The sequence below is a fragment of the Anomaloglossus baeobatrachus genome, chromosome 2, assembly GCF_048569485.1.
Source record: "Anomaloglossus baeobatrachus isolate aAnoBae1 chromosome 2, aAnoBae1.hap1, whole genome shotgun sequence".
Classification (NCBI taxonomy): Eukaryota; Metazoa; Chordata; class Amphibia; order Anura; family Aromobatidae; genus Anomaloglossus; species Anomaloglossus baeobatrachus.
Window position 1 is genome coordinate 773,631,319 of NC_134354.1, and position 72,089 is coordinate 773,703,407.

The following is a 72,089-nucleotide window of genomic DNA, read 5'->3' on the forward strand; positions in this document are numbered from 1 at the left end:
CATATTTACATTTTTAATAATTCTTCCCATAATGGGAGGCACATTTCTTAAACGTTTCAAACGGTTTACGGTTACGGTTTCCGCTCTCTCCCACCCAAGTAACCTGGCCCTGATGCTGCCCCTAAAACCCAGGCAGCACCCCTTGACCCACAGTCCAGCACACGGTACCCGAGCGGGATCTGTCCTTCCCCTCCAGAGGGTAGCCACCGGTTCCTGTGGTGGCTGGGCCCCAGCCGGCTCCGCTGCGGGCCCTCCCTCCAACCTGCCTCTCCGGAGGCGGCATTGCGGAAACGGTAACGGTAAAACAACTTATTTACATCCACTAACGTTTGTGGTTGCCCTGTAAGTTCACGGGCTTGTCCATAAGGAGTCCCTTATACAACTTTTCAAACGGTCCCCACGGGGACAACGGTGCCGGCAACGGCCGGTTCTCTCAATCACGGTAAATCAGGTGACTCCATCAGTTGATCATTTTACTTATCATCATTTTTGCAAACTTTCAAACATACACTTGGGTGGTCCCAACGGGGACTGGACAACGGTGCTCCGCTGCCCTTACTCCGGATATTCAACTAGAGCAGCTCCATCCCCTTCCACCAGCATATCCAACATGCACTGACATGCCTGCTGTGACAGGGGTACCCGGTACCCATTTCCACCGGTACCCGGGGTATGGAAAACCGCTGGGGCTCCTACATAGCGGGAACGCTCACTTGCCTCTTCAAACTCAGCAGCGGACCCGGGGCTGGGGCCGGAGTCATCATTTTTCATCCCTGCGTCAGGCGGGTTACCGCCAGCTGCTGCAGCCTCCCGGCCTCCAACACCCAGCACTTCAGACCCTTCTGCGGTAGCACGGAGCACCAGATTAGGCGAGCTTACACTGAGGCGGCCCATAAGTAACGGCAAGGGTGATGCATAGGCCGAGACTAGGCCGGGCCCCTCAGCCGCAGCGGCCGGTCCAGGTAGGACATAGGGACGTGGGTCACCAGTCGACTCTGCTACATCCATTTCCCCTCCGTACATCGGGGCAGTTGTAATCAGCTCCTCCACCTCGTTGGTCCACTGCTCCATCATCCGGAAGATCTGATCCTGCTGACGCTGGTGGAATTGCATCACCCGGGCCTTCATCCAGGCCACGGTTCCAGGCTCAGGGTCTGGCACAGTCACTGCCGGGACTTCTGGCACCATGCTGTTAAGGGGCCGCAGTCCTAGCGATTCCCCCTGGTGTACCTCAGGGACGTCCCGGACGTCTGCAGCCGGCTGGTCCGCCGGAGCGGCTGGGCAGGGTATCGCTACCGGTTGGGCAGGTAGCGGGCCTAATGGCGGAGCGGCAGCAGCTATCACGGGTAGCGGGGAGAGAGGCAAGGTGAGCGGAAGCCGGCCGGGCCCCTCAGCTCCAATGGCCGATCTCTCAGGAATACAGGGGCGTGGGTCTCTTACCCGCTCCTCCAAATCCTCTTCCACCTCGCGTCTCCACATAGCAGCTACCACGTCCGCCATGTCGGTCTCCCACTCCTCCAAGAGGAGTTGTATGTGGGCCTGCAGACGATTACTCAGCGGGACGGTCCGGTCCCTCAACCACGTCGCCGTGCCGGGCGCGGGGGTCTCGCTGTTATCAGCTGGAGCGGATATCTCGGCAGTCGTACTTTCCAGGAACAGGGTGACTGCAGAGTCCTGGCGTCCCTGCTTTTATAGCTGCGTTCACATGCAGCCAGCCGCCATCGCGTCCCCCTTAGCTTCTTTCCGGCCCCTCCTCTATCGGGGCGGGGTTTTGGCCTTCGCGCCTCTGCTACTCGAGAAGACGCTCGAGCGGGAACTTTGCGCGCCAAAGATGGTGACTTCTGAAATTTTTCAGCCGGATACCTCTGGCGGTCACAAGGCGCACCTCTACCCAACGGCAGAGCGGTAAGATCCTGTTCGTGACGCCAAGTTGTCGCGGGCGGGGAGGAGGGTGTCAGCACTGCGCTCACCCCACTGCTCGGGTCCGGCTGCTGCTGCTCTGTGGTGGCTCGAGCGGTGGGCCGGATCCCGGGGGTCTCGAGCGGCGCTCCTCGCCCGTGAGTGGAAAGGGGTATTTGGGTGTGGGGATTGTTTATTGTCCGTGACGCCACCCACGGTTGTGGTGATTTGTTGACACCACCGCTGCTCTGTATGGGGATCCCGGGAGTGATGGTGTGGAGCAGCAAGTTGTTGTGTGGCCCCTCCGTGGGTAGGGGTTGGTGATCCCGGGGCCCAGTGATGAGGTGGGAGATGCAGGGCTTGGTGGGCGCAGGGATGCGGGGGGCAGCGCGGTGCCTTGCGGCACTGTGGTACTCACTCAGCTTGAGACGATGACACAGTTCTCGGTAAAACACACGGCTGGAAAGACGGTTCCCACGGACGGCTGCACTTGCTTTTCCCCAGTAGTTGACGGTCCCTTTTCCTGCACCTAAGATGATGATGGTTGCGATGGGTTCCCACCGGTAACCCGCTCCCCGGCTTGGAAATGGGCCGGAGGAGCCCTACTTTGCCCGCAGGCGCTGGCCCTGAGAAACTGGTGCCCTGGCGGTGGCGGTGTCTCTCCGTTACGGTTGGATTGTTGCCTTCAATCGGGACTTAGCTGTTGGGAGACAGTCGTCCCCTTCACTGACGGATTTGGCAAATTATGGCGACTCCTAGCCTTGCCGGGATCCGAAAGGCCCCTGCCCTGGTGCTGACTGTTCTTTGTATACTGCTCCAGACCACCGGGTCACCACCCGTCCGCGGTCCTTCCAGCAACCTCCGAGCAGTCACCCCTGCGGACAATCACCGCCGTCTGCTGACCTTGCTCTCTCTCAGCCCGGGGCACACACCCGGACCAACTTCAGGCTTTACCAACTGTCACTTTTTACTTTACTTCAGCTTCTCTCCTAAGCTCCTCTACCACTTCACTTCCGTCTACTTTCACTTCACTGTTTACTCCTCCACTTCCCTAGCTGATCTCAAGCTCTTCCCTGAGCTGACTGCCTGGTTCTTCCCGCCTCCAGAGCTGTGAACTTCTCGGTGGGCGGAGCCAACCGCCTGGCCCACCCCCTGGTGTGAACACCAGCTCCTGGAGGAAGGCAACAAGGATTTTGGTAGCTTTGGTGTTCCTAACTGGGGTGTAGGGTGTGGTGGTGTAATGACCTGTGACCCCTGGCTTGCCCAGGGCGTCACAATCTGTTCCTACCCACTCCAGAATCGGGGCATTAGCGCAACGAGGGGGATAGGACTTTCCAACCCAAAACGGTCCAGAAAATCCCAAGCGTGAGCCCTAAGAGCAAGCTCCCATACTTAGCCATAGTAGGGAGCAGGGCCCGGCTAGTTCCAAGCTACCGGGTCATCAAGTTAAAGTCAAACTAAGTGCCAGGAGGCAGGTCAAGGATCACCAGGCAGCACCATTGGGGACGGGACCCGGACGAGCTCCCCTCAGCGGCAGAGGTACCCAGAGATTTGGTTTACCCGGTTGTCAGTGTCTGCTTATGAACTGAGTGAGTATGAAAGTGACCCCTGTACCCCACGGCACCCCTCACCGAGTCCTGGGGCATCCCCCCTACCCGTGGAGGGTTACAACACCTTGCTGCCCCACTCCATCAACCCGGGTACTTCCAGTGGCAGCGGCGGTACTCCCCAATTTACCGTACACCACGGGTGGTATCATGAACTATACATCAACTCCCCTGTAAATACCGCCTTTTATTCGAGTGGCCACACGATCCCCGGGTCCGGAGACCCTCGAGCCACAGCGAACCCGGATCCAAGCAGCTTGGCTGCTTCCATGAGGGCGGCACAATTGCATGAAATAAGTATTTGATACAATAGAAAAACAGAACTTAATATTTGGTAGAAGCCTTTGTTTTCAGATAGAGGTTAGACATTTCCTGTAGTTTTTGACCATGTTTGCACACACCGCAGCAAAGATTTTGGCAACTCCTCCATACAGATCTCCTCCAGATCTTTCAGGTCACTCCTCCATACAGATCTTCTCCACATCTTTCAGGTCACTCCTCCATACATATCTTCTCCAGATCTGTCAGATCACTCCTCCATATGGATCTTCATCAGATCTTTCAGGTCACTCCTCCATACAGATCTTTTCCAGAGCTTTCAGGTCACTCCTCCATACAGATCTTTTCCAGAGCTTTCAGGTTAGTCCTCCATACAGATCTTCTCCACATCTTTCAGGTCACTCCTCTATACGGATCTTCTCCAGATCTTTCAGGTCACTCCTCTATACAGATCTTCTCCATATCTTTCAGGTCACCTCTCCATACAGATCTCCATATCTTTCAGCTCACTCCTCCATACATATGTTCTCCAGATCTTTCAGGTCACTCCTCCATAAAGATCTCCTCCAGATCTTTCAGGTCACTCCTCCATACAGATCTTCTCCACATCTTTCAGGTCACTCCTCCATACATATCTTCTCCAGATCTGTCAGATCACTCCTCCATACAGATCTTCACCAGATCTTTCAGGTTACTCCTCCATACAGATCTTCTCCACATCTTTCAGGTCACTCCTCCATACAGATCTTCTCCAGATCTTTCAGGTCCCTCCTCCATACAGATCTTCTCCAGATCGTTCAGGTCACTCCTCCATACAGATCGTCTCCAGATCTTTCAGGTCATTCCTCCACACAGATCTTCTCCAGATATTTCAAGTCACTCCTCCATACAGATCTTCTCCAGATCTTTCAGGTCACTCCTCCATACAGATCTTCTCCTGATCTAACAGGTCACTCCTCCATACAGATCTTCTCCAGATCTTTCATGTCGACTCCTCTATACAGATCTTCACCAGATCTTTCAGGTCACTCCTCCATACAGATCTTCTCCAGATCTTTCAGGTCAGTCCTCCATACAGATCTTCTCCAGATCTTTCCGGTCACTCCTCCATACATATCTTCTCCAGCTCTTTCAGGTTTTGGGGCTGTCACTGGGCAACATTGAGTTTCAGCTCATCCAAAGATTTTTTATTGGGTTCAGGTTTGGAGACAAGAGAGGCCACTCCAGGACCTTGAAATGCTTCTTACGGAGCTGCTCCTTAGTTGCCTTGGCTGTGTATTTCAGGTCATTGTCATGCTGGAAGACCCAGCCACGACCCATCTTCAATGCTCTTACTGAGTGAAGGAGGTTGTTGGCCAAAATCTTGCGATACATGACCTCATCCACCCTCCCTTCTATACGATACAGTCGTCCTGTCCACTTTGCAGAAAAGCACCCCCAAAGTATGATATTTGCACCCCCATGCTTCAATGTTGGGACGTTTTTCTTGGGGTTGTACTCGTTCTTCTTAATCCAAACACTGCGAGGGGAGTTGATACCAAAAAGTTCGATTTTGGTCTCATCCGACCACATGACCTTCTCCCATGTCTCCACTTGATCATCCAGAAGACATTGGCAAACTTCAAACGGGTCTGGACATGTGCTGGTGTGAGCAGGCCAGGGGGCATTTGTGTGCCCTGGAGGATTTTAATCCATGAATGAATAGTGTGTCACTAATGGTAATCTTTGAAACTGTGGTCCCAGCTCGGTACAGTTCATTGACCAGGTCCTCCCATGTTGTTCTGGACTTATTCCCCCAGGATGTGAGATCTTGCATGGAGCTCCAGTTCGAGTAAGATTGACATTCTTGTGTTACTTCCATTTTCTAATAATTGTGCCAACAGTTGCCTTCTCACCAAGCTGCTTGCCTATTGTCCTATAGCTTATCCCACTCTTGTGCAGGTGTACAATTTTGTCCCTGGTGTCCTTAAACAGCTCCTTAGTCTTGGCCATGGTGGAGAGGTTGGAGTGTGATTGAGTGTGTGGACAGGTGTATTTTATACAGGTAACAAGTTCAAACAGGTGCAATTAATACAAGCAATGAGTGCAGAGTAGGAGCTTCTTAAAGAAAAAATAACAGATCTGTGAGAGCCAGAATTCTTGCTGATTGGTAGGTGATAAAATACTTATTTCATGCAATAAAATGCAAATTAAATATTTTAAAAATCATTCAATGTGATTTTCTGGACTTTTTTATTTTGTCTGTCACAGTTGAAGTTACCTACGATAAAAATCATTCTTCGATTCTTACATTCTTTGTAGGTGGGAAAAGATGCAAAATCGGGAGAGGATCAAATACTTATTTTCCCCACTGTAAATAAGAGCATGTTTACACTGTGGCCATTTCACAGACAAAACCTGAAATAGAAACCAAATAAACCTATACCCTACTGTAAAAAAAAAAGAGTAAAAATTGCAGTTGGTGCTGGTTCTTCCCTGCCTACGCTAGGTTCTCGGTCCAGTGCGAGCCACTTGCAGTGTTTGAAGGCTCGCATTAGGGAAATGGAAAACTCTGCCCTGCCTCCGCCGGACGTGATCTGTTTATGGTTGGCTGTATGTGGACAGAGATCCGAACTGCCCAATCAGTGACTTCCGATACGTTCCAAACAGAACTTTATCTAAAGTCCGACTGAACCTGCAGAACCCGAACTTCATCTGGTCCGCTCATCTCTAGTTAGGACCATCCCGATTTGGGTTCACCTTGTCACATTGGGATGGCTTTACGCTTTTTTGTAAATCAAACACAGTGTGTACTAAGTACCCTGTGTTATTTATTTGTACTATTACTCTTTACTTATTTTTTACAGCAGTGTAAACACTCTTTTTGTTTCTATCGTAGATTTTTTCTGAATGGATTTGTTCCATCCACAGGTTGCTCTTTGTGGGTGTTGTGGGCCTATCCAGGTCCGGTTCCTCATGCCTAATTGTAGTATCAGAGGCCTTCACACTTTTAGCTACATCCTATTCATAATTGGACTCTTCCTTCATGCTATGACCTCTTTCTTAGTCGTCTACGCACTTTAGAGCAGCAGGGAACTTCACCTCTAGAGCCTTTCCCTCACTCACACTCTATGCCGGCTACGGGACATACTTTGCATATGCCTATCTCTTGGCTAGACGTCGCAGGCTGTTTTGGAATATCTAGTTTCTACCTGCTGTCGAGTCTTCCATAACTGAGCTTGGGTGGCGGGAAACACAGCGCTGTATTCGATCGGTCACTCTAGGAGTGTTGTGTCCCTTCCAGACACACACAAGGTTCCTGTCAAACAACTTCTGCACACACTTTGGTAATTTCACCCAAAAATACTGACTGGTGCCAGATGGTCATGCCCCATCCATCCACGCCAATCACTCATCAACACATTTTCCATCTATGTTCCCAAAAACAACACGCACCCATCTACTTAGTATAATAAACCGATCATATATTCAGTGCAAATACCGGGCGAAACGCCCAAAGGAACCGACGCCAACATTTCTTCAAAAATGAAAGCTGTACTGTAAAAGGTTGGGCAACAAAAACAGTTTTGTAGGCCTGTTTTAATAAATCTGCTGAATTGAGTTTTTGGTTCCTAAAAAGACATACTTCTGCATTTGGGGGCGGAAAAAAATAAGGAAAGTGAAAAAATTAAGGACCGGAGAGCTCTACTAAATTGTCTGTTTTAGTAAAACATTAGTAAAACATTCCCCGTGGGATACACAATTTCGGTATATTTTTTCCTAGTCTTCTACTTTGGGCTTTTCCTTTTGTTATTCCTTTTGGATAGGTATACATTAAAGAAAGTCTGGAAGAAAAGGAACCACAAAATGACTGTTCAAACTAAGCACTCTTGGCGTGGCTGAGCAGGTCATTGCACTTTTCCACCTACTTGTTTTTCATCTACCTTTGCCCCATCTTCCTTTATTGACAGCTCTGACATTACAGGGAGGTGGATGCAGATGAACAAGTATGTTTGAAGGAGCACGAAACTGTTAAATGTGCAGCAAGTGCCAGTGCTTGGCTTGAACAGTCATTTTGTGCTGACAGACTTCCTGCACTTGACAACTGCTGTTATCATTCCCCTTGTTGGTAGGCATGAGGCATGATAGTATCAGACTGTCAGGATTTTTTTTGATTTTTGTGTTTATTTCTTTTCAATTACAGATTAGTAATAGGGACCCTCCCCATTACTAATCTAGGGCTTAGTGGCATCTGTATGCTGCCATTAACCCTTTATTACCCTGATTGTCACCACATCAGGGCAATTGGGATGAGCTGAGTAAAGTTTCGGGACTGTCGCATCTAATGGATGCTGCAATCCTGGGTGGCTGCAGGCTGCTATTTTTAGGCTCGGGGACCCAATAATCATGGGTCTCCCCAGCCTGAGAATAGCAGCCCCTAGCTGTCAGGCTTTATATTGGCTGGGTATCAAAATTGGGGGGGACCGCAAGCAATTTTTTTAAGTTATTTATTTAAATAATTTTAAAAAAAGCCGCATACAGTTGCTCTCATTTTGATACACAGCCAAGATAAGCGCACAGTTGGGGACTGCAACTTGTAGCCGTGGGATTTATCTGTGCTGGTATCAATAGATGGTGGGATCTAATGCCATTTTTATTTATTTCTTTTATACCATGATAGACCCGCTGACAAAGTCTGTGATTTCAACCAATTACAGATGCTGTCTGGGGGTGGGCTCTGACTGCAGCCAATCAGAGACACCGGTGGGTGGGGAAATAAGTGAATATGGATGAAGGATAACCAGCGGAAGCAGAAGTACAGCCGCGGGAGCAGTTACAGCAGCACCGGAGGCTTGGTAAGTATGTCCTGTTTTATTTTTTTTCTTTTACAGCCCCCCTACAACATTTTACAACACATAAGTTTGGTCTCCTATTAAATTCAATGGGCTTGGTTTGTTTGCCAAACTGTTCGGCGAACACCAAAAGGCTCGGTAAAGGTTTGCACATCTCTAATAGTAATGACAAATTGCCAATTTACTCATGCATTTCCTGGAGGAATAAGAGATGGTCAAAAGCTCCAGAATTCAGAAATACAAATGAAAAATACAACTAAGGGTACTTTCACACTTGCGTTATTTTCCTTCCGTTACAATCCGCCCTTTTGGGAAACAGCGGAATCCGTTAACGGATTCCGCTGTTTCCCATAGACTTGTATGGTTGACGGATTGTACCAAAAGGAGCTGCGTTGCTTCCGCTGGGCGACGCTCCGTTGCTTCCGCCCAGCGGGAGGAACGCAGCATGTAACGTTATTTTGAGCAGCGGAATCCTCTGGATTTCACTGCGCATGCTCTTTTTTTTTTTTTTTTTTTTTTTTTTTTTAAATCAAACTTTATTTTGGCTCGCGGTGGCCGAACGTTCAGCTGAGCGCCCGGCCGTCGGCAAGCGACAGCGCTCAGCTGAATGACCGGCCACCAGCATGCCCGGCCGCCGGCAAGTCACAGCGCTCAGCTGAGCGCCCGCCCGCCGGCATGCCCGGGCGCCGGCAAGTGACAGCGATCAGCTGATCACCCGGCGGCCGGGAGCGATCAGCTGATCACCCGGCAGCCGGCTGCAGGGAGCGATCAGCTGATCACCCGGCGGCCGGGAGCGATCAGCTGATCACCCGGCAGCCGGCTGCAGGGAGCGATCAGCTGATCACCCGGCAGCCGGGAGCGATCAGCTGATCACCCGGCGGCCGGCTACTGGGAGCAATCAGCTGATCACCCAGCGGCCGGCTGCAGGGAACGATCAGCTGATCGTTCACTATAGTCTGCCGCTGGTAAAACCGGGAAAAAAAAAAAAAAAAAATCAAAACGAATTGCGTTGTTTTGCAGCATCCGTTGCATCCGTTGTGTCACTATATGCAACACATCCGTTGCATCCGTTACACAACGCAATGCAACGGATACCGTTCAACGCAAGTGTGAAAGTAGCCTTTCTCACGTGAGTTGGCACAAATATGTTCCGCAGTACTACAAATTCTGCTCACCACCAACTAACATGAGGTCACCATGGTAAAAAGTTATGAACAGCCCCTGACACGTATATATTATTGATATCACATTTCATCACTTCGAGAAAAATTAGACTTGTCTGTGGGTCTAATATCGAGGGATTATAACGCAGACATGTCTTGAAGGGGAAGGAAAAAAAAAAAAAGAGTGCAGCTCCGCATAAATTGCCGTCTATAGGGAAAAGTTCTGTCACACATGGGGGGGGGGGGGGTAACTCAATCTGCTCGGCCTCTTCTAAGTATATTATGTTACCCCCTTTACGTGAAACTTAACTTCAGAACTAAAGAAAGAATGTTTCCCCCACAGGACCTGTAAAATATGTACGGAGAGGCCAACGCTCTGGATTGACGGATGTTTTACCCTACAGTTTAGAGGGGAAAAGTGACTGCATGAAAAGTGGAGAATTAACACATTATAGGACGATAACCCCTTCTTTTCTAGATGTTTTCTAGATGTTAAAAGGTGGGATCTTAATGAACCTCATTTTCATACTTTCCAACAATCTATTCCTGAAGGTCACTGATAGAAAAGTCTCCTGACGTAGCCCCATCTTCTTTATCTGTTTGCATGCCTATATGCTGTCACGCTCCCCGGGTCCCGACGTCGTTCCTCACGCACCGCTCCGGTCCCCGGGTCCCCTGCCTCCAGCCACACGTCCTCCTCGGCACCACTCCCTGCTCTGGCCTCCGGCACCCGGGCGTCGCGCATGCGCATTAGGGCGTGTGCGCGGTCACTGACCTCCTCTTAAAGGCCCAGCACTCCCTAACAGGATATTGCATCAGTCAGGGTCAGGTATATTAGGAGCTTCCTGCCTGGAGGGCGTCGCCTGTTTTACGAGTTCTGCAAGCTAGGAGTCCAGGTCCCCATGTGCCTTGCCTGTGTTAATATTGTCTCTTCCATAGAGCCTGCCCTGCCTCCGTAACCGGCTCCTGAATCCGGGATTGCCAAGAGGTCCTCCGGTGTCCGTCAGCGGGGAATCCCACCACCGTTACGTCTGCCTGTGTCGCGGGCCAGGGGGTGCGCTGCTCGACCGCGCTCGCGGCTCGGGTCCAGCTGCTGCTGCTGCAGCTGCTGCTCGGTGGCTCGAGCGGTGGGCCGGATCCGGGGACTCGAGCGGCGCTCCTCGCTCGTGAGTGAAAGGGGTTGGCTTGGCCTGGGAATTTGGTTCGTGACGCCACCCACGGGTCGTGGTGAGGTTGGGGCACCACTGCTGCTGGTGACAGGGATCCCGGGAGCATTGTTAGGGAGCAGCTGGGATGTTTTCCCCTCCGTTGGTAGGGGTTGGTGGTCCCGGGGCCCGGTAAGGTGAAGGGAGGAATGCAGGGTAGGTGAGGTGCAGGGTCGCGGGGGCAGCGCGGTGCCAGAGGGCACGGTGGTACTCACTCAGCCAAGAACAGATACAGAGTCTCCGGTAAAACAAACGGCTGGATGGACGGGTCCCGCAGCCGGCTGCTGTGATCACTCCCGGATGGTTAGTGGTGGCTGCCTTTCCCTGCACCTGGTGTGTGTCTTCGGTCCCGATGGCTTCCCACCGGTAACCCACTCCCCAGCTTGGATAGATGCCGGGGAGCCCCTTTTGCCAGCAGGCTCTGGCCTTGGGAGCTCTAGCTCTGGCGGTAGCTGTATCTCCCTGTTCGGTTTGGACGGTTGCCTTCAATCGGGTCTTGGTCGCTAGGAAACCCCGGAGGTTCCCGTCGCTAACGGATTTAACCAGTTTACCGGCGACTCCCAGCCTGGTCGGGGTCCGCAGGCCCTGCCGGTTTGTGCTGGCTTCTCTTTGCTCCCCGGTTCGGTACCGGTGGGCCACCGCCCAGCCCCGGCCCTACGGTTCCGCGTCGATAGGCCACTCCTGCAGACGGCCACCACCGTCTGCCAACCCTGCTGTATGTGCCCGGGCCACGTTCCCGGACACGGTCAGTCTTCTCCTCTCCTACCACTTCCCTAAACTCCACTTCACTCTCCCTCACTCAACTCAACTCCCTTCCTTTCCCGCCTCCAGGACTGTGAACTCCTCAGTGGGTGGGGCCAACCGCCTGGCTCCACCCCACCTGGTGTGGACATCAGCCCCTGGAGGGAGGCAACAAGGATTTGTGTGTGCGGCTGATGTGCCTAACCGGGGTGTGGGGTGTGCTGTTGCAGTACCTGTGACGTCCTGGCTTGTCCAGGGCGCCACACCTGTGCCCGTCTGTGATCCCCGGCTTCACCCGGCTGCCTCCCCGTCACATCCAGCTAACCCGGATCCCGCCTGAGCTTCCTAACTGGCACCTGTACCGGACTCCCGTAATTGTCTCCAAGAACTCTGTGGCTCCAAAGACTCCGTTCTACCCGTTCCCTGAGGGACGCTATCCCGGTCCCACTAGTACTCCGGCTACCGTGTACCTAGGCCCTCTGGTGGGGTGACTGGACAGTCCCTGTATAGGGGTTAGCTCCAGGTTACCTCACTGGGGGAGTCCGGTACACGGCCCAGAGGATCCACCATCATCCGGACCTAACACATGCCTCCTTTGCGCGCCTATGTGTGTTGGATGCTGCGGCATTACTTAATGACGCTGATTTCTCTGGGATTACTAAAAAATGTAGGTGTCTTCTTTTTTTCCTGATGTCCTAGGAGAGTAGAGTTGGCAAGTATGTTATAGTTATCTCTAAAGGTGACAGTTATATTAATTGATATGGAAATCCAGAAGAAGGAGAAGTTAGCTACTTCCTCCCTTACTGATGTCACCATTGTTAAAGCACTCTGTCACGATGGGACTGTAGTATAACAAGGGACAAGCGGCTCCTATACTGTCCTTCACGCTGGGGGATCCTAGGCTATCTCTGACTATCATATTACTCCTGAAGGTGGAGACTCCGGAGTCTCATGCCTTACTATTCTCCTGACCAGATCTAATATGTTATTCCCCCCATCCCTAATGAACGAAGAGGGCAGGAGTGTGATGGAAACACAGTTTAAGAAAGACAGAGAAAACCAAAACTCAGACACACCTCAAACTCAAAGAAATAAACAGTAAGATAGTAAGAAGAAAAGCAAGAGCAGGAAGGCAGCAACAAAAAGACAATAAAGGTTAACACCACAACTGCTCACAGTAATAATGCACAACAATCACCAGTAAGGGAGCTTTCACATGATGTGGGGGAGCCACTCATGTTTTCTTCCCTCCTATATATGCCGGCTGTACTATTTCATCAATGCCAGCTATAGCTTACCTATAGTCTGGTGAGGTGTCATTGACAGCTGGCGATGGCTGCAAAAATCTCCTTCTGACACACTCTTCCTGACAATCCATGCTTTCAGCATATTCCTGCTTGGGTTCTTCGTAGGGAGGGGTAAATTACTTAGGACCCCCCATCCGTTTAATATATGATTGGTCATTCATCTGCACCCTTTCAGTTTTGCCCTAGCAGAAAAGCAGCAGGACGTATTATGTCTCGAAGGTCTAAAAAATCCGAAACAGGCGACAACTATTTTAAACAAATTTCCAGCACCGGACCTACCTTGGTTGTCACCACTCTTTAATAATAAGACAACTTGGGTGTAATGCACATAATTTTCCCGAGGGTCGTGAAACATGTCTAGAGCTCTGCAAAGCATTATATTGTGGTCTGACTCCAGTCTCCTTCTGCCACTTTATGGTCCTTTTCCAGTTGGGTTTATTCAGCTGCCACAAGCACTAGAGTAATGCAAAGATAATCACCATGAACCAGCCATGTGAGGACGCAGGAGCCTCATATTCCTCGCTGACCTGCCCTATGAATCCTTGTAAAGTATATGAGTATACCACAAGTGTGCTTGTTTACACAGACAGAACTGCTACTGAATCTATCAGGGGCAGGGACCCCCACAATAAGAGCAAAACAGGGTGCAGGATGAATGTACAAGAGACACCTTCCATAGTATGCGATTAATGACTGCACATTTATCACTGAATAAAATGTAGTATTCTACACAGAGAGCAGTATTATCATAGTTATATTCTTGTACATAGGAGCAGTATTATAGTAGTTATATTCTTGTACATAGGCGCAGTATTATAGTAGTTATATTCTTGTACATAGGGCAGTATTATAGTAGATATATTCTTGTACATAGGAGCAGTATTATAGTAGTTATATTCTTGTACATAGGGTCAGTATTATAGTAGTTATATTCTTGTTTATAGGAGCAGTATTATAGTAGTTATATTCTTGTACATAGGGGCAGTATTATAGTAGTTATATTCTTGTTTATAGGAGCAGTATTATAGTAGTTATATTCTTGTACATAGGTGCAGTATTATAGTAGTTATATTCTTGTACATAGGGTCAGTATTATAGTAGTTATATTCTTGTTTATAGGAGCAGTATTATAGTAGTTATATTCTTGTACATAGGGGCAGTATTATAGTAGTTATATTCTTGTACATAGGGGCAGTATTATAGTAGTTATATTCTTGTACATAGGGGGCAGTATTATAGTAGTTATATTCTTGTACATAGGAGCAGTATTATAGTAGTTATATTCTTGTACATAGGGGCAGTATTATAGTAGTTATATTCTTGTACATAGGGGCAGTATTATCATAGTTATATTCTTATACATAGGGGCAGTATTATAGTAGTTATATTCTTGTATATAGGGGCAGTATTATAGTAGTTATATTCTTGTACATAGGGGGCAGTATTATAGTAGTTATATTCGTGTACATAGGGGCAGTATTATATTAATTATATTCTTGTATATAGGAGCATTATTATAGTAGTTATATTCTTGTACATAGGGGGCAGCATTATAGTAGTTATATTCTTGTACATAGGAGGCAGTATTATAGTAGTTATATTCTTGTACATAGGGGGCAGTATTATAGTAATTATATTCGTGTACATAGGGGCAGTATTATCATAGTTATATTCTTATACATAGGGGCAGTATTATAGTAGTTATATTCTTGTACATAGGGGCAGTATTATAGTAATTATATTCTTGTATATAGGAGCATTATTATAGTAGTTATATTCTTGTACATAGGGGGCAGCATTATAGTAGTTATATTCTTGTACATAGGGGCAGTATTATAGTAGTTATATTCTTGTACATAGGGGCAGTATTATAGTAGTTATATTCTTGTACATAGGGGCAGTACTATAGTAGTTATATTCTTGTACATAGGGGCAGTATTATAGTAGTTATATTCTTGTACATAGGGGGCAGTATTATAGTAGTTATATTCTTGTACATAGGGGACAGTATTATAGTAGTTGTATTTGTGTATATAGGGGCAGTATTATCATAGCTATATTCTTATACATAGGTGCAGTATTATAGTAGTTATATTCTTGTATATAGGGGCAGTATTATAGTAGTTATATTCTTGTATATAGGGGCAGTATTATCATAGTTATATTCTTATACATAGGGGCAGTATTATAGTAGTTATATTCTTGTATATAGGGGCAGTATTATAGTAGTTATATTCTTGTACATAGGGGGCAGTATTATAGTAGTTATATTCTTGTATATAGGAGCAGTATTATAGTAGTTATATTCTTGTACATAAGGGCAGTATTATAGTAGTTATATTCTTGTACATAGGGGCAGTATTATAGTAGTTATATTCTTGTACATAGGGGCAGTATTATCATAGTTATATTCTTATACATAGGGGCAGTATTGTAGTTATATTCTTGTACATAGGGGCAGTATTATAGTAGTTATATTCTTGTATGTAGTAGCATTATTATAGTAGTTATATTCTTGTACATAGGGGGCAGCATTATAGTAGTTATATTCTTGTACATAGGGGCAGTATTATAGTAGTTATATTCTTGTACATAGGAGCAGTACTATTCTAGTTATATTCTTGTACATAGGGGCAGTATTATAGTAGTTATATTCTTGTACATATGGGGCAGTATTATATAGTAGTTTTATTCTTGGCTGCTCCACACAGAAACACTAATGTCACTCTGAGGGTCTGGCCATGTAAGTACCAACCTTGACAGCAATGTCTTCTCCTCCAGGTCAACATCAGGGCAGTCCTTACAGATATTGTGCCAGGCATCAGGACAATCCATGTGGTGGTGATGTCGCGGGCGGGGAGGAGGGTGTCAGCACTGCGCTCACCCCTCTGCTCGGGTCCGGCTGCTCAGTGGTGGCTCGAACGGTGGGCCGGATCCCGGGGGTCTCGAGCGGCGCTCCTCGCCCGTGAGTGAAAGGGGATTGGGATTTGGGATAGTTTATTGTTCGTGACGCCACCCACGGTTGTGGTGATTTGTTGACACCACCGCTGCTCTGTGTGGGGATCCCGGGAGTGATGATGTGGAGCAGCCAGTTGTTGTGTTGCCCCTCCGTGGGTAGGGGTTGGTGATCCCGGGGCCCAGTGATGAGGTGGGAGATGCAGGGCCTGGTGGGCGCAGGGACACGGGGGCAGCGCTGTGCCTTGCGGCACTGTGGTAGTCACTCAGCCTGAGACGATGACACAGTTCTCGGTAAAACACACGGCTGGAAAGACGGTTCCCACGGACGGCTGCACTTGCTTTCCCCAGTAGGTGACGGTGACGGTCCCTCTGTCCTGCACCTATGTTGATGATGGTTGCGATGGGTTCCCACCGGTAACCCGCTCCCTGACTTCAATCTGGGCCAGAGGAGCCCTACTTTGCCCGCAGACGCTGGCCCTGAGGAACTGGTGCCCTGGCGGTGGCGGTGTTCCTCCTTAATGGTTGGACTGTTGCCTTCAATCGGGACTTGGTTGTTTGGAGACAGACGTCCCCTTCACTGACGGATTTGGCAAATTATGGCGACTCCTAGCCTTGCCGGGGTCCGAGAGGCCCCTGCCCTGGTGCTGACTGTTCTTTGTCCACTGCTCCAGACCGCCGGGTCACCACCCGTCCGCGGTCCTTCCAGGAACCTCCGAGCAGTCCCCCTCCAGACAGTCACCGCCGTCTGCTGACCTTGCTGTCTCCGTCCGGGCACACAGCCGGACTCACTTCAGGCTTTACTACTGTCACTTTAGCTTTTGTCGTTAGCTCCACTACTACTTCCTTCCACTTCCTTAACTGTTCTTTCACTTCACTCTTTACTCAAGCCCTGCCTGGGCTAAACTGCCTGGTACTTCCTGCCTCCAGGGCTGTGAACTCCTCGGTGGGCGGAGCCAACCGCCTGGCCCACCCCCTGGTGTGAACATCAGCCCCTGGAGGAAGGCAACAAGGATTTTGGTAGCTTAGATGTGCCTAGCTGGGGTGTAGGGTGTGGAGGTGCGATGACCTGTGACCCCTGGCTTGCCCAGGGCGTCACAGTGACGAATCTGACCCGACAAATTAGACCTGATGTTTTTGCACATTGCGCTCGCAGGCCCGACCTCATCACACAGAGAGCACTTCACCACGGAGCAGGATCACCACACATAAAATTTCCTCAGCTGACCCACATAGAAACAAGATGCCTTTTTTTCTACCAATGAAAATGGAGTTGAGCAGATGGTGGGTAATATTTTGGCCCTGACTTGATTTAACCAGGACCTTCTACCCCCCGGTCCAGACACTGGCCGCGCCCCGTCCTTAGTGAGGTCTGACACCAGGTCACACTGTCTCCGCAGCCAGATGACGATGCCCTGTGGGGGCATCACTTTATTCCAGAAGGTGATGGTCACATTCACTTGATTGGGCTCAGAAATGGGGATAAAGCTGAACTTGTTTCAGTGGTCCATGTCCCGGAACTTGGAGAAGTTTGTCCAGAACCAATCCAGGTCAGACATAGGCTTGGACCTAGTGTGACGCCCTGGCAAAACCAGGTAGTCACAGATGACTTTACCCCCCACCAAGGGTACAGGAATCGCTTCCTCCTTGGGATTACACACATACACCCACATGGTGCATATGAGCAGCCGCCCCTCCCCCCAGTTAGGTGCTGAAAAGAGCAGCAGGGGAGGAGTTCAGTCAGTCGGAGGAGAGCAGCAGAGCAATCAGGAGTGTGTCTCCTGGGCTGCAGAGAAAGTTGCAGAGCTGTCAGGGGTTGGAGCCCCTGGACTGCGGGAACAGGTCAGGCACTAGGAGGGGACCCAAAGTGGACCGGGGCAGGGTAGTAGCCCGCCGGCATCGGGAACCCGGAATAGTGCAGAGAAGTGGACTTCCCCCGTTTCAACCAGAGGAGCTAAGCAGACTACAAGGTGCAGTGCAACAAAAGAGGGCTCCTGCTCATTGCACCGTGTGTGGGACCAGCACACCCCTCCAAAAGGCTCCCGGTCACCGGCAAGTTGGTTTACAAAGGACTCTGTGGTCATGACCACACACATCAGCCTAGCTTCATCCAACACCAAGACAACCGAACTGTGAGTTTCCTGCTCCCTGCAATCCCTGCCACCACCACAACTCCCAATTGGGCCCCGGGACTACAACTCCACTACCCGTGGAGGGGATCCCACCTTGCTGCCCCACACCATCAGTCCCGGGCACGGTCCCCAGAGGCAGCGGCGGTGCCACCATCTCATCACCACAACCCACGGGTGGAGTCACAGACAATCCCCCTTTACATATTCCCCTTTTGCTGTGGAGCCTGGGATCACAGATCGGTCACGCCACTGTGATACCTCTAGAAGCGACCCCATTGGCCCGGCTCTGAGTACCCCCTATCCCTGGGCGACACACTAGCATTGTAGCCCCACTGGCCTGGGAGGTTTGTCATTACCAGGATGTTGGTGGGCAGCAGGGAGCCCTTCTGGCAACCCAGGAGGTCTCTGATGACAAACCTCCGGCAGGGTTGCTTGTCCTTTGCACCTCACTGTCTGAACCAGATAACATTTCTCCTCTTAAAGGCCTGGCCGGTATAACTGCTGTGTAATGAGAAAGGTGACCCACAACTCCAGGCATTACCAGAAGAAACAACATCAGTGCCACTCCTCTGACGCTGACGCTATGAGGGTCCACCACTGCTCCAATAAACTAACGGGGGAGAAGTCCTGTACATTAGATTGTACCACACCCTCCTTACCATCAACCTCTATGGCAACATCAGTACTCTCATCAGCCGGGTACTCCGGCACCACCGAGCCGACATTGTCCCTCACAGCAGAGCCCATATTCTCCCGCACAACAGAACCCACATTATTTCCTTCCTCAAAGGGGACATTTGGTGGCTGTAATACTGCATGGGACTCCTGTGAAGTGTTTTCTTTTCTTATTCCTGGTTCCTTACCTGCTGGGGGGGTCACAATCTCCAGATTGCAGTCCAGGTCTCGGTGTTTCTCCAGCAGCTGCACCAGTGGCACCATGATGCTTTTCTGATGCTTCTCCCTTGGCCTTTACAGCTTTCTTGTTGCTGCCCATGCGTTCTGCCATTGACACCACAGTATGCTGCAGATTCTCCTGCATGGTCTGCTTCTTCAAAAATAAGGGGATCCTATTCTGGTTTGTTTTTTTTTTGTTTTTTTCTTAATTATTTGTTTATTTATTAGGTTAAAAATAGCTAAAAACACACTTTAGTGCCACATGAAAGTCACTAAAGGGAGCAAGTGTGCAACCCTGCCTAAATGCCTGCTTTAATCTTAGCTCTCCCTCCTAGATCAACTCTCCTTGAACTGCAGAAGGATTAGGCCCCCTGTCAGGCACGGTGATGCCAAGCGACGGGTCAATGACAATAATGCCAGTAGCCAACTTGTCTACAGCATTACATGTTATGGTTGGAATCCCCACGTTTAGTGGCTGTCTTAACAACCGGGAAACGTGGGGTGGGGACTCAAGCATGGTGCTTCAACACCCACAATACTCAATCGAGTAGCGTGCGTCTCGAGCACTTCTATGCTCTATTCAGTATCAGACATTGGTGAACACGCTCGCTCATCACTAGACACTATCAATATTCTCAATTCTGAGGTTAAATCTGTATTCAGTGTAGACTTTCCCATTACCGAGATAGGAGATGGCAGTTGCGCCAACTATCATCAGAGCCGCCGGATCAATGTTGCGCTCAGCGAGACCCGGCAACGCTTGTGAGCATTGTAGTCACTACCTGGCACTGGCACTGCTATGCACAGGCGCTAGATCTGCATTCAGGGAATGTGGACTGTGACAGAGCTTTGTGGCACCATTTTTGATAATAAATTGATGAACGGATAGTGGTAAGGAGTCTTTATCCACAGAAATAATTTTTTCGTGTGTGTGTGTGTGTTTTCCCTTACTGGGTTAGTAATGGGGGCTGCCTCTCTATTATTAACACCTGGGATTGATGTCAGCTGACACTACACAGCTGACATCAACCCCAAAATATATTATCCCGATTGCCACTGCATCAGCGCAATCAGGAAGAGCCGGGCAAAGCGCCATAATTAACACATCTAATGTGATAGTCCCCTTCTGGGGCAGCTGCGGGCTGATGTTTTTAGGCTGGGAGGGGCCAAATAACTATGGACCTTCCCAGCCTCATAATACCAGCCCCCAGCTGTCTGTTTTACTTTGGCTGATAATCAAAAATAGGTTGTTTTTTTTTAATTAACAATTTATTTAGTTCACAGTAGTGGCTTGACAGTCAGAGATGTGTCCAGGCGTCTTCCCCATGCCGTTCCTACTCCATTTGAGTGCTGTTTCCAACCATTACTGCCCCCCTGCCCTCCTTTTAGGGTCTCCCGGATAAATGCTGGCATTTCCCATTGACTTTCATTATACTCATTACTGGAGCCCATCCGAGTGTCCGACCTGCTCAATCGGAGTAACGAGCACTCGATGGTCACGCTTTAACCTATGACAGTGCCACACCAGATAATGACAATTTAAAGGGAACCTGTCAGCAGAAATTTCCCCTAAAACCTAACAGATTCCCCCTCTGCAGCTCCTGGGCTGCATTCTAGAAAGGTCCCTGTTATTATTGTGCCCCCTTTCTGACCAAAAAAAAGAGTTTATAAAGAGGTACCTTTTTGGCTTTGGATTCTATAAATCTGACACGGGGGCGGGCAGCCTGATGGCCGTTATTCTGCCCCCTGGTCCTGTATGCCGCCCCCATCGCTGATTTCCATACTTTTGGACGCCGCCCACTGCTCCAGCCATCCCCGCGCATGCCCAGTGCCAGTCTCACGGGACTGAGCACTGTGACTGCTGGTGACGTGTGCGCAGGCAAGTGATTATGGGCGGGACTGTGACTGTTATCAGCAAGTACCCGCCCATAATCTCGTGAGCGCGCAAACCTCTCCAGCGTCACACTGTGCTCAGTGTAGATGCTAGACTGTATGGGCTGCTTCCAGGGATGACGTCCCCTTTGTCACGTGATAGGGGCGTGTTCAAAATACTATCACGTGACAAAGGGATGTCATACCTGGAAGCAGCCCATACAGTCTAGCATCTACACTGAGCACAGTGTGACGCTGGAGAGGTTTGCGCGCTCACGAGATTATGGGCGGGTACTTGCTGATAACAGTCACAGTCCCGCCCATAATCACTTGCCTGCGTACACGTCACCAGCAGTCACAGTGCTCAGTCCCGTGAGACTGGCACTGGGCATGCGCGGGGATGGCTGGAGCAGTGGGCGGCGTCCAAAAGTATGGAAATCAGCGATGGGGGCGGCATACAGGACCAGGGGGCAGAATAACGGCCATCAGGCAGCCCGCCCCCGTGTCTGATTTATAGAATCCGAAGCCAAAAAGGTACCTCTTTATAAACTCTTTTTTTTGGTCAGAAAGGGGGCACAATAATAACAGGGACCTTTCTAGAATGCAGCCCAGGAGCTGCAGAGGGGGAATCTGTTAGGTTTTAGGGGAAATTTCTGCTGACAGGTTCCCTTTAAATGAATATATTGTAAAGTAACGCTCCAAAATGTAGATGAAAATGTGCTTTATTTTATTTTTTGATAAAAAATTAAATATAAAAGATTTGTACAGTGATAAATTATACATTTACATGACATATCCATTAAAGACATATACAAAATGCAACACCCATAAAAGCAGTGTCTATTTTCCACAAAAGTTCACAAATTCATGTCTAACATGAGTATATTACTTGTACCTGGAAGTTTTGTCGATATAGAAGGAGATGTATAGAATGGGCAAATAACTTAGTATGAGATTAGTAAAAAAAATTAGTCTTTCTTCTCGAAATTCCAGAAACAGCCTATGAGCGAAAGTGGTGCCGTTTCTTGCCAAAACAATAACTGAAAAAGACCTTTTTGACCTTTTTTACTAGTCTCAGTTAACCTTTGTCAATGCATTATTCTATATTTCTTTCTCTAAACAGACTTCTACGGCACAAGGACGTTGGCTTTTTCATTTTACTGATAAATTCCCCGAAATCGAAAAAAACAACTCCTATATAGAAAAACATTGGACGTGTGGCTTATTCCAACCAATCAGGTTCAAAATTTCCACTAATCTTTTTGTTTGATAGTTTTTTCTTAAAGGGTTTGTCCACTACTTTAACATTGATGGCCTATTCTTAGGAGAGGTCCTCAATGTTTGATTGGAATCCCCATCAATCAGCTGTTTTCGTCCACGCGGTAACAGGCAGCCGGAAGTGCTCAGTTCCGGAGGTGCCCCGTCTTCCAATAGTTCCTACGGAAGGGTACTGCACATCCACATCCCATTCAAATAAATAGGTGGCGGCAGCAAGCGGCCGAAAATGCTCAGGTCCGGCGCTGCCCAGTCTTCTGATAGTGGCCATGGTCGGGTACTCTACATCTGCCTCCCATTGCAATCAATAGGCGGCGGCAGCAGGCAGCCAGAAATGCTCACTTCTGGAGCTGCCCCGTCTTCTAATAGTGGCTATGGCTGGTTACTGTACATCCGCCTTCCATTCAAATCAATAGGCGGCAGCAGCAGGTGGCTGAAAATGCTCAGCTCCGGAGCTGCTCAGGCTTCTAAAAGTGACCGACACATCCACCTCCTATTGATTTGAATGAGAGGCGGATGTGCAGTATCTATGAGAAGACGGGGCAGCTCCGGAACTGAGCATTTATGGCCAACTCCTGCTGGCACCGAAAACAGCTGATGGGTGGGTGTGCCATGTGTTGGGCCCCGGCCAATCAGACATTGATGACCTATCTTAAGGATCAGCTATCAATGTAAAAGTAGTGGACATCCTCTGTAATACGTCTCAACCCCGGAACTTGGTTAGGCAAAACTGCTGGAAAAAAGTTCATAGTTAACTCTTCTACTGATATAAATATGGTTTATGGTACCTAACATTGTATGACACTTTCAATGATTATCAATTCCCCATCTTAAAGGGCATCAAGTCCAAAAAAAGTAAAATTAAAAACAAAATTCATTGAGTTATCAGTTATTCAGAAAACTTGGATGTCAACCAATACTGTCGTCATCAAAGCGCCCATTGGAATTGTCGCCTTGCTTTTCTTATTTTAGAGCCCCCATAAAGTTGGCTAGATCTGCTGATATCGGTGGGATCAGCCAGTAATCTAATGTGTACAGAGGCCTTCCGATGATATCGAGGAAGAGCAGAACTCGTTGGGACGCCAAAGGCCGATTATTTTGGGGGGGTCTTCCTGTAGATAAGAAGCCTGTCAGCTTCACTCTTACACACCGTAGCGGTTGGACGAGCCGAGTGTTCTTGTGTATGAGGAAGTCAGGAGAGATCATTGATGGTTGAGAACAGTTGGCCACCAGCTATGTAATGGGTTGCTTTTACAGTCACTACCATGCTTGGCATATTTGCCATTGAGGACCCAAAAAAAGTGGTTAGAACTGTATTTTTTTAGTACTTGACATAAGAAGGAGTCAAGAACTTCCATTATGGTGATTAGGAAAAACCTTCAGTTGGATTGATTTAAAAAATCCACTTACATAATGTGACCAAGATTAAATTCCAAAAACTGGACAAAAAAAATGGAAAATGTGACTATGAGAATAGGATATATTTTTCTGAGCACTGATGAGACTTACTGTAATGCCTACATATTGGCTTTCTACCCACTACACCATTGACAACCATGACATCTACTATAGAGGCTAGCACACTGCAAAATGTTGTCAACGGAGGGGCTTCAAGACATCAGTAATATCTACTGTATTGGTTGTCCCTTCTGTTAACACTTAAAGGGGTTGTCCACTACTCTTACATTGTTGGCCTATCCTTAGGATAGGTCATCAATGTCTAATTGGCCGGTGTTCGACAGTCAGCACCACCGCCGATCTGCTGTTCTTCGTGACGATGGTAGCAGGTGGCTGAAAACTTCACATCCGCCTCCTATTGATTTGAATGGGATGCAGATGTATGACACCCGACTATGGCAGCTATCAGTTGACAGGACAGATCCAGAACTGAGCATTTCCGGCTGCCTGCTGCCACCCCGCTGGCACCAAGAACGGCTGATCGCGGAGGTACCGGCTGTCAGACCATGCATTCAGACGGGAAACGCCATCAATGTAAAAGTAATGGACAACCTCTTTAAGGCTTGACTCATTATTGCATTTGCACCTTTTTCTATTTTTTGTTTGCCACTTTTTTGCCCGTTTTTGATTTGCACCTTATTCTTTTTTTTAATTTCCAATCTTTTTCTGTCTCATATTTGGTGTTTTTTTTCAAGTGGGGTTTTTTTGTCTGTTTTTCATTTGCGCCTTATTCTGTTTTTAAATTTGGAGCTTTTTCTTCCTTGTTTTTGGAGGTTTTCACCTGTTTTTTTTTTCAGTTTCTCATTATTTTTCTTTTAATTTGAGCCTTTTTAAGTCTTTTTTTATTTGTTTCCCTTTTATATTATGTTCACCATTATGAGAGGGGTTTTAGGTTTCCAGTTGTTTTTGGTCGACTCATCAATTGTGACTTTTTTTAAAAAATAAAAAATTGCACAATTGAAGCATCCTCCCCCCCCCACACATTTACGCCGCCACCTCTCCCCCTCCTCACCAAGTGATTTTATATACTTTTGATATGCTTTTTGTCACATTTTAGCTAAAAAGTTGCAAAAAAAAAGTTTAAAGACGAAAAAATCAAGAGTATTTTTGATTTTCCGCATGGATGAGGTGTACCATTTTGAATCATTTGGTGTAAAAAAAAAAAAACAAGAAAAAAACAAAAAAAGAGATGTGGCTTTAAAAAATCAAGCAAATGGTTAATAGTGGGGTCAGCACCTTCTAATATGGTGACTTTGCTCCTCCATTGACAACATTAATTGTAGAAACCAACACATTGCATGCTAAAATTAAAAAAAAAACACCATGTTCAATATGAAGCAATAATATAAATAAAAAGATAAAAATAAAATAAAAAAATAAAAAAAACTGCAATGTTTAGGTGTCGAGGGAGTCAGAACATGCTGCAATTTTTTTGTAACAGGTGAAGTTAAAGTATGTGAGACGTTGCATAGTTCTTCTTAACCGAGGGTCCTTGAGGAGCACCTGTTCAGTCGACTGCAAAAGTGGACGCCATAGTATGGGCTGACAACTGCCGAGCCTATGAAATCAATAGTAAGTGGTGACATCAGCAAGGCATACTCTATGTAAAACTATAAATGTGCCTTAGACCTCGATGACATCACTAACTACTAGTGACATCACTGGCTGCTACCATATTTAGCCATTTTTTTGCCAGACATCATTTCAGCAGCAGATCGATAGAATACTATCTATATAGGAGTTGTGTAAAGTTCCATAGGCTGATAATACTTTTTTTTCTATTTTATTTTTTTTTTCTTTTCAATATTTGACCATATAATTCACAAAGGCACCACGCATATACTAATTCTATATACAGTGAGCAAATAGTGCATTGTTTCTCATTCCTTTTTAATCCCTATGAGCCTCTTCGGTTTTCTATATATTTTCACGTTTAGTGCATTATAAACTCACAAAAACACAAAAAAAAATCTAGGACCTTCTGTCAAATTCCTCTATCTTTTAGACCCGTCAAGTACAATGCAAAAAGTTTATAAAAAAAAAAAATATAGACTACGAAGAGTTTGGATACCAAGTAGAAAACTTTTTTTTTTTTTAGTCTGAAACGCGTGCGTCCTACATTGTGCTTGGATTTATTCGGAGTGCCAATTTTATGTTTTGAAATAAGCTTTTGAAAAAATATTGGATCAAGAATCGTCAAAAAGTCTATGAATTTAAAAAAAAAACAGACTACGAAGTGTTTGGAGAGCAAATAGAAGATGAATAAGGACCTTTTTTAGTCTGAAACGCGTGGGAAAAACTATAACATCTTTAGATTTTTTTGTGAGTGCCAATTTTTACATTATGAAATCATTTTTTTGAAAACGTCTTAATCAAGAATTGGCAAAAAGTCTATGAATTAAAAAAAAAACAGAATACAAAGCGTTTGGAGAGCCAATAAAAGATGATTAAGGACTTTTTTTTAGTCTGAAACGCGTGGTAACTACATCATGCTTGGATTTATTATGAGTCCTAATGTTTATGTTTTGAAATAAGTTTTTGAAAAAAATTTCAGTTGTAAAAATCTTCTATTTGCTATGCCAACTTTGGCCACAGGGGGCAGGAGTGGCATTTCCATGCTGAGAATTATTGAAAGTCTCAAGTAAGGCGAGCTGGACTACACCTGTTTGCATATGATTAGTTTGGACCTGGACTAATCCATAGCGAATGCGCCTACAAGGTTTAACTTTTTGGATCATTTTGTACTAAAGTCTACATTTTGGAACTTTGATTGCTATGACAGGTTCACTTTTTGTATTATCTTCTATAGCATCATTCTACCTAAAAAATAGGTAAATTGTCATCAGAAAGTCTACAACGGTTTGTCCGTCTTTGCTCATAATGCCTGACCAGCCAATATCAGGTCTACAACGGTTTGTCCGTCTTTTGCTCATAATGCTTGACCAGCCAACATCAGAAGGTCTATGACAGTTTGTCCGTCTTTGCTCATAATGCTTGACCAGCCAACATAAGAAGGTCTACGACGGTTTGTCCTTCTTTGCCCATAATGCTTGACCAGCCAAGATCAGAACGTCTACAACGGTTTATCCGTCTTTGCCCATAATGCTTGACCAGCCAAGATCAGAAGGTCTACAACGGTTTGTCCGTCTTGACCAGCCAAGATATGGATATTGAGCCTTTCCCGTATTTGAGAATTGGTTAGATTTGATCGTAACACACAAAATAATGAAAATATTTTAGTTAATAAGGCACCACAGAGTCAAAGCTAAATAAGAGTTTCCAGTGTTCAGTGGCTTCGCTTTTTATGTCGGATGTATTAGAATATACCTTGGGCAGTGTTTTCTCTGTGGGCCAAAACACTGGCAAAGCGTTGTGCCTTGGTTCTCCTTGGTAGTCCTATCCCTTAATCTTAGTCTCGGAAGCAGCCTTCCAGTCGTGTACAAGTTCTAAGACTTTACCACAGTGTAACCAATAAAATTTGATGTTTTTTTCTCTTTTAAAACATAAAAAAGTCTTGGCCGATGAGTGACAACTCCCTTGACACTAGCAAGCAAGGCCAATCTACTTTTCTGTTTCCTGAGGTCATTGGCTTTTACCGCTTGGGACAACCTTCAGTTCCGCAACTAAGCACAGAAATAATTCAGACAATTTTGGGGCAACCATTAGATAGAAAAATTAATGTCCCCTAAAATTATTCTGAAGGTTGTAAACCCTATGGATCCATAGGAGAATTCAGTTTTACGATGAAGTATTACAATGAAGACCTCAAGCTATACCACAGTCTCATTCCCTTTTCCCGGCTTAACCCACGCATCCGCCCTTTTCTTCCTTTTAACTTTTTCTGAGTTTACTAATCTGTTGGAACACTTTTGCCATGTATGCAGCGTCTTGGCCGACCAGATCCACATTCCAGAAGTGATGCCTACCAACAGAGACATAAATATCTTTAGCATCTCCACCGCCATGTTGGAGTCATCAGACGTGTACCGGAAAACCGGCCAATTGGAGATTTCGTAAAAATAACAAGCGATGACACATGTGGCTGGCACCGTATACAAAACTGAAAAGACGCCAATTTTTACCATCAGTCTTTCCAATTTATCAGTTTTTGTCCCATCTTTTTGAAGATTTGATCTAATTTTAAACAAGGCCACGAGGCCGGCAGCTATAAACAGAGTCCCAATCACCAAATAGGTAAAAAGAGGGGCAACCACAAAGCCGGTTAGGGCATCGATGTTTTGATTGCCGACGTAACATAACCCGGTCAACTCATCAGCATCTACGAGTCTCATGATCAATATAACGATGGTTTTTACAGCCGGAATAGCCCAGGCGGCAATGTGAAAATAGGAACTGTGCATTTCAATAGCTTCATGACCCCATTTGAGACCAGCAGCGAGAAACCAGGTCAATGTCAGAATAACCCACCAGATGGAGCTAGCCATCCCAAAAAAGTACATTAGCAAGAAAATGATCGCACAACCTGTGTTCTTCAGCCCTTCTTGAATAAGGACAGGTTCTGCCGCCTCTTCAAAATCACAGGATATTCTTTCTCGACCCACCGTTAACCTCACAATGTAAGCAATGCTATAAATATTATAACACATGCTGAGGAAGATGATGGGTCTCTCGGGGTAGGAAAACCTGGATGAGTCAATCAAAAATGTAAGAACGGTAAAAGCCGTGGATATGAAGCACAAGCTGGCCCATACGGTCATCCATATGTCGGTGAATTCCTTAGACAGACGGCTATAGAGGCCGGCGTCGTAGCCGCACTTCAAGACACAAGTCATGCTTCTTTTCACCCAAGTATACTGCTCTGCATTTGGTCCAAAGCCGGTGCAGTCTTCTCCCGGCAGAAGGGACGTCTTGGTGTGCATCGGGACCTCTTCATCTCCGGGACCCTCCATGCACATATGATTGTGGTCATTCTGAGGTGGGAATTTGCTGCAATTTAAGCCGTCCGGCCAAGTAAATCCAAATTCCTTAAGGACGGGCTCACACCTTTTCTTGACTGAAAGGCACATGCCACCGCAGGGACCAATCGGGATGTTAATTTTCTCAGTGCACATGGGAACGTACACGGAACAGAGGAAAAACTGAAAGCAGAAAGAATAAAAAAGATTAGTAATCAAAAATTAAGGCAAAATTAAGAAAAAGTTTACACCTTTGTTTAACATTCTCTGAACTTTGGGGGGAAAAAAAACTTTCAAAAAGTAACACCCGGCACTAGATCTTACACTGCTTTTGAGACGGTGACATTTTGTTTGGTAAACTCAAATATTCTTATTGTTTTGAGTGAAAACGGGAGAAAAAAAATCCCAGCCGGCCTCTTTGGCTTAGAAATGTAATACAAGGACGAATGTAAACGAAATACTTTACTAATCAAGTTAGAGGTAAACACCACTAAGAGCTCCTCGGGAACAATGATTTATTTTATATTCCCACCCGACCTTTCAACCTAAACCATTTTCCTCCTGAACATCCCATAGGCCTGGGCTCTGTGTAACCCCTGGTATCATAAACTGTTTGCTTTTGTTTGATTAAGTGCTGTGAATTATCATGTTCTTATCAGCAATCTTCCCACCTGGGATCAGTAACAGTCTCCATCTGGAAGCTTTTCAACTGTCTCGGTCCCTTCAAGTCTCAATACTTGCTTTATTTCCCTTTCTTTAGTCAAATATCACAGCTGTCTCCCCCCCCTCCTTCCCCGTGACTAGGGCCAGACAATTATACAATGAGCCTCTTCAGATTGGTAGAGGATAAGGGTCTGCTAGAGGTAACCATCCTAAGGGGTGCTTCACACACAGCGAGCTCGCTGCCGAGATCGCTGCTGAGTCACGCTTTTTGTGACGCAGCAGTGACCTCATTAGCGATCTCGCTGTGTGTGACACTGAGCAGCGATCTGGCCCCTGCTGCGAGATCGCTGCTCATTACACACAGCTATGGTTCGTTTTCTTCAAAGCCGCTCTCCCGCTGTGACACACAGATCGCTGTGTGTGACAGCGAGAGAGCGACAAATGAAGCGAGCAGGGAGCAGGAGCCGGCGTCTGACAGCTGAGGTAAGCTTGTAACCAAGATAAACATCGGGTAACCAAGGTGGTTACCCGATATTTACCTTAGTTACCAGCCTCCGCAGCTCTCACGCTGCCTGTGCTGCCGGCTCCGGCTCTCTGCACATGTAGCTGCTGTACACATCGGGTTAATTAACCCGATGTGTACAGCAGCTAGGAGAGCAAGGAGCCAGCGCTAAGCAGTGTGCGCGGCTCCTTGCTCTCTGCACATGTAGCTGCATTACACATCGGGTTAATTAACCCGATGTGTACAGCAGCTAGGAGAGCAAGGAGCCAGCGCTCAGTGTGCGCGGCTCCCTGCTCTCTGCACACACAGCTAAGCGGTGTGCGCTGGTAACTAATGTAAACATCGGGTAACCATACCCGATGTTTACCTTAGTTACCAGTCTCCGCAGCTTCCAGACGGCGGCTCCGTGCAAGCGCAGCGTCGCTTGCACGTCGCTGCTGGCTGGGGGCTGTTCACTGGTCGCTGGTGAGATCTGCCTGTTTGACAGCTCACCAGCGACCATGTAGCGATGCAGCAGCGATCCTGACCAGGTCAGATCGCTGGTCGGATCGCTGCTGCATCGCTAAGTGAGAAGGTACCCTAAGGCCTTTTAAATGACTTAGGATACAAAGCCAAAACATAAACTCCTTGTAGCTAAAAGTCAATACTGACCTTTTAAGAAGCCTCGCCATATGACTGAGGATCAGAGGCCAGTCCAGTTCTCATGTGGCAAGACCCTTTAAAGGCCCTTTGAAGGATCGATATTGACTTTTAGCTAAATTTCGATCCTTTAAAGGGTCTTGCCATGCGACTTCTGATTTGGCTTCTTATCCTAAGTCATGAGGCGAGGCCCTATAGAAGGTCAATATTTACTTTTAGGATTGCTACCTCCATTAGGTGGCACAAGAGTTCTTTTCCTCTCTGAAGACTGGGACTATAAACAGTTTCCATCTGGTAGCTTTTCAACTGTCTCGGTCCCTTCAAGTCTCAATACTTGCTTTATTTCCCTTTCTTTAATCAAATATTACAGCTGTCTCCTCCCTTTCCTGTGACTAGGGCCAGACAATTATACAAGGAGCCTGTTCAGATTGGTAGAGGACAAGGGCCTACTGGAGGTAGCAATCTCAAGGCCTGCCACATGACTTAGGATAGGAAACCAAACCATAAACTCATTGGAGCTGAAAGTCAATACTGACCCTTTATAGACTTCACCATATGACTTAAGAAAGCAAGCCAATCCATAAACTCATTGGAACTAAAAGTGAATACTGAACCTTTAAGAGGCCTCCCCATATGACTTAGGATAGAAGCCAAACCATAAACTCCTTGAAGCTAAAAGTCAATACTGACCCTTTAAGAGACCGCACCATATGACTTAGGATAGAAAGCCAAAGCATAAACTCCTTGGAGCTAAAAGTCAATACTGACCCTTTAAGTGGCATCACCATAAGACTAAAGGCCCCGTCACACTAAGCAACATCGCTAGCAACATCGCTGCTAACGAACAACTTTTGTGACGTTGCTAGCGATGTTGCTGTGTGTGACATCCAGCAACAACCCGGCCCCTGCTGTGAGGTCGTTGGTTGTTGCTGAATGTCCTGGGCCATTTTTTAGTTGTTGCTGTCCCGCTGTGAAGCACAGATCGCTGTGTGTGACAGCGACAGAGCAACAACTAAATGTGCAGGAGCAGGAGCCGGCTTCTGCGGAGGCTGGTAACCACAGTAAACATTGGGTAACCAAGAAGCCCTGTCCTTGGTTACCCGATATTTACCTTTGTTACCAGCCTCCGCCGCTCTCACTGTCAGTGCCGGCTCCTGCTCTGTGCACATGTAGCTGCAGGACACATCGGGTTAATTAACCCGATGTGTGCTGTAGCTAGGAGAGCAGGGAGCCAGCACTAAGCATTGTGCGCTGCTCCCTGCTCTGTGCACATGTAGCTACAGCACACATCGGGTAATTAACCCGATGTGTGCTGTAACTAGGAGAGCAGGGAGCCAGCGCTCAGTGTGCGCTGCTCCCTGTTCTCTGCACGTGTAGCTCCGTGCGCTGGTAACCAAGGTAAATATCGGGTTGGTTACCCGATATTTACCTTAGTTACCAAGCGCAGCATCTTCCACGCGGCGCTGGGGGCTGGTCACTGGTTGCTGGTGAGCTCACCAGCAACTCGTGTAGCGACGCTCCAGCGATCCCTGCCAGGTCAGGTTGCTGGTGGGATCGCTGGAGCGTCGCAGTGTGACATCTCCCCAGCAACCTCCTAGCAACTTACCAGCGATCCCTATCATTGTTGGGATCGCTGGTAAGTTGCTTAGTGTGACTGGACCTTTAGGATAGGAAGCCAAACCATAAACTCCTAAACTCTTTGGGGCTAAAGTCAATACTGATGCTTTAAGAGGCCTCACCATATGACTTAGGATAGGAAGCCAAACCATAAACTCCTTGGAGCTAAAAGTCAATACTGACCCTTTAAGAGGCCCCACCATATGACTTAAGAAAAGAAGCTAAACCATAAACTCCTTTGGGCTAAAAATCAATACTGACCCTTTAAAAGGCAGTGCCATATTACTTAGGATAGGAAGCCAAACCATAAACTACTTGCCTATAAAACAATACTGACCCTTTATACGGCATCACCATATGTCTTAGGAAAAGAAGCCAAACCATAAACGCCTTTGGGCTAAAAGTCAATATTGACCCTTTAAGAGGCCTCACCATATGACTTAAGAAAGGAAGCCAAACCAGAACTTATGTAGCAAGACCCTTTAAAGGATTGATATTGACTTTTAGCTAAAGAGCGATCCTTTAAAGGGTCTTGCCACGTGACTTCTGTTTTGGCTTCTTATCCTAAGTCATGTGTTGAGGCACTTTAGTGGGTCGATTTTGACTGTTAGGATTGCTCCGTCCAATAGGTGGCGCGAGAGTTCAAGTTCTCTTTTTCTCTGAAGTCTACTTGCATATTTTAATTTGCAGGGGAGCATTGCATGATCTATAAAGCCCATCATATACTTTAGCTGTTGACCGAACGATGGTTCAGCCGATCATTGAGCTCATCACCCGACTCCACAAAACAAAAAAACGCTCGTTCGGGTGAGCAGTCCAGGATTATCTATGAGAAAGCCACTGCCAGATATCTGTAGTGGTGGGTTATCTCTCGAAAAACAAAAGGGAACTGGATACCAAAATCAGATATGTTGGATATTTAACTTGACAAATGATTGTCCAGGGTCTCCTTATAAATTAGACTGTTACTATTGTTGGGTTTCGATTACATTAGGCTGTAAATATGGGACTTTAGCCTTCCAATGTCAACTTGGCACTCTCTGAAAGGAGAAACTTTACCCCTTAGGCTATGTGCCCACGCTAGAATGTCCCTGCGGATTTTTTTGCCTGAAAATCCGCGACTTTCGCGGCAAATCCGCACCCGCGGATTTGCCGCGGATTTACCGCGGATTTGCCGCGGATTTTGATGCGGATTTTTTTTTTTTTTTTTCCCCATTCAAAGCCAAAAATCCGCACCAAATCTGCACCAAACAATTGACATGCTGCAGATTTTTCCGGATCAAAATCCGCGGAAAATCCGCCGCGGAAAAATCCGCAGCATGGGCACAGCATTTCCAAAATGCCATTGAAATGGCTTGGAAGTGCTGCTGCTGCAGATTTTCGGCAAATCCGCGGTAAATCCGCGGCAAAATCCGCGGTAAATCCTGTAGCGTGGGCACATAGCCTTAGACAACCTAGGGCTAGACAACAGATTGGGACATCTAAACCTGGGCAACTGATAGGTGATAATAAAGTTGCATGTACATGGCTATGAACCAAGCTGATCACTTATTTTCTCACAACTCCTGTAAAAAAATCTTAGCTCGAAATTGTGCCACTTTTTGATAGTTTTTGCAAATGTGGCCTATTAGTGGCCACCTGGAGCTTTTAAGTAGAGATGAACGGACCCATGGAAGTTTGGTTCACTGGATTCAGCCGGACTTTAGAAAAAGTTTGGTTCGGGACCCAGACTTGACCAGAACCCCAATGGAAGTCACTGATTGGGCAGTTCAGCTCTCCGCCCACATATAGCTAGCTATAAATTGAGCAGTTCCGGAGGAGGGTTGGGTTTTTTTGCTGTGGGTTTGGACACACTACATCAGATAATGTTGTTGTTACCCCCAATGCGAGCTATTCAGAGACTGCAAGTGTCTCGCACTGGGGTGAACACTGAGCGCAACTGTAATGCTCACAGCCAGTGTAGAGGCAGCAAGCATTGTTAGTGGACCCACTGGACACCAGGGGGGACCTGGGCTTACTCCTTAGTGGGAGGGTCTTAACTAAGTGCCCATCCACAGTGAGGGGTACACCAGTTACCACTCCCAGGGCAGTGACCGGGACTGTGGTAGCTGACCCCAGGACAGGTGATAGACTCTGATATAAGCACAGGTGCACACAGGTACAGGCGGGATGTCTGTGGGAGACAGGTTTGGACAGATATGGTGTGCATGAAAGGGGCAGACAGGTATGGGAAGGTAGGTACTAAAGACAAACACAGGGGTAACAGGACAGGAGCTAAAGACCTCCTGACAACTAGCTACAGTATGTAGCAGACAGAAGACTGACTGACTAACTCATGTTGTTAAGAGAAGGGCCGTGTGCGCATCTTAGGTGTACTCCCGAGAACACTGTACGGCATGTACAGTGCTCAGGAGGGGAAGGAGGCAGCAGCACACGTGGATGACCGGGGAAGTGCAGGGGAAGACATGACCCGGCTGGGGTGGTGGGTCTCTGCAGAGACACCGGCGCTACAGCACCCAAGCACAAAGATGCTCGATCACGTGGTCAGTATACATAAAGCACCTGAACTCCAAATTCGAACACTGATTTTTTTAATAAAGTCTGTGTTCGGTACGAACATCAAACTTCACCGTTCGGGTTCGCTCATCTCTACATTTTAAGGCTACAATGTTTAGTAATTCATGTTATCCAACAATATCATGGCCTAAAGGGTGCTTTACATGCAGCGACATCGCTAGCGATGTCGCTTGTGAAAGCACCCGCCCTCGTCGTGTGTGCATCACGGGAAAATCGCTGCCCGTGACGCACAATATTGCTAGTTACCGTCACACGTACTTACCTTCCTAGCGATGTCGCTGTGGCCGGCGAACAGCCTCTTTTCTAAGGGGGCGGTTCATGAGGCATCACAGCGACGTCACACGGCAGGCGTCCAATATAAGCGGAGGGGCAGAGAGCAGCCACATGAAAGACACGCCCACCTCGTTGCCAGAGGATGCAGGTACGGTGTTGTTCGTCGTTCCTGGGGTGTCACACGTAGCGATGTGTGCTGCCTCAGGAACGACGAACAACCTGTGTCAAAAAGCAGCAACGATTTTTTGGAAATGGATGACGTGTCAACAACCAACGATTTGGTAAGTATTTTGCATCGTTAGCGGTCGCTCTTACGTGTCACGCGCAACGACGTCGCTAACGAGGCCGGATGTGCGTCACGAATTCCGTGACCCCAATGACATCTCGTTAGCAATGTCGTTGCGTGTAACGGGGCCTTTAGACTTGGAACCATTGGGTAATACAAACTGGTCCTTTGAAAAATAGGCAACACAAGCTACGTAACCCAAGTCTAGAAGCTTGTTTTCAGCTTTGTGGACGTAGTTGCCATAGGTAAAATGTTAAAGCCAAAAACAAATGCGCGAACTAATAGGGGGGAAATTCGTATCACTTGTCAAAAGATTTGTCCATAAACGTAGTTGTCACTTGACCCTTGTCCAGGTATCAAAATTAAATTAAAAAAAGATTATATTTAGAATTTATAAATATATTTGCATAAATAATCTTTATGGAAAAAATTCTAAAATATTAAATATATTTAGGTAGTCAAAATTTTTAGAAAAATACATTTCCAAAAATGAAAAAATAGCAATTTTTGCCAAGACTTTTTGTAACCAAGATCTTTTTAAGATAATTCTGCCTATGATCCTTTTAGCTTTGTCTCTTTTTGTGTCTCTCTCCTTCCAAGTCTCAATACTCTCTTTCTTTCCCTTTTCTTTAAGTAATTATCGCAGAGATCTCACTAATGGGGAATTCAATATGCCCGGGTTTTCTTTAACAGGCTCAAATTAGCAGGGATTCTAATCTGACTCCCACAAGAAGAAAAAAATGACAAGTAAATGGATCAGCCCTCACATTCCAGCCATGCAGCTTGTCACTCTCACAAAGACCTAAAATCCTTATATCAACAATTTGTGTGCAAAGTGTCAAAGAGTCGATCTGCTCGCGGGGAGCATTCCACCAACTCTGTGCCAACAAGCATCTCAAAAACCGCCAAAGACACTGGCTGTGGCAGCCAAAAAAAGAATAGAAAGACTTCTTCACAACTCCCGGAAAGTTTTATGCAGAATTGTGTCAAACTTTTAAAACTTTTTGATGGCCGAGTCTTTTAACACTCTCTGCTCGCCTACACTTTTTATCTAGATTGTATCTTCCTGCCAGTAGGGTGCAATCCTAATTTTATTTTAGGATTTTACTTATTTTAATTGACTTCCCCCTAAAAAAAATTAATTTTCTTGTCTGTAGCAAAATCAAAATTGTACTAAAATGACCCCATGTGAATTTGGCAACACGGCTTTTTACAGCTCCTAAGTGGCAACCATTTCTATTTCACGTAGTCTCCTAGTTTCCTACCAACCTTGACCATCACATGAATCTATATTATTGGCCTTGTTCCCACCTTGTTTGTAGTTTTTGAAGGTTTTAAATTAAAAAAAAAGGATTGGGATTCCCTTAAGGACATAATTTTAGATCTTTATGATTGGCCAATCCCTATGACCTCTTCAATGGATACCAACACCCCTTGTCATCTATACACACCCAAATCGGAGATGAAATCTATAAATTATATTTGTACATTCAAGTGGACCTCACATGGATTGATATTTTTGCATTTTTGAGGGTTCTTTTTAGTTCAGGTTACTAGCTAAAGCAAAAACCCGTAAGAAGATCTTTATGGTTGGCCAATCCCTATGGACTCTTCATTGGACACCCATATTACCTGTCATTTACACACACCCAAGTCAGAGTTGACATCTACTGTATAAATTATATTTATACACTCAGGTAGACCTCACATGCATTGATATTTTTGAATTGCTGAGGGTCTTTTTTAAATTCAGGTTACTAGTTAAAGCAAAAACCCTTTAGAAGATCTTTATTGTTGGCCAATACCTATGGACTTACTAATGAACACCAATATTACGTGTCATCTACATGCACCCAAAACGGAGATGACATCTATAAATTATATTTATACACTCAAGTGATCTCACATACATTGATAATTTTGCATTTTTGACTATTTTTTTTTTTTTTTTTTTTTAAACTCAGGTTACTATTTAGCCCAACCCTATGGACTCTCCAATGGATGCCAATACTACCTGTCATCTACACACATCCAAAACGGAAATGACATCTATAAATATTTATATACTTAAGTGGACCTCACATGCATTAATATTTTTGAATTTTTGAGGGGTTTTTTTAGTTCAGGTTACTAGTTAAAGCAAAAGCCCTTAAGAAGATCTTTATGGTTGGCCAATCCCTATGGACTCTCTAATGGACGCTAATACCACCTGTCATCTACACACACTAAAATTAGAGATGAAATGTATAAATGATATACACTCAAGTGGACCTCACATGCATTGATATTTTTCAATTTTGGGGGGATTTTAAATTCAGGTTATTAGTTAAATCTTTATGGTGGGGCAATCCCTATGGATTCTCTAATGGATGCAAATACCACCTGTTAACTACAAACACCCAATATGGAGATGAGATCTATAAATTATATTTATACACTCAAGTTGACCTCACATTCATGGATAGTTTTGAATTTTTGGGGGGATTTTTTAATTCAGGTTACTAGTTAAAGCAAAAACCCTTAAGAAGATCTATATGGTTGGCCAACCCTATGGCCTCTCCAATAGATGCCAACACCACTTGTCATCCACATGCACCCAAAACGGAGATGACAGCTATAAATTCTAGTTAAGAAGATTTTTATGATTGGACAACTCTTATGGACTCTCCAATAGATGCCAACACAACTTGTCATCCACACGCTCCCAAATTAAAGATGACATCTATAAAATATATTTAAGAAGATTTTTATGGTTGGTCAACTCTTATCGACTTTTCAATGGATGCCAATACCACCTGTCATCTACACACACCCGAAATGGAAATGACATCTATAAAATATATTTAAGAAGATCTTTATGGTTGGCCAACTCTTATGGACTTTCCAATGGATGCCAATACCACCTGTCATCTACACACACCCGAAATGGAAATGACATCTATAAAATATATTTAATATTTTTATGGTTGGCCAACTCCTATGGACTCTCCAATGGACGCCAATACCACCTGTCATCTACACAAACCCGAAATGGAAATGAAATCTATAAAATATATTTAAGAAGATTTTTATGGTTGGCCAACTCTTATGGACTTTCCAATGGACGCCAATACCACCTGTCATCTACACACACCCGAAATGGAAATGAAATCTATAAAATATATTTAAAAAGATTTTTATGGTTGGCCAACTCTTATGGACTTTCCAATGGATGCCAATACCACCTGTCATCTACACACACCCGAAATGGAAATGACATCTATAAAATATATTTAAGAAGATCTTTATGGTTGGCCAACTCCTATGGACTCGCTAATGGACCCCAATACCACCTGTCATTTACACACATCAAAAACAGAGATGAGATGTATACATTATATTTATATATTCAAGTGGATCTCACGTTCATTGATATTTTTGAATTTTGGGGGGATTTAAAATTAAGGGGGAAAGCCCAAATGAAGTGTTTACTAAGGATAAATTTGTATACAGTTCAGGGGAGCATTTACGGTGGTAGTTAATTCCTCATCATTGCTGTCCTTCTTCTCTCAATGTAGGGGACTGTTAGCACTCTCAGTTGATGGAATGGGGAGGACAAGTTTTTGGAAATTTAAGCATCCTAAATTTGCTTAATTGCTATACTCAAATTGTTCCTTTCAGAGGATACGTTTTACGGGATTGCTTTGCAACCCATAATGGGTAATGATTTTGACCCTTTGGGTATTTTTATGTTGGTGCTTTAGGACTACGTCAGGGACGGTGTAATGATTCTCTGATCACCTTGTGGAACTATATTGATGATGACAGTGATAACAATCCCATTATCATACACAGCTTGTTTCTTTACCATTCTAATGGGCACTCACAAGAGGGTCCATCACATGACTTGTCCTAATAGTCATGCAAATTTACCTGAAACTTGAAATTCACTTGCTACTTGTACAAATCAGTTCTTTGCACATTTACTGTAAACACCATCCCACAGAAAAATCCATGCAATCATTTACAGGTTATAAAAAAAATCTATAGACCAGGTTGGGTTGTGTGTTCATTATTAAGGTATGTTAATGCATTTTTACCAGGGTGTAGCCCCGGCCATCATCCTCTCAGGCAGTAGAAGCAATTAAAAACTTGCATTGCCCTTAAGGGAAGCATGATCCACCCATGATAAGACCATCTACATTTACGTTTTGATAGAACCTTCCAACTTTTTGAAAAACTTCAAAAGTTAACTTCTCAAACTTTGTTTTGAGAAGAAAAAAAAAGTCCAAAAGCGTGGGTCTATGACATTGGGTCAAAGGCTACATGCATTTGACGTTTCAAAGCAGTTAAACTCAAGAAGTGAGGTTAATTATTAACAAAAACAACATTCTACCTACACAAGCAAATGGTATTTTTGTATAATGACTCACAGAGGAAAAAAAAAACTACCGAGAAGCTGAGTTTTTGATAGCAGCAAATCTGAAATCGTACTGATAAAGCAAAGACGGACTTGTCATTTCTCTCTAGCACCAACCCACGAGGTCGGACAGTGAAGTAGGTTTACTGGCAGTCCTGTGTAAAACAGGTAACGACACATGGGGATCTCTCCGTGAGGACAAACTTAGCTCTGATCGTAAGCATGAGATTGACGATGGCAATAAATATGCAAAGTACTAAGAAGGAGATAGTTTTAGACTTTTTACAAGACCAAACTTCTAAAGGTATGACTGGACTTCAAGTTGACCATCAACTGGATAGTCAGAATAACTAGAAAGCTAATGTTTTTGGCCCCAAACACAAACAAAAAAGGGTCCTTGAACCAGAATGGTATATAGACCCTTTTCAGTTCAATAACTCAACAAAATGCACAATTCCACCGACTTTGGAATAGGAAGTGGTCTCCTTCCACCAGCTTTGGAGTTAGTTGGAAGTGGTCTCCTTCCACCAGCTTTGAAGTTGGAAGTGGCCACCTTCCAGCAGCTTTGGTGTTGGAAGTAGTCTCCTTCCACCAGCTTTGGAGTTGGAAGTAGTCTCCTTCCACCAGCTTTGGAGTTGGAAGTAGTCTCCTTCCGCCAGCTTTGGAGTTGGAAGTGGCCTCCTTACATCAGCTTTGAAGTTGGAAGTGGCCTCCTTACCTCTTGGGCTCTGGTTGCACCAATGATATGTCCGCCCCTGATCACAAAATCACTAAAAGAACTACTATACCCATAATTTTGCCCTTGGATGAACCTACCCACCTGTAGCTGGCTGGAGCATCCATACTGTATCAGAGGCGTGAAGGTGGTCAGCTGAAGTTCTGCATCCGACTGCAATTCATGGCCAACCAAATTAGGCATTTTGGTAACATTGTAACCAAGGTTCTGACACATGGAAATCCTGATAGGGTCACATCGCCTTTCCTCTTCGTCACCAAAAGCGTAAACTTCCCCTGCCAAGCAGTAGAGGATAGGCAGATACAATACAAGTGACCAAAGCTTGGATTTTACTCCCATCTTTTCCTTAAAATCTTAGATCCTCATATGAAGAAGGAGAAGAACCAGGTTAAGACTCAAAGTCTCAAAAGAGTGAAGATCAATTGCAGGGAGGGGGGAAAAAAAGTTGCCAAAAAGTTGCTGTAACTTTTCCAAAAGTTTTCTTTGTATTCCTTTTTAACAGTTTCCAAGGGATTGTTGCAATCCGAGCAATGTGTTCGTGAGCTGCGGAAATGATATCGTATCAACTCATGAAGTTAAAAATGGCATTCCCAGAAAGATGTGTGGCCAGAGGCGGCTTCCTGCAGTCAGTCCTTGGCTTGATCACTGGCTCATCTAACCAGCTCTGGGCTCTGCTCTGTGTTTCTAACTGTACTGGGAGAGGAGGAGGCAAAAGAGAGAAGAGGGAGGGAGGATGAGGAGGCTACGACTTCCATAGAGGCTCAGTCCAGGCAGGTTCTCATGTTTCCCTCCACTCTATTCAGTTCACCCTGCACTGTTTTATTAACCCTGTCTGTGCTGGGCTGACCCAACCCGCAAGCAAATGGGGAAGGAAACCCTCCCAAGGCTTTGTCTCCGGTTTGACCTCAAGGGTTAATGAGTCTTCCTCTGGTGTTTGGGGACTTTCTCTCTAGAGATTTTCACACTGGTATCAGATAAACCATACAGACTATAATTTAGGGATTCCTAAGGATTTCTTTCTCTTTTTTTTTTTTGGTTCTCCCCTGCACTCACGTTACACCACCATGTGAAACCTGTGACAAGAGACTGGCAGTGTCAAAAAAGGTGGACAGGGACTAGATGAGTAATTCATATGGGTCATCGTTTTTCGGGAAGGGAAAAACATTTTGGAGGGATGAAATACTCCGACATGATCAGACTAAAGTATGGATTGGGTTAAAAAACTACCGCATATATATTTGCATTGAGTTGAGTAATAATGAGCAAATCAGTGATGGTGCTGGTGGAACTGCAGGTGAAAAGGGCCAACAAGCCACGTTGCTGATGAAGACCGGGCTCGTTGGTGGGCTTCATCTCTGAAGATCACTTTTCACCTCATTTATGTGTGCAACATATTGTCCAAAATGGGTCTATGTTATTATTATTTATTATTATAGAGCCATTTATTCCATTGCACCTTACATGTGAAAAGGAGTATACATAGACATTTCAAGGCGCAGACTGGTACACAAGAAGACAGGTCCCGGCCCACAAGGGCTCACAGTCTACAGAGGATGGGTGAGGATATAGGAGGAGAGAGGACCCTGCCAACGAGGACTCACAGTCTACAGGGGATGGGTGAGGATACAGGAGGAGAAAGGACCCTGCCCACAAGGGCTGACAGTCTACATGGGATGGGTGAGGATACAGGAGGAGAGAGGACCCTACCCACGAGGACTCACAGACTACAGGGGATGGGTGAGGGTACAAAAGGAGAGAGGTCCCTGCCCACGAAGACTCACAGACTACAGGGGATGGGTGAGGGTACAAAAGGAGAGAAGTCCCTGCCCATGAGGGGTCATAGTCTACAGGGGATTGGTGAGGATACAGGAATAGAGAGGACCCTGCCCGCAAGGAGCACATTCTACAGGGGATGAGTGAGGATACAAGAGGAGAGAGGACCCTGCCTGCCAATACTCACAGACTACAGGGGATGGGTGAGGTTTACAGGAGGAGAGAAGAACATGCCCTGGAGAGCTCACAGTCTACAGGGGATTGGTGAGGATACAGGAGGAGAGAGGACCTTGCCCACAAGGAGCACAGTCTACAGGGGATGGGTGAGGATACAAGAGGAGAGAGGACCATGCCCACAAGGGCTAACAGTCTACATGGGATGAGTGAGGATACAAAAGGAGAGAGGACCCTGCCCGCCAATATTCACAAACTACAGGGGATGGGTGAGGTTACAGGAGGAGAGAAGACCATGCCCTGGAGAGCTCACAGTCTACAGGGGATTGGTGAGGATACAGGAGGAGTGAGGACCTTGCCCACAAGGAGCACAGTCTACAGGGGATGGGTGAGGATACAAGAGGAGAGAGGACCATGCCCACAAGGGCTAACAGTCTACATGGGATGAGTGAGGATACAAAAGGAGAGAGGACCCTGCCCGCCAATATTCACAAACTACAGGGGATGGGTGAGGTTACAGGAGGAGAGAAGACCATGCCCTGGAGAGCTCACAGTCTACAGGGGATAATTGAGGATACAGGAGGAGAGAGGACCCTGCCCGCAAGGAGCACAGTCTACAGGGGATGAGTGAGAATACAGGAGGAGAGAGGACCCTGCTGGCGAGGGCTCACAGTCTACAAGGTATGGGTGAGGGTACAGTAGGTGAGGGTAAAGGTGGTCGTGCAATGCTATGGTGGACTGAGGGCTACTGTAGGTTGTAGGCTTGTTGGAAGCGGTGGATCTTCAGGTTCCTTTTGAAGGTTTCCATGGTAAGTGAGAGTTTGATCTGTTGTGGCAGAGAGTTCCAGAGTATGGGAGAAGCACAGGAAAAATCTTGTATGAAATTGTGGGAAGACGAGATGTGAGGGGAGGAGAGAAGGAGATCTCTTTATAGTATCCCCCAAACACTGCTCCTCTGTATAATATCCCCCAAAACGCACAGTGCTCCTCTGTATAATATCCCCCTACACACTGTTCCTCTGTATAATATTCCCCACACACACACTGCTCCTCTGTATAATATCCCCCACACACTCTACTCCTCTATATTCCCACAAACACTGGTCCTCTGTATAATATTCCCACATGCACGCTGGTCCTCTGTATAATATCCCCCCAAACACACACTGCCCCTGTGTATAATATCCCTTAAGTACACTGCCCCTTTGCATACTATCCCCCCACACAAGCTGCCCCTCTTTATATATATTCTCACACACATTGCCCCTCTGTATATTATCCTCCTGGTATATATGTCCTCTTCCTGGTACATATGTCCCCTTTCTAGAATATATATCCCCATTCTGGTATATATGTCCCCATCCTGGGCCCTTCCTGGTATGTATCTCCCAATCCTGAGCCCTTCCTGCTATGTATGTCCTCATCATAGTTTATTGCACCCTTTCTAGCATATATGTCATTCTCCTGGTATATATGTCACCATCCTGGAACCCTCCTGGTGTATATATCCCCATCCTGGTATATATATCCCATGCTGGACCCATTCTGGTATATATATATATATATATATATATATATATCCCCCTCCTGGGCACATTCTGGTATATATATCATCATCCTGGTGTTTGTCCCCTTCCTGGTATATATGTCCTTCTTCTTGTATATATGTCCCCTTCGAGGGTTCCTACTGGTGTATATATATCCCCCTCCTGGGCACATTCTGGTATAATGTTCATATCCTGGTTTTTGTCCCCTTCTTGGTATATATATTCCCCTCCTGGGCCCCTCCTGGTGTATAAATATCCCCCTCCTGAGCACATTCCAGTATATATGTCTCCATCCTGGTTTTTGTCCCCTTCCTTGTATATATGTCCTCCTTCTTGTATATATGTCCCCTTTGAGGGTCCCTACTGGTGTGTGTATATACTATATATATATATATATATATATATATATATATATATATATATATATATATCCCCCTCCTGGGCACATTCTGATATGAAGTCCTCATCCTGGTTTTTGTCCCTTTCCTGGTATATATGACCTCCTTTTTGTATATATATCCTTTTCCAGGGCCCCCTGATGTGTATATATCCCCCTCCTGGACACATTCTAGTATAATGTTCCCATTCTGAGTTTTGTCCCTTTCCTGGTATATATGTCCTCCTTCTTGTATATATCCCCTTCGAGGGCCTCTCCTTGTATATTTGTCTGCCGAAAAAAACACACAAACATTTGATTCACCCTCCCTGGTTCCCACGTCACGTGGCGTCCTCTCTGAGCTGTGAAGCATTTCAGCTAGATGGGCTCCCCCATCACCCCTGGTGATATTCAGCTCACTGAGCGCCTACGTTTCCCACCAGATGCCGCATCCTCGCCACCTCCGTGTTGTCCGCAGCATTGTGATGAGGTTGAAAAGTGATGACCTCATCACGCTGGGTCGTGGGTTGACGCCCCGCCTCCCTGCTCTGCTCCACTCGCCTTGCTTCCGGCCACATGGCTAATTTGCATGTGATGCCCTAGAAGGGCTTCGCAAGCAGTTTAGCAGTGTGTGCAGTGGCTGAAGCGACACTGCCGGGCCCCTCTGCTGCGGCTGTGACTGGGGCCTGGTGAAGAGGGGAGCCCAGCCGGGCTTTAATAAAGCTAAGTAATTACCCCAGGCCTGGCAAGGCCCTCCCTCTTCACCGGGCTCGGTACACCAATCATGGTTGTAATACCCTGATGGGGGCCCTGTATGAAATGTCTCCCGATGCGGAAAGAGGCAGCACCTGTGCAATTTTTCAGACAGGCAGACAGACAGGAGTGACCTGTCAGTCAGGGAGCTTCGGACGGCAGGGAAAGATGGAAAGAGCATGACAAGCTGTACATGCAGAGCCCAGCCCCCCTGCACTTGTGCCTCATTTGCATAACACTTAGATAAGGGATTACTTTGTAACAGGAGAAATAATTATTAAAAAACTAAGTATAGATTTAATCTTAATTGTAGTGACTTAACATAGATGTGTTTGGTTTACTGTACAAAAATCTGCTGACAGATTCCCTTTAAAAAAAAACAAAACAACACATGCTCATTCTAACCGAGCATGCACATATATCAGGGAGATGGGAAGAAATAGCTATCGGTCAAATGAGCACGTGGTTGATGTGGTTGTATATAAGCACATTTTGGTGAGCTGAACCCCTGGAGATCCAGGTAGTACGCCCCCGGATTACAAGCACCAACATGGTCCCATATTACGGCCATGCAAAATTAACCGAAGGTTGGTTTCAAAATGGTTAATGATGTTTTTTATTGTCTTTTGTTATTTTATGCAAATATAGAGTTGTATTTAAGAGAAATGAGAAGTATCAGTCGTTACTTAGACTTTTTCTTACTGTAGGACCTGCTCCTGGCTTTGCATCAAAACTGTAACAAAAACTGCAAAGTGTAAATCTGGCCTTAAAAGTGTTGTCTATTTAGGACTATGAGTTCCCTGACGTGAGGCTCCCATCCCCCACCCCTGTAATCAGCTGTTATTTGCTAGTAGAACCATATAGATATAGTAAATAAAGTCTCACGTTGCCCACTGGAAGGAATAGATCCTAAAAATCAAGGTACCCACCAATTCGGGAGCCACACGAACATTGTCCCTATCAACACATTCATGTACCTTGTTCTATAGATTTATTGTCTATAACCCCCCAAAAAAACATAAAAAATATTCTCCCATTTTTTTCAAGGATTTACATACAACTAGATTATAAGGAATATGACTAACTACCATGTTGTCCAAGATATCTGTCAATATATAGATTATTTTTATATTTAAAGACGTGCCACAATTTTACAAATCAATATTTTCGCTCTGGCTGTGTAGATCAAGGCACAACAATAAAAATGATACCAGTCTTGTAGTAATCGGATTTGCCAGTGCTGAGATATCAAGCTTCAAAGAGAAAATGCAAGAGAGCACTCTGAGTGTATGGACACACCCACAATGCACTTACAGGCTAATTTGCATGTAGCTTTAAAGCTTGATTTCTCATTGCTGCCAAATCGGATTACTACAAGACTGGTATCATAGTTATTGTTGTTTTACGATCTATACAATCAATCCGCTAGTTTGAGTGGTAAAAATGTCTTGATAGGTCGCCTTTAAGGGCAAAAAAATAACAGTTGAGTCAGATTCTGCATAGGGAACAATGTCTTGTTGAAACAGGAAAGGTCCTTCCTCAAACTGTTGACACAAAGCTGGAAACGTCATTGTGTGCTACTGCATTATGATGATTCCCTTAGGAGGAACTTAGGAACCCAAACCATAAAAACAACCCCAAGAGTAATATACCTTTTCCTTCACACTTTATAGTTTGAACAGTTCTTTTATCCAGAGATTCTTCGCAGTTCAGTCCTGAAATTTCTACCAACTCTTAGGATTGTCCATAAAACAATGCCAGGCTTCAGTGCCATCCATGGTATTCCAACCCACAAGCTCTCATGTTGACGTTGCCTCCATTTTTGAACTGGGCTGTCATCCTAAATGCTGTGGTGCTGATCCCTTCTGTACCCCCTGTGGCACCCTGGACTAGCCAGGTCGTCACAGGTACTACAACATACACCCCCACCCCCGAGACAGGCACATCAGCCAGACACAAAATCCTTGTTGCCTCCCTCCAGGGGCTGATGTCCACACCAGGTGGGATGGAGCCAGGCGGTTGGCCCCACCCACTGAGGAGTTCACAGTCCTGGAGACAGGAAACAGTAGTTAGTTGAGTTTGGAGTTAAGCTCGGGCAGAGCTGGAATAGAGATCAGTTAGGGAAGGGAAAGAGAGAGGAGACCCCGACCAGGCTTGGAGTCGCTGTTAAAGAGGTCAAATCCGTTAGTGACCGGAACCCCAGGGGTTTCCTAACAGCCAAGACCCAATAGAAGGCAACCGTCCGACCAGTAGAAGGAAATACAGCTACCGCCACAGCTAGAGTTCCAAGGGCCAGAGCCTGCGGGCAAAAGGGCTCCTCCGGCACATATACACGCCGGGGAGCTGGTTACCGTTGGGAAGCCATCGGGACTGAACGTACACAAAGGTGCAGGGAAAGGCAGCCACCGCCAACTGTCCGGGAGAAGTCACAGCAGCCGGCTGCGGGACCCGTCCATCCAGCCGTTTGGTTTACCAGAGACTTTGCGTGCATCTGTTGCTGAGTGAGTACACCAGTGCCATCCGGCACCGCGCTGCGCTGCCCCCGCGACCCTGCACCTCACCAACCCTGCCTCCCCGTCACCTCACCGGGCCCCGGGACCACCAACCCCTACCCACGGAGGGGGAAAACAACATCCCAGCTGCTCCCTGCCATCGCTCCCGGGTTCCCCGTCACCAGCAGCGGTGGTGCTCCACCTCACCACAACCCGTGAGTGGCGTCACAGACTAAATCCCCAAACCAAACCACCCCTTTCATTCATGGGCGAGGAGCGCCGCTCGAGTCCCCGGATCCGGCCCACCGGTCGAGCCACCGAGCAGCAGCAGCGCCGGACCCGAGAGTTAGCGAGCGCAGTGCCCCGCCGCCCACGACAACTTGGCGTCACGAACAGGATCTTACCGTTCTACCGGCTGGTAGAAGTGCGCCTTGTGTCCCGCCGGCGGTGTCCGGACGAAAAAATTTCAGAATCCGCCATCTTGGGCGCGAAGATATTCCCGCTCGAGCGCCTTCTCGAGCAGTGGAGGCGCGAAAGCCGAAGCACCGCCCCTGAAGAGGAGGTGCTGAGAAAAGACCAAGGGGGGGACGGGGGAAGAATGGCGGCATGTAACTAGCGCTGCGGAGTGCAGGGACGCCAGGACTCTGCTGAAACACGTTCCTGGACGCCAACGTGGAAGGATGTGTCGGAAGATCCAGGCTCAGGCTGATTCTCTGATGGAGCGGTGGATAGTCGAAGTGGAGGAACCGGCTGCGGCTGTGCGAGCATGCGGAGTGGAAGCAACCGTGGAGGAGCGGGTAAGCGACCCACTCCCCTATGTCCCCCAGGGACCGGCCGCTGCGGCTGAGGGACCAGGTCTGCCCCTGCCCTCTATATCGCCTCCCCCGCCTCCCGTACCGGTTGTTGCTGCTCCCCTGCTCGGTACGCTGCCACCAACACCGGCAGCGGAGTCCGTTCTACCAGCCTGCAAAGACCCGCCTGCAGAAGACGCGAGCAGTCAGCCCGTCATCGCTCCGACACCCGTACCAGCCCCACGTCGCGCCTGCATCCAGAAAGTACCCCATCCCGACTTGGACGCACCAGCGATCCCAGAGGAAGCCGCGCTCCAGATGACAATGGCCCCGGCAGTCCGCCCGGCCAAGATGGAGGTGGCCGTCAACCGGAAGCCAGCCCAGCAGGTAAAGCTGGCCGCCCCCAGAATCCAGGCCTCGGCTGAGGCGTCGCGGGGTTGCCGCTGCAAGGCAGCCGAGCAGGCCACGACACAGCGGGGTTCCCCAGTGCAGAAGGTGCCGGTCGTAGCCGGCACGGGTGAGCTCCGGCTGGGCCCGGCCCCCGCACAGAGCGAGACGGAGCAGGCAGACGCTCCATACTGGGAGCGGCAGCAGCGCCAGCTGGGCCGGGAGATCGCTGCCCGAAAAAGGTGTAAGGTGGATGTGCATGCCCGCATGTATGTGGAGAAAGATCACCTGCAGCAAGCTACCATCGGGGTCCAGAGCAGTGCACCCTGTGAAGGTGGCACTGGAGCCCCACGGTTGAGAATGGACTGTTAAGTAGGCAGCGGTCCCTCCGTTGCATAAAGTTGTCCCCCGTTGGGACCCTCAGTACCGTTACCCCCGTTTAAGAGAATGATAAGACAAATCAAACCGAGAGAATGACCTGATTGACACCGTGATTGACCCGGCCGTTGCCGGCAAGCAGTCCCCGTAGGGACCCTTTGTTACCGTTGCATGAGGAACTCTTCATGGACATGCCTGAGAACTTGCAGGGCACCCACGAACTTGTGGGCTTGTAAATCGGTTAGGGGCATGTTTCCGTTGCCGCCTCCGGAGAGGCAGATTGGAGGAAGGGCCCGCAGCAGAGCAGGCTGGGGCCCGGCCACCACCAGGACCGGTGGCCATCCTCTGGGGGTCAGGGGTCCCCCATGGACGTGGGGTCCCCTGAAGTGACAGCTGGGTGCGAGGCACCGTACAAGTTCCCGCTCGGGCAGCCTGGACATGGACTGGGGTCAAGGGGTGCTGCCCACTTCTTAGGGGCAGCATCAGGGCTAGGTTGCTTGGGTGGGAGAGCGGAAGCCGTCCGTCCATTGTTAATAAAAATGTACATATGTTTTGCAACGTTCAAGTGACCTGAAAAGTATGCTTGTGTTTTAAATATTTTTATCTTTTTCAGTTGTGAAAATAAAACCGGTGATGGACGGGCAGCCCGCGGACGGTCTGCATTTAACCAAGGGGGAATGTGGTGCCTTGGACTAGCCAGGTTGTCACAGGTACTACAACATACACCCCCACCCACGAGACAGGCACATGAGCCAGACACAAAATCCTTGTTGCCTCCTTCCAGGGGCTGATGTCCACACCAGGTGGGATGGAGCCAGGCGGTTGGCCCCACCCACTGAGGAGTTCACAGTCCTGGAGACAGGAAACAGTAGTTAGTTAAGTTTGGAGTTAAGCTTGGGCAGAGCTCGAGTAGAGATCAGTTAGGGAAGGGAAAGAGAGAGGAGCTACTGCTGGTGTCTGGGTTGGAGCCCAGGCACTGACAGCAAGGTTGGCAGACGGTGGTGGCCGTCTGCAGGAGAGGCAGATCAACGCGGAACCGTAGGACCGGGGACGGGCGGTGGCCCGCCGGTACCGAACCGGGGAGCGAAGTGAAGCCAGCACACACCGGCAGGGCCTGCGGACCCCGACCAGGCTTGGAGTCGCCGTTAAAGAGGTCAACAAATCCGTTAGTGACCAGAACCCCAGGGGTTTCCTAACAGCCAAGACCCGATAGAAGGCAACCGTCTGACCAGTAGAAGGAAATACAGCTACCACCACAGCTAGAGTTCCAAGGGCCAGAGCCTGCGGGCAAAAGGGCTCCTCCGGCACATATACACGCCGGGGAGCGGGTTACCGTTGGGAAGCCATCGGGACTGAACGTACACAAAGGTGCAGGGAAAGGCAGCCACCGCCAACTGTCCGGGAGAAGTCACAGCAGCCGGCTGCGGGACCCGTCCATCCAGCTGTTTGGTTTACCAGAGACTTTGCGTGCATCTGTTGCTGAGTGAGTACACCAGTGCCATCCGGCACCGCGCTGCGCTTCCCCCGCGACCCTGCACCTCACCAACCCTGCCTCCTCATCACCTCACCGGGCCCCGGGACCACCAACCCCTACCCATTGAGGGGGAAAACAACATCCCAGCTGCGACCTGCCATCGCTCCCGGGATCCCCGTCACCAGCAGCGGTGGTGCTCCACCTCACCACAACCCGTGGGTGCCGTCACGGACTAAATCCCCAAACCAAACCACGCCTTTCACTCACGGGTGAGGAGCGCCGCTCGAGTCCCCGGATCCGGCCCACCGCTCGAGCCACCGAGCAGCAGCAGCGCCGGACCCGAACGTTAGCAAGCGCAGCGCCCCGCCGCCCGCGACACCCCCCACTGTACTGCTCATGTTGGTGTATAGCGATTTCATGGCTGTGTGTTTGATATTATGCACCTGTTAGCACTAGGTGTCAGGAGCACAATAGGTAACTACGGGACCTACAAGCAAAACAGGGAATGGAGCCCAATCCACCATGACCACCCTCAGAAGCAAGTTTAGAAAATGAATTACAGGGGTACCACACAGTGATGTCACAGTACAGGGATAATACACACAGTGATGTCACAGTACAGGGATAATACACACAGTGATGTCACAGTACAGGGATAATACACACAGTGATGTCACAGTACAGGGATAATACACACAGTGATGTCACAGTACAGGGATACTACACACAGTGATGTCACAGTACAGGGATAATACACACAGTGATGTCAAAGTACAGGGATAATACACACAGTGATGTCACAGTACAGGGATAATACACACAGTGATGTCACAGTACAGGGATAATACACACAGTGATGTCACAGTACAGGGATAATACACACAGTGATGTCACAGTACAGGGATAATACACACAGTGATGTCACAGTACAGGGATAATACACACAGTGATGTCACAGTACAGGGATAATACACACAGTGATGTCACAGTACAGGGATAATACACACAGTGATGTCACAGTACAGGGATAATACACAGTGATGTCACAGCACAGGGATAATACACACAGTGATGTCACAGTACAGGGATAATACATACAGTGATGTCACAGTACAGGGATAATACACACAGTGATGTCACAGTACAGGGATAATACACACAGTGATGTCACAGTACAGGGATAATACACACAGTGATGTCACAGTACAGGGATAGTACACACAGTGATGTCACAGTACAGGGATAATATACACAGTGATGTCACAGTACAGGGATAATATACACAGTGATGTCACAGTACAGGGATACTACACACAGTGATGTCACAGTACAGGGATAATACACACAGTGATGTCACAGTACAGGGGTAATACACACAGTGATGTCACAGTACAGGGATAATACACGCAGTGATGTCACAGTACAGGGATAATACACGCAGTGGTGTCACAGTACAGGGATAATACAAATACACACAGTGATATCACAGTGCAGGGATAATACACACAGTGATGTCACAGTACAGGGGTAATACACACAGTGATGTCACAGTACAGGGATAATACACACAGTGATGTCACAGTACAGGGATAATACACACAGTGATGTCACAGTACAGGGATAATACACACAGTGATGTCACAATACAGGGATAATACACACAGTGATGTCACAGTACAGGGATAATACACGCAGTGATGTCACAGTACAGGGATAATACACGCAGTGGTGTCACAGTACAGGGATAATACACACAGTGATGTCACAGTGCAGGGATAATACACACAGTGATGTCACAGTACAGGGGTAATACACACAGTGATGTCATAGTACAGGGATAATACACAAAGTGATGTCACAGTACAGGGATAATACACAAAGTGATGTCACAGTACAGGAATAATACACACAGTGATGTCACAGTACAGGGGTAATACACACAGTGATGTCACAGTACAGGGTTAATACACACAGTGATGTCACAGTACAGGAATAATACACACAGTGATGTCACAGTACAGGGATAATACACACAGTGATGTCACAGTACAGGGATAATACACACAGTGATGTCACAGTACAGGGATAATACACACAGTGATGTCACAGTACAGGGATAATACACACAGTGATGTCACAGTACAGGGATAATACACACAGTGATGTCACAGTACAGGGATAATACACACAGTGATGTCACAGTACAGGGATAATACACACAGTGATGTCACAGTACAGGGATAATACACACAGTGATGTCACAGTACAGGGATAATACACACAGTGATGTCACAGTACAGGGATAATATATACAGTGATGTCACAGTACAGGGATAATACACACAGTGATGTCACAGTACAGGGATAATACACACAGTGATGTCACAGTACAGGGATAATACACACAGTGATGTCACAGTACACGGATAATACACACAGTGATGTCACAGTACAGGGATAATACACACAGTGATGTCACAGTACAGGGGTAATAAATATTCAATTTAATAATTATTTATTTAATATTTTGTACCTTTTTTTACGTTGGAAACTAATGCCAAAATGCATCTTCTAATATTTCCAATTAATAAAAATTAATCAGTGATATAAGTACAACAGAGGGAATCAGTGTCCCAAAGAGCTGACAATCTAGTGCTCCAGCGTTTTGTTGCATCCCCTCGTTAGATGGGCCCGTTACTTGTCACCATGGCACCCACTGCCCACGGCATTTTCGCCTCATTTAGCTTCAACCGTGTGAACTTAGTGTTAAGGGAGGTCTGGTAACCCCCACGAAAAAAGGTCAAAACAGGCTAATTACCAAACATCTGTAGCATCTTTTGTACATATCAAATGGGGGAGGAGATGCGAAGACACATTGGGGCAGAGAATAAAAAGCGCATTGGGATTAAAGTTGTCCGAAAATTTCGCTGACATCGAAAACATCAAATAAATCCTCAAACTTGAAAACAAATGTTGTCGAGTAACATGGCTGAACCGTATGTTCTAAAAACAACTGAAATGGAAAGAAAAGTTCGGATTAAAAACATTTTTGGGATCTAAATCAACCAATCAGATCCAGACTTTAATTTTTAGGGTACATAAGGCAATTAGCCAAGGATGAGCAAACGTATTGACTTTCTGTAGGCAAGTTGTACTTCTTCTGTACTGTCCAAGTGTATAAAAAAATACCAATCCTACGAATAGTCCCAAAAACTGGAAAGTGAAAGGTGCAGATGAATATTTGTATAAGAATGGCCATTACTGGAAATATGGACAGGTATGGCACTGTTTTTGGAAGAAAGCAGCCATAGTGTTCTATAGTGATCTTCAGTATTGCCAAATTGTACCGTTATGTAGAGTTGAGAAAAAAGATTCAGAGAACCCTTGTCCTTCATCCACGTCAGTGCTCCATATGTGACTGTGGATTAGCAAGGGACAGAGGCTCCTATGCTGTCCCTCACACTCGGGGTCCCTAGGCTATCCCTAACCTCAGGGTTACTCCTAATGGTGAAGACGCCTGAGTCTTGTGCTTGGCTATGCTCATGTCACAAAAACTATGGTATAGCGGGGAACCGGGGATCCTAAGCTGACCCTCAAGCTAGGGGACCCTATGCTATCCCTAAGGTCAACAAGAAAAAACAATCACTGATCTCGGGAATATCTGGCTAGTTTCTGTGTCGAGACTCCTAACAGAGGCTCCACTGACTTTTTTGATTTGCATATTTCCAGGGGGCAATGCATCTAGGATTTCACCATGTTGAGCGCCCTCGCTGGCTGCCGGCAGTGTTTTCTCTGGCTGGTCTCCCCGAGATCAGTGATTGTTTTGTCTTGTTGGTCTACTAGACATTGCTCCCACAAGCAGAATCCTACTCCTCACTGATGAGGGGCAATACCCCGAAACAGCTGTCTGGGGATTGAAATCTGGCCTTGGTATTTCCCTTGTCATATCTTTAAACTTGTCAAAAAGTTGAATATTGACTAAAAGGGCCACTTAATATGATGGTTATGGTGGTCTCCTAAAAAGAGCCACTCCTTGGCTACGTCCTTCCTGGAAGGATATCTGGATATCTGACTAGTTTCTGTGTCGAGACTCCTAACAGAGGCTCCATGGACTTTTTTGATCCCTAAGGTCAGGGATAATCCTGATGGTGGAGATGCCTGAGTCTTCTTCCTGGCCCTGCTCCTGACTAGTCCTGACCTGATTCCCTCTCCCCCCATGGAGGGATGGGTCAGGAGTGTGATGAAACCCAGAGATAAAGACAGACAAGGGAAACCAAAATTCTGTCACACAGCACGCACACGCAATGGTAAAGGCAATAAGAGGTACAGGAGGAAAAACAAGAGCAGGAAGGAAGTATAAAACAACAGGGGTAAACACAAGCAATGAGCACAACTTTCACCAGTAAGTCTCTGACACCACACCTCACAAACCAACATAGAATCAACTATAGCTGGCATGGTTTGAAACAGCATAAATAGGAGGGGAGCTGATGTGATTGGTCTTCCCACAACATGTGTCCAAAGGAGCAAGACAACCAGCAGAGATTAACTCTTGCTAGCCTGCCTATGAATCAGCACACAGCAGGTCAACGTCTGAGTCTGCCTGTGTTGATCCCAGACACCAGTGAAACCTTCGGGTGGAGTGTCAGAATCCGCAATCTGAACAGGGTCCAATTCCGCCATGTGAGTCGATGAAGTTTGTGCAAAATTCTGTGTGACAGGTCCTGTCCAAATTTAATCTGATTCCCCCTCCCACCAGGGAAGAAAGGGGCGGGAGTGAAATGGAAACACAGATAAAGTCAGACAGGGGAAAACCAAAACTTTGACACACTGCAAACTCACAGGAACAAACAATGAGAGACTAAGGAGAAAAGCAAGAGCAGGAAAGTAGCAACTAAAAGACAACACGGGTTAACTCCACAACCGCACACAGTAACAAGTACTACAACAACCAGTTAGTCTAGATCACAAAACCTCACCAGACCAGTTTAGATAAACTATAGCTAGCATATAAGAAAGGCTCTAGCCAGCATATATAGAAAGAGAGCAAATGTGATTGGCTCACCCACAACATGGGATCAAAGGAGACTAACAAGCAGACCAACAGAGATTAACTCTTGGTAGCCTGCGTATAAATTAACACTCTGCAAGTTGACACCTGGCTCTGCCTGAGTCAGAGAAAGTAACAGGCGGAGTATCAGAATCTGTAGTCTGAACAGATCTCAAAGGCTGTCATGATAGTCAGCGATGTTTGTAAAAATCTCCATGTGACAGCAGCGCTAATTTCTTGAGCTAGCAAACATTTAACGATATCCTGGGAGAATCTTGGCCCATGCGATGACTTGACATCACGCAAGGCACCCAGGATGCTGGCATCGAACTGCAGGCTGCGAAAGTTCACACCGTCCCAATTTGGCTGCCATGGAGTACCATCGAGGACCCTGAATGAGAGCCCTATAAACCTTTTTGCTCAACTCTAGTGTTAAAGTAGTTTCCAGGTTGATGACCTATTCTTGGGCGGGCTTTACATGTTGCGACATCGCTTCCGAAATATTGTTGGGGTCACGTCGTTAGTGATGCACATCCGGCGCTGGTAGCGACATCGCAACGTGTAAATCTGAAGTGCGACGATGAACGATCACAAAAGCATTGAAAATCGGTGATCTGTGTCACGTCGTTCATTTTCATAATGTCGCTCCAACTGCATGTACGATGTTTGTCGCTCCTGCAGCTCCACACATCGCTGTGTGTAAACCCGCAGGAGCGACAAACATCTCCTTACCTACGTCCCGACGGCAATGCGGAAGGGAGAAGGTGGGCGGGATGTTATGTCCCGCTCATCTCCGCCCCTTCGCTTCTATTGGCCGGCCGATTAGTGACGTCGCGGTGACGTCGCTGTGACGCCGAACGCACCTCCCCCTTGAAGGAGGGATTGTTCGGCGGTCACAGAGACGTCGCAGGACAGGTATGTGCGTGTGAAGCTGCCGTAGCGATAATGTTTGCTACGGCACCAATCACCACATAACGCATGTGCAACGAGGGTGGGTGCTATCGCGTTCAGCATCGCTAGCCGATACTAGCGATGTCGCAACGTGTAAAGTACCCCTTAGGGTTGGTGATCAGACAAGGACAGCTTATGAGTGTTAAAGTCCTGGACAACCCCTTTAAGTGTAGAGATGATGGAGAGGACCCCAATGTAAAGTGGTGTTCTATTATTCGTGCAGTAGGAAGATTATTAAGATGAGCATCCTAGAAATATGCAAAATATGAAATATTGGGAGCATAATCTTTGGCAGGCCATACACAATAGTTGTATGTCAGCAGAACCCAACAGTTTTGGCAGGACCTCTCCGTGGAAGGTGTACAATAACTCGCCCATCGCAGGGCCTTAGGTAACTCGGTGTCGGGCCGGACTAGTCCGGGGTAGTCAGCGGTGGTGGGGCCCGATTCCGTGACCCTGGTGGAGTAAATTAATGTGGCGGTATTGGGGGAGATGGTGATAATAAAGTTTATGAAAGATTCCTTGACGCCACCTGTGGTGAATTGCAGCTCTTTAGGGCCGCAGCTACTGAAAGGGACCTCCGGGGCTGATGTTATGGCAGCTGAGGTGTTTCTTGCTCTCCACAGGTAGAGCGGGTACCCCGGGGCAACCTTTGGTGCTTGGTAAAGTCTATGGTGTTTGTGGACGAGGTGCAGGGCCGACAGGGCGGTATAGAGGAGACGACACAAGGCTTACAGTTAAGGTCTTTACTCACTGGTTGGTCTCAATTCGGCAGCTGTCCGGTTGCCCACAGTATGCTGGGATCCACTGTCAGGGACCTCCGCCGATCCCAGGTAGTTCAAGGGCCAGTACCGGTGCACCCCTCTTTGTGACTGACTTCTTAGCCTTGACTGTTTTAGCTGAGCTGGACTTGGCCTCCACCACAGGGCCTGTACAAAGGGGGCTAACCGCAGTTGTATCTTGCCCCCTTCACCGGGGATCTGTGGCAGGTTGTGGCCCTGGGCGCTTGCAACCACCCCCAGGCCTTCGGTTTTACTTGTGAGGAATTGTCTTTCTTCCCTCAGTCTGGGGACCGTCCCCGAATGCAGCCAGATCCCTCCACCCAATCTTTCAGTGGAACAGGCCACGAGCCAATATGCCCTTCCGTGGCCCTGGGATCCTTTCTTTCTCGGTGTCACCTGGGCCTAACAAGACCCCAGGATCTCCACCAGGAACTTCCTTCTGTCACTTTCTCTTCAGACTTTACTCCTTCACTCTCCTGAGGTTACTACCTCCCTCTCCTTCTCCCTCTGTCTCTCCAGACTCACTCCACTTCACTGAACTTGAACTTCCTAGTTCCCTTGTCTACTCTCTCTTTCTGACTCCTCCCACAGACCCACTGACTAGGCCCCACCCACACTATTGGGACCAGAAATGGGACTTATGGCCCCATGAATACATCTATGGGGTTTGCTGCCACTATCCCTGACCCAGTGAATGCCTACCAATTGGTGTGTGCAAGTTTAGTCTGTGGACTGGTAGGTGACCCCATTCTTACCCAGGATGGGATATCACACCTCTGGCTGAGGTGCAATATCTCTGTGGCGACGGAAGCTTTAGGGGCGCCACATCAAACAGTTAGATTTCAGTGGGATTCTTGGGGAGATAAGATCTAGCCAAAGTAGTCAAAATTTGGAGACTTCATATGGTGGCAATACGGAGATTATACCGTGGCAGAACTTTAGATGAAAGGAAAACCATAAGGAAACACATGGTCAAAAATACAGCACAATACGGAACAAGAGCTATTTGGGCTTCAGTGCAAAGTACCGATTGGTAAGTCCTAGGCTATTGGAGAGGTTTTCTTCTTGGGGGATGGGTTGATTTTAATTCTTCTATAGAATAGCCAGCTCTGATAGTTCTCCATTGCCATCTGTGACAGACAAGTAATGGCTCAAGTCACTACAATGACACCATATAGAAGATAATTGCCCCCTGCAGTTGTTGCCAACCTGCCCTTAATATAGGGCTCCTGCTTGACATGCATTGTGAATGGGCACCATGGTGTGATCACTATTGATCCATCTAGTGAGAGAATTATCCTCTCCATTGTGTGGATTTTCCACTTATGATGCAAATGTCACTGATTGTGATTCCAGAGCTATGGAACAAATTTGTACTAAATGTCTATGCTCCAAGCCTGACCCGTGGACAAGACCACCGATGTGAGACCTTGAAGAGCATCGTATGGGTCATCTTTGAACTTCTCTCGCTGTGGTCAGATATATAGCAGAAAAGAAAGGAATTGGAGTCAACTTTCCCAATCATATCAATCATCATTTAGGTAGTTTGTGCATTTATGAGGACACCATGACAAACGGTAGACAGAAAGATAAGCGATATTAAGGGTCTTGTCGTGATTTAGAACGTAAAGTATAACGGTTATAAGTAGTCTTTTTAGACACCATAGACTTTAGATACTATCAACTTTTTTAAGATCAGGAGGCAACGGGTCCGGGTGCCATCAGTCACCCTCAACCAACAGATCACGGTGAAAATAATGGTAATTTGACAGTTGGAACTTACGTTAGAGTAGCCATGATCATTGGGTTAAAGTTGTTTTTGTTATTGCCGAGACAGCATTGACCATTACGGTTAGGACAGGAAGGCTACAGAGTAAAGGTTTAGCCTAGAGGAGCATAACTAAGCAACTACCTGATCTTCTCTAGAGCCTCTGGTGGTGAAGCTAAGGTTGTGCTGCAGGTAGCCATCATGTACCTGTACCGTCCCGGTGTTGGTCGGGTTGCTCGGATCCGGGCTCGTCGTGGCTCGAGGGGCCTTGACCCGACTCGGCGGATACTTGGATCCATAAAAAGGGGGTATTTACAGGGGATAAGTTTGTGACGCCACCTGTGGGTTGCTGTAATGGGAGTACCACCGCTGCTGTAGGAAGTACCGGGGCAGATGGAGTGATGCAGCCTGATGTTAGTCCCTCCACAGGTAGGGATGACCCCAGGCTCAGGGGGTGGTGTTAGTTGTGCTTAGTTGGGGGCGCAGGGTGCTGGGGGAGCGAGGTACTCACTGTGAGTAGTCGTGCAGGATGAGGATTATAAAGTAGACACATACACAGCAGATAAACCAAGTTCTCTGTATGTTGCTACGGGGGAGCCCCGTCCAGGTATCCGCTCCCACCGGTGTCACTCCCACCTCCGTGCACAATTTTAGTGTCTGTCTGTAGCCCCTCGGCTTCAAACGGTTAGGGCCCTGCTACTCTTTTAAAGTGTAGCTGTGCTCTTGGGAGCTGGCACTTGGGACTTCAGTGGGCTGCTTTTGGCTGGAAAACCCTGTCTCCTGCATTGTGCTGATGCAAGATAAAAATTTTAATGTTCTGGTGAAGAATCAACAACAAGTAGGACACAATTGTGAAGTTGAACAAAATTTATTGGTTATTTTAAACTTTTATAAAAAAAATAATAAACTGAAAATTGGGGCGTGCAATATTATTCGTCCCTTTTAAGTTAATACTTTGTAGCGCCCCCTTTTGCTGTGATTATAGCTGCAGTCTCTTGGGGTATATCTCTATCAATTTTGCACATCGAGAGACTGAAATTCTCGCCCATTCTTCCTTTGTAAACAGCTGGAGCTGAGTGAGGTTGGATGGAGGCGTTTGTGAACAGCAGTTTTCAGCTCTTTCCACAGATTCTCGATTGGGTTCAGGTCTGGACTGTGACTTGGCCATTCTAACACCTGGATACATTTATTTGTGAACCATTCCATTGTAGATTTTGCTTTATGTTTGGGATCATTGTCTTGTTGGAAGACAAATCTCCGTCCCAGTCTCAGGTCTTTTGCAGACTCCAACAGGTTTTCTTCAAGAATGGTCCTGTATTTGGCTCCATCCATCTTCTCATCAATTTTAATCATTTTCCCTGTCCCTGCTGAAGAAAAGCAGGCCCAAACCATGATGCTGCCACCACCATGTTTGACAGTGGGGATGGTGTGTTCAGGGTGATGAGCAGTATTACTTTTATGCCAAACATATCATTTGGCATTGTGCCCAAAAAGTTTGATTTTGGTTCATCTGACCAGAGCACCTTCTTCCACATGTTTGGTGTCTCCCAGGTGGCTTGTGGCAAACTTTAAACGACACTTTTTATGGATATCTTTGAGAAATGGCTTTCTTCTTGCCACTCTTCCATAAAGGCCAGATTTGTGCAGTGTACGACTGATTATTGTCCTATGGACAGACTCTCCCACCTCAGCTGTAGATCTCTGCAGGTCATCCAGAGTGATCATGGGCCTCTTGGCTGCATCTCTGATCAGTCTTCCACTTGTTTGAGATGTACGTTTGGATGGACGGCCGGGTCTTGGTAGATTTGCAGTGGTTTGATACTCCTTCCATTTCAGTATAATCGCTTGCACAGTGCTCCTTGGGATGTTTAAAGTTTTGGAAATCTTTTTGTAATCAAATCTGGCTTTAAACGTCTCCACAACAGTATCACGGACCTGCCTGCTGTGTTCCTTGGTCTTCATGATGCTCTCTGTGCTTTACACAGAACACTGAGACTATCACAGAGCAGGGGCATTTATACGGAGACTTGATTACACACAGGGGATTATATTTATCATCATCAGTCATTTAGGACAACATTGCATCATTCAGAGATCCTCAATGAACTTTTGGAGTGAGTTTGCTGCACTGAAAGTAAAGGGGATGAATAATATTGCACGCACCAATTTTCAGTTATTTATTTTGTACAAAAGTTTAAAATAAGCAATACATTTCGTTCACCTTCACAATTGTGTCCAGTTGTTGTTGATTCTTCACCATAACATTAAAAATGTTTTATCTTTATGTTTGAAGCCTGAAATGTGGGAAAAGGTTGAAAAATTCAAGGGGGCCAAATACTTTCGCAAAGCACTATACATCACAGAGGATACCCACCTCTGTGATACATACCTCCCATCAACTATGTGCCAAGAAGACATCCTATAGTCCATATATAAGTCATTATATAACTATACTGACTATACTGATATTCATCTTGTGGCTGAGTTGGTGTTCTCTGTGAAAGGTCATATCTTTAACCGAAAAAAAAAAAAAATTCGAATAGGTATAGAAGGTTAATTGTTTTAGCAGCATCTGCCCAATTGACAGATTAAAAAACTATATCTTTATTTCAATTGATATAAAACTACCCCAGACAACCACAACACATAGGACATTGTCCAAACAACATACAAGCTGTGAATACACACAATATAAATAAATAAAGCTCAATATTCAAATGGGGAGGGAGAATAAAAATATCTATAAAGTCCCTAGTAACCAGGTTCATATCAGAACATATACAATCTATCTAAATAAATAAGGGTTACTTGAGGGGGAATAACATCTTGTCTAAATCAGACGTCGATGACAATGACGGTGCAGAAATATACAATCCCTAATTGGGTCTGCCCCTACCTATCAATGGAGGAAACATCCTAATTTAAACTATGTCCCCATTCCTCGACGACTCTCCCTCCATCTCTCTCTACTCTCTTTGCTTATAATGTAGATACAGCAGTATAGATAATTGGGGAGGATCCTAATATGAATACAAAAAACAACATTAGGCCGAAAACACACATCCGTTAAAACCACGTCCGTGTAAAACGGGCCGTTTTTCGGGTCCGTTTTCCGTTTTTTAGGTCCGTTTTTATGGTATGTGTGGCCTGCGTATGTATCCCGTATGCTAGCCGTATGTGCGTGTGAAATGTCCGTGTGTGCGTTTGAAACTTAAGGCCCGTTTCACACGTTAGTGAAAAACACTGAATCACGGCACACGTGGGTTGTCTAAGTGCAATCCGGGCTCCGTTCTCCGTGGCCCGTGATTGCACTTAGAAATCAACTCACCTGTGCCCGCTCCCGCTCTCCATGGTGCTGATCGCTCCCGCGGTGCAGCATCCGGCCGGCGCTGACTCCCGCAGAAGCTGCTTCCGGGTCGGCTGTGTCGTGCATCATGAATATGCGCGACAGTAATGAGCCGGCTCAGAAGCAGCAAGCTGCACGGGCTGCACAGAGCGTCGCTGGAGCCGGGTGAGTTAAAATGCTTTTTATTTTAGAAGCACGTTTTTTTCTGGCACGTGTTTCACGGATCACACCACTGCGTGGTCCGTGGAACATCAGTGATGCCAGAAAAAAATGGACATGTCTCCGTGCGGCAATCACGGACACGCGGGTACGCCGCACGGAGACACGTGCAGTGAAAAATCACTGATGTGTGAGCAGACCCATTCATTATAATGTGTCTGCGTATGTCAGTGATTCTGGTACGTTTAAAAAAAAGCACAAACGTACCAGAATCACTGACATGTGAAAGGGGCCTTACTGACATGTGTTTGTGTTGTCCGTGTGGAATGTCCGTGTGTGATGCAAAATGTCGTTTACTACATGTCGGCTGACAGCAGACAGAGTTGCGCGATGAGAATGAACTCGGGTGAACTTCACCCGACTTCATTGTCATGCCGCGGCTCTGTCTGTGTGCCGTGTACTGATTAGCGGTCACCTGTGAAGGATTCATCGGTGACCGCTAATCCCCCCGAGTGACTGAAGTGTCCCCCCCTCTCTCATACTCACCGATCACCGGCGCTGCACTGCGTTCACACTGCTCCGGATGGAGTGATGGAGTGATGGATCTAATGTATGCGCCAATTCTGGGCGGCTGCTGACTGATATTGTTAGGCTGGGGGGCTCCCCATAACGTGGAGCTCCCCATCCTGAGAATACCAGCCTTCAGCCGTATGACTTTATCTGGCTGGTATTAAATTTGGGGGGAACCGCACGCCGGATTTTTTAATTATTTATTTATTTCTATACTCCATAGTGACACGCCCACCGGCTACTGTGATTGGGTGCAGTGAGACACCTGTCACTCAGCGTGTGGGCGTGTCTCACTGCAACCAATCATAGGCGCCGGTGGGCGGGGAAAGCAAGGAATAGGAGATTGTTTAATGAGCGGACGGCTTTTTCAAAAGAGGAAAAGCCGCCGGAGTTTAGAGAACAGCAGTGCAGGGCCGCGCCGGAGATCGGGGAACGGTAAGTATGAGAGAGGGGGGGAACTGACCGATAGACAGCGAGAGGGACAGACAAGACAGAGAGACCGACCGACAGACATAGAGAGAGATCGACCGACCGACGGACTGAGGGAGAGAACGAAACAGAAAAAGAAAAAAGACCGACATCACATGAAAAAACGTACAGGGAACAAATAGAGATGCGTCCGTGTCACTCGGACATGCACACAGACCCATTGACTTTCATTGGGTCCGTGTTGCGTGTTGCGTGCTGAAAACGGACATGCTTCCGTGCAAAACGGAGACACAAACCCATCAATAGATTGGGACTCTGATAGGGAGTATAGGGAGAGAAATAAAGAAAGCCATCGAGGAATGGTGGCACCGTTTACATTAGGGTGTTTACTCTGTAATGATCAGCCAGGGGTGCCTCCGGCCTTGTAGTCGTGGCCTTCCTTGCTTCAAGGCTTACCCCGGGCTCCATCACTACTTCAATGTCGGGAACTAGCTTGGTGGGGCAGAGTGTGGTGATGTTGTCGTCGGTAGTGGTACAAACGGTCTTCAGGCAAGATGTGATGCAAACCAAAGACATATTTATTGACACACTTGACACACGTAGTCTCAATCCGGCGGTTGCAGACAAGATAACACTTTCTGGGCTGGGGGACAACCTGCCCTAACGAATCCTCGTGTGGGACTGTGCCCTGATTACTCCGCTTCACCGGGCTCCCACTGACGGTTACACACACACCGGACCCACACCGGTTGCTTCACTCTCCGAGGATCCGTACACTCTCCCGTTCTCTCCGGCGTCCCCTCTTGATTCAGCCCCCACACTCTGCCCCTTGATCTTCACTCTTTCACGTCCCGGATCCAACAACTTCCCACACACTCACACCTTCCCCCATGCTACAGCCGACTCCTCCTCCCCGGTGGCAACAGCCGTCCCACCCGGCACTAGGGGCGCCCTAACACAAGATACATGCATATATATATAACACATTTTTATTAATAACATCGCCGGTCAATAACTTGCTTTTGTAGGGGTATGCTACACTCCTCCCCTCTTAAAACCCGAGCCTCCCGGCAAGGCTCATCCTAAAACTACAACTTGTAAACAACATGACACAATTCGCTGCGAACCTGTCCCACGCCCGGAGGCTTAGCAGCGCTCCCGGTCTTCGATGTGCCCGGAGGCTCAACAGCGCTCCCGGTCTTTGGTGGTCAGCGCAGGAACACAGCAACTTCTTCCTTACTAACACGGAGGAGCCTCTGGCTCAGTCCAGCAAGCAGGCTCTCTCCGGAATCAACAGCTGGAACAAAACTTTCTCCGGCTCAAACATGCCGGCATCAAACAAACAGGCCCGTCATCTTCCGGTCTAGATGTCTATTCTGGCTGGTAGGCCCGTTGCCACTCGGCCCTCTGCGCTTGAATATACTCTGACAGGGGCTGCCCGGGTAGTCGGCGCAGTCGCCGGAAAGGCGCAGGACGAGTGAGCGGTTCTGCAGCTTCGGCCTCCGGCTTGAACTCCTCAGTCTCGGATGGCGGTGAGGGAGTCGCCGCACGGGACGACGGCGGGCTTCCCATAACGATCGTTGGATGTGTCGTTATGTTCTGATGGATGGCCAGTGCCGGCGAGGTTCCCTTCTCCGGGTCAGTACTGGACAGGGGCATGACTGCCGGAGCCACGGCCACGGTGTGTCGGGGTCGGGAGGCTGCAGCCAGCACCGGTCTTCGTTGTTCTTGCCGCCGGGCCTGATGCTCTTCCCACTCCACCTCCTGTTGCCAACGGGCGGCCTCCTGTTCAGTGGGCTTACGGTGCACCCCCACGGCAAACAAGCCCCGACAGCCCACTTCTCTGAGGAATCGCACTTTTTCCCCTGGGTACAGAGTATGCAGCCGCTGTGGGAGGCCTTCTGTATCGAGGTTGACACGATTATAAAAATAATCATCTCCGGTCTCTCCATCCCGGATAAAGCCATAACCTTCTCGCTGGTTAAATTTGACGACCACACCGGTGGAATATTGGTGTTCAAATTCTTCGCCGTGGGGACCCGCCATGATCTCCCGAGCAACGGTTTCCGCACGCAGCCGCTCTTGCACTGGGTCCAGCTCAGGTGACGGGGATCTTCGGGTTGGTAGGGAAGACGGCAGCACCGGATCCCAATAGAAACCCCAGTCATCTCGCTCCAGCATCTGGGCATATTCCTCCGCCGGAATTCGCGTTGGTGCAGGCGTTTCAGGCTTCACCGCGGCAGGCGGGGGTCCCTCTGGGCAGGGATATGGGGCTCCCAGCATCCGACTCCCTGACGGTATTTGGGCGGGGTAGGTCGCCCGGACCTCCGTGGTGGTCGCACCGGTCTCCGCATCCCATGTCGTGAGCCAGGTAACCTTGGTGGCTCGTCCCGGTCCTCTGGGCATGGCTGGCAAGAGGGCGGGGAATCCCTCCGCAGACATCAACTGCTTCTCGCGGTTCTCGTTCAAGCTCTCCATTTTCGTGTCCTGAGGCTTCAGTAAGTGCGTCAGGGTCAGTGGCGAGACTAGCGGAAGTGGAGGCAGGCTCACTTTTCCCGCTCTTGAAGACGCTCCACCCTTGGTCCCACACCACAAATCAACCCCTCCGCGGCGGCACTTCTTTTCTTTCAGCACGCCGCCCACTTCACACGTCTGTCTATGTGCCCTGGGACTGGCGCCTCCCCTCTTTGGGCGGAGTACTCTGTACTGCTTCTTCGGCACCGGCCAGCCCCAGGCTCTTCTTTTGGTGCCTTTTCTTCCTCAGCTTCACAGACGGCGGCCATCTTGTCGCCGTCTTGTGCCCGGTCCAACGCCTTGGGCACTTCTTCCTCCCACCATGGGACTGGAAATCTTCTCTCATAGCCCGGATACGGTGCACTCGGCACCACTTGATCTCCGGCTTCTTGGGTTCCTGGCAGGGGACTCGTATCCTGCCGACTACGCCACATGTAACGATCAGCCAGGGGTGCCTCCGGCCTTGTAGTCATGGCCTTCCTTGCTTCAAGGCTTACCCCGGGCTCCATCACTACTTCAATGTCGGGAACTAGCTTGGTGGGGCAGAGTGTGGTGATGTTGTCGTCGGTAGTGGTACAAACGGTCTTCAGGCAAGATGTGATGCAAACCAAAGACATATTTATTGACACACTTGACACACATAGTCTCAATCCGGCGGTTGCAGACAAGATAACACTTTCTGGGCTGGGGGACAACCTGCCCTAACGAATCCTCGTGTGGGGCTGTGCCCTGATTACTCCGCTTCACCGGGCTCCCACTGACGGTTACACACACACCGGACCCACACCGGTTGCTTCACTCTCCGAGGATCCGTACACTCTCCCGTTCTCTCCGGCGTCCCCTCTTGATTCAGCCCCCACACTCTGCCCCTTGATCTTCACTCTTTCACGTCCCGGATCCAACAACTTCCCACACACTCACACCTTCCCCCATGCTACAGCCGACTCCTCCTCCCCGGTGGCAACAGCCGTCCCACCCGGCACTAGGGGCGCCCTAACACAAGATACATGCATATATATATAACACATTTTTATTAATAACATCGCCGGTCAATAACTTCCTTTTGTAGGGGTATGCTCACCCCCTACAACTCCATTAGCAGGTACGGGTGGATGGTGTTGAGGGATCATTTAGATATATATTTTATGAATATCATCTATTGACATATATTGATGTGTCATGATCTCCCTCACATCCCTCCATCACCCATCAAATTTACTAAAAATGCTGGCATTTTGTGTGCCAAAAATACTACTGAAGTCATAGCATTTTTGGTCCTTCACAGACGCATCAAATTAATTAAGTGGCGTGCAACGCTTAATGAATCTGAAGGGATCCCTTCAATAAGACAGACTTGCGCTATGCCAGTTTTAATGAATTGGCCCCATTGTGTTTATTTTGTATGGGGCCGTTAATTGACTAACAAGAGGTTGTCCAGTAGCGGACTCCAGTCATAGTGGACCACAAGTATTCCTTAGAGGGAGGACAACCTGTCCAGTAGTCTCCATTAATGGACAACCCTTCAGTAGTGTCCATTAGTGGACAACCCCTTTAGTAGGGTCCATTAATGGACAACCCCTTCAGTAGTCTCCATTAACGGACAATCCTTCAGTAGTGTCTATTAGTGGACAACCCCTTCAGTAGTATCCATTAGTGGACAACCCCTTCAGTAGTATCCATTAGTGGACAACCCCATCAGTAGTGTACATGAATGGACAACCCCTTCAATAGTGTCCATTAGTGGACAACCCCTTCAGTAGTGGACAACCCTTTTAGTAATTACCACTGGCAATGATTTTGGTGCAACAGGTTGACCATCTCATGTCTATGGTGAGTGTTTTTAACTTTTCCCAAGAAAAAAGAACAGACTTTTCCCAGATGGGGGAAGAGGGATCAGACTGTTGGGTTTCAACATGCTCAATCTTTCTTCTGCCAGGTGCGATAAGCCACCACCACATATGTTTGGCTAATTTCCCTCTTACCTCAGTTGAGCCGAGCATACATGTGTATAGTGAAAAGGTTGGGATGAATCACCATCTGCCATCAACTTTAAAACATAGATACCTTGAAGAAGTCATTAATGATGAGATAACTTTCAGCTAAATAATTATTTGCCCAAACTCAGCACCAATTTTTTTGAATGTGTGTTTTTACTTTACAAAACTAATTTTCATTTCCTATTTTAGGTAATTTTTTTTGATAATAAATGAGGGACCCCTGTTTAGGATCTTCACCTCTAGCATCCCTGGGCATGGCATATCCAACAAGTTGTATCCTATTTCTTCGAATTGTAGTTCACCTGCCAAGAACCATAGACATTAGATACCATCAAACTGGCTAGACTCCCCCTACAATCAAAAATTTGAAAAATGTAATGTCTATGGCCAGCTCTATTTATACAGTCATATGAAAAAGTTTGGGCACCCCTATTAATGTTAACTTTCTTTCTAACAATTTGGGTTTTTGCAGCAGCTATTTCAGTTTCATATATCTAATAACTGATGGACTGAGTAATATTTCTGGATTGAAATGAGGTTTATTGTACTAACAGAAAATGTGCAATCCGCATTTAAACAAAATTTGACCGGTGCAAAAGTATGGGCACCCTTATCAATTTCTTGATTTGAACACTCCTAACTACAATGTGCATCGGTCAACAATACAGCGCACCTGAGGTATGCAAAAGCACATTTGGACAAGCCAGTTACATTTTGGAAGAAGGTCCTGTGGACTGATGAAACAAAGATTGAGTTGTTTGGTCATACAAAAAGGCGTTATGCATGGAGGTAAAAAACACGGCATTCCAAGAAAAGCACTTGCTACCCACAGTAAAACTTGGTGGAGGTTCCATCATGCTTTGGGGCTGCGTGGCCAATGCCGGCACCGGGAATCTTGTTAAAGTTGAGGGTCTCATGGATTCAACTCCGTATCAGCAGATTCTTGACAATAATGTGCAAGAATCAGTGACGAAGTTGAAGTTACGCAGGGGATGGATATTTCAGCAAGACAATGATCCAAAACACTGCTCCAAATGTACTCAGGCATTCATGCGAAGGAACAATTACAATGTTCTGGAATGGCCATCCCAGTCCCCAGACCTGAATATCATTGAAAATCTGTGGGATGATTTGAAGCGGCTGTCCATGCTCGGCGACCATCAAACTTACCTGAACTGGAATTGTTTTGTAAACAGGAATGGTCAAATCTACCTTCATCCAGGATCCAGGAACTCATTAAAAGCTACAGAAAGCGACTAGAGGCTGTTATTTTTGCAAAAGGAGGATCTACAAAATATTAATGTCACTTTTATGTTGAGGTGCCCATACTTTTGCACCGATCAAATTTTGTTGAAACGTGGATTGCACATTTTCTGTTAGTGCAATAAACCTCATTTCATCCAGAAATATTACTCAGTCCATCAGTTATTAGATATATGAAACCGAAATAGCTGCTGCAAAACCCCAAATTGTTATAAAGAAAAAAGGTTAACATTAATAGGGGTGCCCAAACTTTTTCATATGACTGTATGTAGCCTTGTAGGATGTCTACTCTTTACCAGGACTATTCAGTGACCTGTGAAAGTGAGGTCATGGAAGTTAATTCCCCCAGGAGGTCCATTGTGTACTGATAACATTTTGTGAAAATAGCTGAACTCCTTAATGAATACTATATCCCATTCATCATGGGTTTGAAGTGAAGCAGACTTTGGTGTTTGAGTAGATGACACACTATTTACATTCAGTAGACAAAAGCTGCCCATACACTTTTGGATATAGCTGTCTCGCCCTAGAGCTGATCATTGGGTCCAACCAAGTGTGCATGAGTTTTCAGTAGAGAGAGGTGGGAATATCTTCCATAGGAACAAACAAATGAACATCTTAACATCTAACATACCAAGTTCTTCATCCCCCCTCACATTTAAGGAGCTCCATACACAATATATCGCTGCTGGCCAAAGTATGGCTGGGCCAATTGTTTGGTCTGACAGCTGTCTCTCCCAGCTCTGACTTAGCCAAGAGAGAGCCACTGACCATCTCCTTTAGTGGTGGCTTATTTCGTCAAGAACAAAAAGATGACCGGTCTGAAATTGGACATGTCAGATCCTTGTGTCCCGAACATCATCTACCATGGGAGAGTAGGGAGGTCACTTAAACATTAGACTGTCAATGGAGCCCACCAATATCACCGGGTTTGACGGACATTAGTCTAACGTGTATGTAGGTCCTCAAGGGACATCAACAAACGCATTAGATTGGCAGGTTAGGCCAACTTTTATATAATGTGAATGGGTACCATACCTCTGCACATCTGAAACTTTAGGGAAAGTATATACTGCTTAGAGCTGTAAATGTAAAGGGTCTTGAGAAGTAAAACCACTGTTAAAATCAGATCTAATAGACTATTGACAACTTGCTGAAATACCCTAAGACCTGAAATGGCACAGTCAATAGTGACCACACAATGTCATCGGCACCTCTACAATACCTTTACCGCATGCACCTAGGTCTGCCACTGATGCTAAACTATGGCAGGGCCTTATAGGCTCACCTGTCAAGGATAACATATACCACATAGTGAATGTTTCTAAAACCAAATCCAAAAAACTGGAAGAAATGCTGTCCTTTTTCCATCCTTGTCAAAAACTAACTGAGCTTTAAAAGTATAATTAAATGGTTTTCCACACCATTATTTTATTTTTCATATGGCCCAAGTGTGCTACAAAATTAATAAAAAGCACATACTAACCAACGGATGACCTCTGCTGCTTCTCTTCTGTCTTCGTCACTGATGTGGCCACTGATTGGAGACACCATCCGGAAAAAGGTATGGAGAAATGTTGCGGGATCAGTAGGTGAGTCAAACTTATGAAATTAACTCAATCCAAATTTTTAGGAACTCACTTAAGGCGAACAATATGAGATTTGCTTTCAGTGAATCGTTTAAAATGGTGGCCATCATTTTCGAAATTGAACCAACAAGACAAGGATCCCACGACCTCGGGCAGCTGTCACGTCACATGATAAACTTGTCACGATGACTATGAGATAGCAGGGAACAGGGGCTCCTAAGCTGTCTCTCAATCTAGGGGGCCCTATACTATCCCTAATCTCAGAGATACTCCTGAAGGTGAAGAGGCCTGAGTGTCGTTCCTGGCCCTGCTCCAGACCAGTCCTGATCTGATTCTCCCTCTCGCTCCCTCCAGGGAGGGATGGGACAGGAGTATGATGAATCCCACAGACAAAGACAGACAAGGGAAAACCAAAACTCTGTCATACAGCACGCACACAAAAGGTAAAGACAAGAAGAGGTTGAGAAGGAAAAACAAGGGCAGGAAGGAAGCTACAAAACAGCAGGAGTAAACTCCACAACCGCACCAAGCAAAGAACAACTTTCACCAGTAAGTCTAAGATACCACACCTCATAGACCAAAATAGAATAAACTATAGCTGGCATGGGTTGAAGGTTTCAACCAGCATAAATACAAGGAGAGCAGATGTGATAGGTCTCCCCGCAACATGTGACCAAAAGAGCAAGCAGACCAGCAGATATTAACTCTTGCTAGCCTACCTACAGTATGAATCAGCACACAGCAGGGCGACGCTCATGTCTGCCTATGTTGATCCCAGACAGCATAGAAACCATCGGTTGGAGTGTCAGAATCTGCAATCTCAACAGTGCCCAATGCCACAATGACAATTGGTGAAGTTTGTGCAAAACTCCATGTGACAGTAAGGATACATTAAAATTGGCAAACCCAGAAGTCAAATGACAGTTTTTTAATAGCTTATTAGGCAGTCTGACCGCACTTCCATGTGCACAGAATAATAATTGATCATTCTGTGCACATAGACTGTCATTGTTTTTCGGTGGGACATGTCCTGATTACACCTGACAATGTATTGCCAGGAATGATGGTTTTTAAAGTAGACACAAAAATCATTTTGCCTGACAAAAGAGCGATTTTCAGAGGAAATTGTCCATCCTGTCAGGAAGATCATCGGGAAATGTTTTTTTATTAGAGGAGCACTCGTACCCGATAATTGGCCAGTGGAGATGCAACTGAAGTCATCACTAAATTATCGAGTGTTGCAGTTCAGGCTCCCCAATCCTTCAGGAGGGTCCAATATACATTGGTTGGTCGTTCAGT

The 72,089-nt window shown here is 46.9% G+C and overlaps 1 protein-coding gene across 1 annotated transcript; it reads right to left on the minus strand.

Annotated features, from left to right (window-relative positions):
• Nucleotides 1-21,590: 21,590 nt before the first annotated feature.
• FZD4 (frizzled class receptor 4) lies at nt 21,591-40,869 on the minus strand. Its single transcript, XM_075337556.1, has 2 exons — nt 40,312-40,869; nt 21,591-28,718 (listed from the first exon to the last, which is right to left on the minus strand). Exons 1-2 carry the CDS (start codon nt 40,564-40,566, stop codon nt 27,390-27,392), a joined length of 1,584 nt encoding a protein of 527 aa, XP_075193671.1. The 5' UTR covers nt 40,567-40,869; the 3' UTR covers nt 21,591-27,389.
• Nucleotides 40,870-72,089: the final 31,220 nt, after the last annotated feature.

What these genes read in the sequence shown, in the direction of transcription:
- FZD4 (XM_075337556.1), bottom strand. Translation starts at nt 40,566, where the DNA reads ATGGGAGTAAAATCCAAGCTTTGGTCACTTGTATTGTATCTGCCTATC. An exon ending in GATGCTCCAGCCAGCTACAG is followed by an intron (nt 28,719 to 40,311) that starts GTGGGTAGGTTC and finishes TTCTGCTTTCAG; the next exon opens with TTTTTCCTCTGTTCCGTGTA.